The sequence below is a fragment of the Periplaneta americana genome, chromosome 13 (genome assembly GCF_040183065.1).
Source record: "Periplaneta americana isolate PAMFEO1 chromosome 13, P.americana_PAMFEO1_priV1, whole genome shotgun sequence".
NCBI lineage: Eukaryota > Metazoa > Arthropoda > Insecta > Blattodea > Blattidae > Periplaneta > Periplaneta americana.
This window is the reverse complement of record NC_091129.1, coordinates 100,363,490-100,435,578: the sequence shown is the minus strand read 5'-3', so window position 1 is coordinate 100,435,578 and position 72,089 is coordinate 100,363,490. Positions and strand designations below refer to the sequence as shown.

General features: G+C 36.2%; 2 protein-coding genes and 1 long non-coding RNA gene across 4 annotated transcripts; 1 reads left to right on the top strand and 2 right to left on the bottom strand.

Moving 5' to 3' along the window:
- Nucleotides 1-550: 550 nt before the first annotated feature.
- Nucleotides 551-15,721, bottom strand: LOC138712161 (UPAR/Ly6 domain-containing protein CG9338-like). Its single transcript, XM_069843643.1, has 3 exons — nucleotides 15,382-15,721; nucleotides 9,398-9,604; nucleotides 551-3,837 (listed from the first exon to the last, which is right to left on the bottom strand). The coding sequence occupies exons 1-3, from the start codon at nucleotides 15,428-15,430 to the stop codon at nucleotides 3,614-3,616; spliced, it is 480 nt and encodes a 159-aa protein (XP_069699744.1). The 5' UTR covers nucleotides 15,431-15,721; the 3' UTR covers nucleotides 551-3,613.
- Nucleotides 15,722-22,245: 6,524 nt separating this feature from the next.
- On the top strand, nucleotides 22,246-54,739 carry LOC138712159 (uncharacterized). 2 transcript variants are annotated; one of them, XM_069843641.1, is made up of 5 exons: nucleotides 22,259-22,323; nucleotides 40,566-40,892; nucleotides 43,729-43,831; nucleotides 46,010-46,231; nucleotides 53,229-54,739. In XM_069843641.1, the coding sequence occupies exons 3-5, from the start codon at nucleotides 43,780-43,782 to the stop codon at nucleotides 53,435-53,437; spliced, it is 483 nt and encodes a 160-aa protein (XP_069699742.1). In that variant the 5' UTR covers nucleotides 22,259-22,323; nucleotides 40,566-40,892; nucleotides 43,729-43,779; the 3' UTR covers nucleotides 53,438-54,739. The 2 variants fall into 2 exon arrangements, with proteins under 2 accessions (XP_069699743.1, XP_069699742.1); XM_069843642.1 differs by lacking the exon at nucleotides 40,566-40,892 and having other exon boundaries at nucleotides 22,246-22,323.
- Nucleotides 54,740-59,322: 4,583 nt separating this feature from the next.
- LOC138712160 (uncharacterized) lies at nucleotides 59,323-63,017 on the bottom strand. Its single transcript, XR_011335646.1, has 3 exons — nucleotides 62,922-63,017; nucleotides 62,397-62,475; nucleotides 59,323-59,413 (listed from the first exon to the last, which is right to left on the bottom strand). It is a non-coding gene; the product is annotated as an uncharacterized lncRNA (long non-coding RNA).
- Nucleotides 63,018-72,089: the final 9,072 nt, after the last annotated feature.

Sequence of the window (72,089 nt, the reverse complement as noted above, 5' to 3'; positions counted from 1 at the left end):
GATGAGGAAATAAACTGCTTTAGACTTAATCCTTAGGTGTAGTAATCTTTCTCGTATAACAAAGTGACTTAGATATAAAAATACTAAAGGTAAAAGTAAAATCAACCCCATGACAGGCCAAATCGGCCCAAATGGTGGGAAGTGGTTAAGGCTCCCATCTTTACAGACAACTGGCATTTAATGGCAGTATGGATGTCAGTTCTATATGCCTGCTGCCTTTACCCCCAAGGAAATGAGTGATACTCATTTCTGTTAGAAGCTGAGTACACCCAGGGCATAGTGCATTTGGAAGGAGTAGATCAATGGAAAAATACATGATCCCATCAGGAATCGAACCTTCAACCTCCCGGCTTGCAGCATTACACCTTAACTGCAATGCTACCACGCATTCTCAGATATAAAAGTACTTCAATCCTAAATTGTAAGGCAAAGATGTCCACACCTAAACTATAATGATAATTAAAGAAATTGCAACAACTGTCGTATATTATGAGGACACTGTTTAAAGGTTGGAAGGCAAATGTAAGGAAGACTATAATTTATATAAAAATTTAGGAACAAATTAAGGTTTTATTTTTTTAATTTATAGAAACCACTATTATTACCTGGCTCAAAAACTTGACTGCAGGCAATTAATCAAAGATTTTCTTTCATAAGGCACTTATAATCATGTACTCAATTTAAGAAACCGAAGTACAAAAAAACCACAGCCGACAATACTGACACTGTAATAGCAGCACTCCTTTTTGTCAGATTTGTCGGATTCAGAATTGAACTCAACATTTTTTTCTTTTTCATTTGCCTGGTCTTTATTACAGTCAGCAAGAATTGTGTCAGATTCCAAAACCATATTGATCATTCCTGCTCTTATCACCTGATTTGTAAGTAATTGTAGAAAAATTTGGCACCCAGCAATTACTTGCATTACACAGTGTTAACAAAAAGTCCATTATTTTTTTAACGTTAATGGAGTTTTTTCATAATAATGTACAGTACACTCTACATTCATTTCAGAGAGTTCTGACAGCATTCTTCACAAATTTAATTTCACCTCCACTGGTTTGCAAACAAAATTGGTACATCCATTTTCAAAACTTAAATAACATTTTTAATCCTTCTACCTCTTATAAAGTAGGTTGGTAAGTAAAAGATCGTTATATGGAGATCTCATTAGGATTCGTACACAGAAATATCAATAAAACCTGCATCACTGAACATAAAATTTTAGTCATTCTATACAGTGCGTTCACAAAGAAAAAAATAAAGAATTATTAAGTATATTCAAAATCATCATAATCGACACTTCTACATCTCTTCTTTCCTTCACTCTCTGACCGCACATACATAAACACACTAAATCACTCTAAAAATAATAAAAAAATGTTAACACATACAGTACTTACACTAAAATCAGAAAATCTGTTTCTATATTGTTTTATCATAATATTTCCTCCAACAGAAGTTTCTGAATAAAGTAGAGAAAGTGTACCTTCCACAAGTGGCCTCATTACAGAATGAAGAAAACTGGATAACCTTTGCTAATGTCCTTTGATTTTTTTATTTACAATCATAAAATAATATCTCCAATACTTCATTAAATTCCTCCAATATTTGAACCATTTCTAGTTCTTTGTCATTTGAAACAATATTATGCTTTCAACAAAAATTATATACTAATCTTTGGTACTGAAGCAAATGTCCAAGATAAATCATGTCCTGCTGTTGTAACAATTCAAAGACATTAGTGTTTGGAGACTGAATCTGTGCTCACAGAGGGCTGGCATCCTTTCTAATTAATTTTCTCTTTGTTTCTCTCCCGAGTTCTATTCTCAACTAATTCATATACAGTTCTCTGAACTCTTTCAAAGCACTTGTCTAACTACAGTGCGATCGAGAAGTCTCTCCACAGTGCTTGTGTAGCCACGGTGTAGCCGATAATCCACTAGGCAGAGAATTCAAGTGGCAGTGCTGGCCACAAAGCATATGATGGACTGAGGATATGAGGCTGTCAAACCGGAAGGAAAGTGCCAACTTTCTACAGGATTACTAGAACTAATGGAGCAGCAGAGAGACTTTTCGATCGCACTGTACTAGCACGTCATAATTGCATTCACCATGAGGTAGATACAGGCGTATTGGTCTGTCTTTGGAGGTAGTAAAAACAACACATGAATGCAAATTAATTTCATGGGAGAGAACACGTTTTTAGATAGTTTACAAAATAGAACCAAAGTCTCGTTTACGGTAAAGAAATATGATTAATAATCTTACAATTGGCACAGATTTAGAACATACATGGAAAAATGTATCATTATTTAAAAAATGATTTTTGAAGTACCACTTTTGAAAGGAGGAAAAGAAACTAAAAAAAATTAATTCCTGTTAAAATTACTAAAAATGTACAAAATTCGCTACTTTTACTTGAATATTTCACAAAGTTTTAGGTTATCCTCTCAGTCTTATTACAACATTCAGTTCCAACTTTAAAACTTTCATATCATTTTGTAATGAGGTACGGCAAACAGAAGCAATGGCAATAACATAAATACAGAGCGTCTCAGCAAGGATTGTACCAGCTGTGAACTGTTGGGAGCTCCCCCACCAAGTGAATGAATCCCACTCAAGGCCAAGGCCAGTGTTTGGTGCCAGCTCAGTATGTGATGGAATTACAGCAACTTATATTAAATACTCTTAATGTGCAAGTGTTTTTACATTATTATATGTGAATTATAATTGATTTATTGAATTGTCACCCAAACAGTTAACACTACAACAGAAAATTTTTGCATATTCCGAGATTTAGGAAAATAGGATCAATCAACGATAGAATTCCTAACCGAAAGAAACATGTTTTCCAAAGAAATCTCTTTACCATGTCTCACAGGAAATAAACGTTTAAAAAAGTTCAGCCCATGGAGCTACTAAATTGTTACATTTGAAACCATACAGAGTGGTTGTAGTCCAAGAATTAAAAACGCAAGATGACATAAGTAAAATTATATACTTTCTTTTATTAATAAATATCAAGTTGTATGAGCACTTAATATGTGGGGACATAACGTATCGACAAAGCCTGGTTTCGTATAGACGGCCAGGGATGTGTCTGTCTGCACACATTTGGCACAAAGCTCACTGGGACGAGGCACTTTTGAAGACTGGGGGGTAAGACTACCCGATGTTAAAAGTACAAACTCTGATGTTACACTCTTTATCCATCATTAAGAAGTTTAATAGACTGTTAGAAAAAAAGGAGTATTATTTGCAATCTAGGCACAAGAGTATTTTACTTATACATAAGAGAATACTATCATATCACAAACATCTCCTGGAAGTCGTATGGTACAGATATAAACATCAAAGAAACGTTTCTGAAGCAAGTTGAAATTTGTTCTTTTTAAAATATTTCGAGATATACAAATACATCCAATAAATGCAGAAATCACACACAATGAGGATAAGCAGTTGCTTCGTCTTCAAATAAACTGGAGATATTTCCAAAGTTCTCAAAATTTAAAATAAAATACTGACAATAATATGAGATGCAAAACGAGGAGTTAAGACATGCCTGAAATAAGCAAGCGGTATCAAAATATTTCGGTTTTGTTTCCAAAGTTCACTGCAAGAAAATTAAAAGACAAGGCACTAAAAGAGTAAGCATTGCAGTTAAAGACAGATGGCTTGAACCATTACACCCATCATCTTCACAGGTGCCACAGAATTTTACTTCTCCATCTCCATTTGTCAATTTCTTAAAAAGATCTGTGTTAGCACATGGATCCAGAGAGTCAGTCTTTGCAAGTGTACAACTTCGCATGATTAATGTATCGTCACTGGAACCTAAAAATAAAAATATGCAAATATTAATATCACCTACAAAATTCACAAGATTAGACACAGAAAGCAACAACTAGTAAAGTTAAACTGAACAAACATAGATTTTTACAGGAAACGTCTATACTGTATTCAACCTACAAGAAGAGAAAAATTGTAATATTGTGACAAGAAAAGTTTAGATAAAAGTCTAACATCACTTGTGGTGCCATGGAAAATAGATGTTTAACATGAACTCGTGCTCTTCCTCGCAGATTACCTTGCTCCACACTCTATTTAATTTGTCCTGAGCTTTTCCGCACAGTCCAGCTCGCTCCATTATCTAATTATCTACTCATCCTACCTGTGGTAGTATTTATTCAATCTTCAAATCCATCCTTACCTAACCTAAAAATGACATACCAAGAATTAAGCTGTGAAATCTTGATGTATTTTCTAGTGTCTTATTTTATCACGAAGTGAAGTCATATTAATTTACAATATGTCTGACAGACATCTTGCACCTTTGGCAGTTTTGCTAGTTCATTTTTATTTATATCTTGATGTGATGGAATTTAAATGATTTTGATACTGTCTTTCTTAAACTCTTAGTAAGAGAGTGTTTAGGAAATGTGATGAATTTTGGTTATTGTATGAGAGGAAAAGAGATCTTTGATTATAAATTGCACTTTTGAATCTGCAAAAATAATTTAAGGATTTCTTGAATATAAAGACTAAATAGCTACAGTGAGTACCAGCAAATATTCCAGGTGTTTCTGTTGGTCAATCAGCGGCAGGTCCCCTGCATTACTGCCACGTTGATAGCTGCACTTTGGTGGATTAAAACTCAAGTCCTATGTTAAATTAATAAGTAATAACACTCGGTAGTCGTACTCATCCTTCTCACAGAAGCTGGAAATGTTGCCCACCTTATGTGATATATAATTCACATCGTCCATCATTCTAACTACATCCCAAATCTGTTCCTACTTTTTGGTAAGTGCAAGAGGCTGTCTTTGGCTTTTCTGATCATTCACAGAACCTGTTCCATTAGCCTATTCACTAAATTTAGTATTGTTTTTCTTCACTGGCCAGGAAATTTACGTTTGAAGTTTTCCCTTGTTCTACCACACAATTTCTTTTTCCATATGTTCATTTTCAAAATGTGTAGGCCTACATCAGTAGTCGGAATTTCATACAGCAAGCGGCATCTTACGTCACAGTTATGCAGGGCCAATTCACTAATGCATCTCTCCACACAGGACAGGAAGAGTACATACGTAACTGGCGATCAGCATGTCTGTTTCCAAACCATTAAACGTAAAGAGTGCAACAAAACGAATATTTGTAGAAGAATGGGAAGAGAAATTCTTTTGTAGTGCACAGGAAGAAAATGTAATATGTTTAATGTTCTAAACTCCTTAAAGGGTTTCATATTACCACCATAAGAGACATTATACAAAACTCCATTGTCACGCATGTACCTTGGCATAATATTAATACTGATTAAGGGAAAGGTGTTGCCAAATATCAGTTTTTGATATTATAAAATTTTGAAACTTTGCAAAGAAGTCTAAATAAGGAAAAATTTCTCAGATTTAAAAATTTCCCGAAAATTCACTACAATTAAAAATATCCACTCCTTAGGTCATTTGGTGCTTGTTTCAATATTCGGCTCGACATATAATGTGAGCAATTTCTTTAAAAAAATGAAACACGTTAAATGTAAAGCATGCAGACCAATATTCATTCGAGCAATTACAAATTGCAATTTATGATGGAAAACCAGATTTCACTTCACTAATTAAAACATCGGGACAGACTGATTAGTAATTTCAAATCCATCAGAAGGATGCTAAGACATCATATAGTTTGATTACTTATTTCCAGACTCTACGGGCGACATTCAGTCCTCTCCTCCCTCCAGCCTACTGCTTTCTACCACCCCTCGTCTTGCGTTTTGTATGTCGTCACCTACGTTGATGTTCTGCCAACCCCTGGCCTACATGTTCACGCATTAAATATGTAACCATTGCAAAAAACAACACAATATAGGAGAATGAACTGAACTTATTCATAGCTGAACTCACTGCTCAGCTAATACATGGAGCGATAAGTCAGCCAATCTACAGCAAGCCCCTGCGGTAGCAGGGGAGATCCACTGCTGATTGGTCAATAGGAATACCAAGAACATTTACTGGGACTCGATGTATATGTATAGCAATGCTTCTTCGAATGCAAGAAGTTCGCAGGTGAATTCTGAGTATAAATCAAGTTTATGGAGGATTTTATAATTAGTTTTTATTACTACTTCGCATCCAACAACATTTCCTATTACTGACACATCAATATCGATATATTGCTATAGCTCTTCTTACATCTTTAATGTTGTTGTTTTCTAATGCCAGGCGTTTGACAATAAAGTCATTTGACCTCTTGCATTCCAATATTTTTCAAAGATATTATCATGACCAGCCACTGAAGCACAGATTTTGAGGTGTTCCGAATCCATTTCTTGGTTTGAGTTGCACAATGGACAGTTAGGGGACTGATATATTCCAATTCTATGCAGGTGTTTGGCCAAACAATCATGGCCTGTTGCTAATCTAAATGCAGCTACAGACGATTTTCGTGGTAAATCGGGAATTAACTGTGGATCTTGATGCAGAGAGTTCCATTTTTTCCCTTGGGATTGTGTTATCAAATGTTGTTTGTTGAAGTCTAACTATGTAGATTTAATAAATCTTTTCACAGAGTAATATGTAGATTTAGTAACAGGTCTGTAAGTAGCAGTGCTGCCCTTCTTTGCTAAAGCATCCGCATTCTCGTTTCCCAGGATTCCACAATGGGATGGTATCCATTGGAATACAATTCTTTTATTGAGTGATATTAATTGAGAGAGCATTTTAGTTATTTCTGCTGTTTGAGATGAAGGTGTGTGTTTAGAGACTATTGATAGAATAGCTGCTTTGGAGTCTGACAATATAACTGCATTCCTAAATTTACTGATGTGGCATAGAAGATTCCTGAGACTTTCACTTATTGCAATGATTTCTCCATCAAAACTTGTTGTTCCATACCCAAGAGATCTATAAAGTGAGAAGAGACAGCACGTAACACCTGCACCGGCACCTTGTTCTCTGGATATCAAGGATCTGTCGGTGTATAAATGAAGCCAGTTTTGTGGAGGGTATCTAATATTAATTGTCTCTAAAGACAATTGTTTTAGTATTTCAGTGTTTACTTCTGATTTCAGTATTTCTTCTGTTAAATTTAGATTATATTCCATATTTAATAGAGTTAAAGGGTTTGGTTTAATTTGTAGATTTTCTTTTAAATTCGGGATATTGATTTTCTGTTTTAATTCTTGAACAATGGATATGAAACTTTTTTGAGTTTTCAATCTACAGAGAGGACTGTATGAATGCCAATTGTTTCCTGGTAATCTAATAAGTTTTTCATATTGAATCAGTGCTTTTTCTTCTATTGTCATTTTGATGCTGTTAATATTAGTGAGGAATCTCATAGAATCTATTGGAGTTGTTTTGATTCCACCAGTAATGAGTCTGAGAGCTTGGTAATACACATCTTTAATACACTCACTCATGTTCTGTTACTCCACATGGGCGCATAAGGCTGTTGTGAATGTTTGCCATCAGACACATTTTGTTACCATCACCTTCACAACTTTAAACAAGATACACTGAAATGCTTTGCTAACTTATTGATTGGATGTTTGCTTCTCCGTTCTTGGTATAATTCTTCTATTCTTCTTCTTCCTATCATGTATCAGGCTGCTGCTGGCCTATTTACAGTCTCAAATCATCTTTTGTTAGGTCTTCCTATTGATCTCTTTCCTTTGGGTAAATAATAAAGAATTTGGCATAGAATTCGACTAGTGTCCATCTGAAATATATGGTTTTTCCATTTATTCCTATAACAATCCAAATGGTCCAGGAGTGGTAATATATTTTTTTTTTATTTTTTAGCAGGTTATTTTATGACGCTTTATCAACATCTTAGGTTATTTAGCGTCTGAATGAGATGAAGGTGACAATGCCGGTGAAATGAGTCCGGGGTCCAGCACCAATAGTTATCCATCATTTGCTCATAAGGGAAAACCCCAGAAAAAACCTCAACCAGGTAACTTGCCCCAACCGGGAATCGAACCCAAGCCACCTGGTTTCGCGACCAGACACGCTAACCGTTACTCCACAGGTGTGGATGGAGTGGTAATATTTTTAGTTCTTCACATATCAGAGTTTCTTTTCTTATCTAATTGGGTATAACCTGCCATATAATTTACAATCTAAAATCCAGCGAAGTAATGTTTGGAAGCAATGTACAAGATTTTTAAGATGTTTATTTGAATTCACATGACTGAATTTCGAAAAATAATGATCATCTATACATATCGTTTTAACTAATATGTGGGAAATCTTTCAGGAATGAATGGAGGACCTAAAAAGTAAAAAAGTTCATGTAAATATAGTCAATATTTTTTTTTAATAACAGGTAGTTTTTATTTCATGTAGTTTTTAGTTTTTACATTAGTGTATCATGTTTAATAAATCAGCGGGCTAATATTTGGCAAGATAAGAGGTTACATACAGAGATAAGCACATTTTGTTCTGTTTTAACCAGTATGCTATTTACTACATGAGCAAGAATATTGTCATATCTTCACTCCAATTGCAACTCTGTCACTAAATCTGCGCATAAAAATCCATTCTGTGGAGAAAAAAAAACAATCTGTCGACTAGCACCAAAGATTTCCCCTGGCTGTAAATATCAGGGTTGCCAGTATTCCGATTCAGGCGGGATTTACCCCTATATACTTCGTGAAATCTCAAATATTAATTAAAGTCAGTTAGAAATAGTAAAAAAAAAAAAAGATTTTACAGATATTAGAGTATATTTAAACAAATCCTATATTCCCAATTCTCCAATAGCTTATTTTGATGTATACGCTAATTCAAATGGCAAAATTGTAAAAGAGACAACTCAGCTGACGGTGATAAAGAATGATAAGCTTACTCACAAGACTGTATTTCCCCAAGTTTTATCGCATTCATTAATCTGTTTCCGTACTTAGTTGTACTCTTACAGTTAGTAAACAGTGTAGATTTTATGTGCGTTTAGTGGCAAAAAAATAATGATTTTGATTTCGTATTTTACAATAATGACAATTTAATATAATAACGTATATTACTTTCTTATATAGTCTAATGAACTATTTTAGAACATGGATTCAGTAATGGTCTCGAAAAAGAAACAAACGTTGCAAAGTAAATTTAATGGTGAATGGTTAAAACATACTCGTGGTTAATAAAAAAAAAAAACTTATATCATTGTAGTGTGTGCCTTTCGTATTTTAATGCTTCTCAGGGAGGCAAAAATGACTAAAGCACGTGAACATCTCTTTGTAGAAACAGATTAGAAATCGTACATAAAATCTTAATAATTTCTCCAATTAACTTCTGATATCCCGATTTCACTCGGGAAAAATCTAGCAACCCTGGTAAATGTCATCTCATGAAGTGTACACCAATATCTATTTCACAGTCGTTAGAATTAATGTTCCTACCTTGTATTTTCAATTTCGAACATGCGAATTTCATATCGACCTTAGGAACACCAAATCCCAATTGATTTGCTAAATTCTGGATACCAGTTTTAGCTTCTTCCAGAAGATTCGGTGTACATTCTTCCTTTTTCAGTTTATCTTTTTCAATAGGATCTCCACAATTCTGATTGCTCATGGAGTTACATATGTAACATTTTAAACTGATGCCTGAAACATTAAAGAACATATTAGAGCCAAAAACGTAACATATGAGTTTATTTTAAAGTATTACAAATTATATATCCAATTTAAACATGTTGAACCGGCACATATTTTCATATAGCTATATGGGTAAACATAGGATGATAACGGAGTATTTAATAAAATAAAAAGGTGAAGAAAGTAAGTAATTATGTTATTAATATAATATTGTGTATGTATATATATATATATATATATATATATATATATATTAATTTCCTTACAAGAGCTTAGAGCTCTTTATTTATTTTTTTTTTATTTATTTATTTTTTTTCAGTAAGCCTACGGGAGATATTGTAATCATCTTTTACACAAGAATACTTGCTGTCTTGAAAATTAAATCTACTTTTGCTACCGGTACAAAATAAACCTCATAACCTACTAAAATAAAAAAAATAAATCTATCAATTGTTTCCAATTTTTAGCTATTTTCTTTAGTGTTTTTAAGTCGACTGACGTTCTATATGAATTCTTCACATTCAAAACTACCTTTCCTCTGAAAATTAGACCATTAAAATTGAGATTCAACTTCAAGGGGAGTTTGTTCTTGAGCCATGCATAGATGTGAAAACATAATATTACATTTTATATCGTCTCAGCTTAGGTTCATACCAGTACCTATATGTTTCTTATTTTTTTTATTAGGGCTTATATACTTTTCTACTTTTTAAATATGTACGAGAAGTTCTAATACATTACTTTACTTCTTGAAAAGGAAATATAAGTTTTCATTAATTATATTATTACAACAGCTACATGCACATACATTGTTACAATTTTCTCTTTTCCCACATTTCAAATTTCAAAGAAACTTCAATCCCATTGACTCAGAAGTAGTAGAAGGCATTCTTTGCAGAAAGACCAGTCCTTTAAATATTATGGTCCTGAGGCACATTTGAATTTGTTAATAATAAAAAAATTCTTTTTTCTCTCATATAAACAAATGTAGTAGGTCAGAATGATTTTAACGTACTTCAATAAATCTGATAGGACAACATTGTCATACATACGGTAAGATAGTCTGAAAATTTCATAAATCTAGCTCAAATAGTTCTTCTACAAAGTGTTCTAATAACTTGGAAAATATTGGTTTCGAAAAACAGTGTTTTGGAGTAAAATGTATGTTATTGGTCATTATGGCACCATAATTTCAATAAGCACATCTACTTAGAGTTACCATTCGTCTGACAAAAAGAGGACATGTCCTCTTTTTTAATCATTTTATCCTGTCCGGCAGGCATTTAAAAAAAAAATTGAAATGTCCCGCATTTCACATTTCAACTAGAATTAATATGAATATTGAACACTATGCATAGAATATCTAAACAAATGGTGAAAAACCTATGAAAGAATTTAACTGCTTTCAATGGTTGAAGCTGGAGCACATAAAAAAACATAAAATATGATGACCTATTGACATGCATTGAATTCTTACACTCTAAAAATGTCACTATTCATGATTCTAAGCTGTTTTATTAATTTTATTCTGCAATGTACAAAGATATGCCAATCAAATTAATTTTAACAAAGATTTAACTTTAGATAAACAATAGTGCAAATTCTTCAATTACAATAGTTCTGCGAGCACTGAAACTTTCTCAGAACTTTTAAAAATATGTCAATTCTAGTTATTTATCCCAAGTCACAATGGAAGTGCTGAGAGAGTATTTTCCATAATATCTGCTCAATGGACAAAAGAACGAAATCGTATACGGTCAGAGGTATCATCATAGTGAAATATAATTTCAAGGACAAAGTGGGCTCCACCGATAAGTAGGGTACAGATGTAATACTGATCCAGCAACTAGTGAGAAAACTAAGGTGAGCCATTATTTTTATCTTTAATTTTGTTCATACCAATTTTTAAAAAGTCCTGCTTTTTTCAACAATGTCCTCCTATAGAATTTCTTCCCATGGTAACCCTACATCTCCTCAACACAAATAATATTCTCGGCATATATAGATCTATAAAGTACCGTATAGAAGATTATTCAGAAAAGAACGCTCTTTAATATAAGCAAATAAAATATTTGCAGTTTTGACCCTATTAATGACAAAACCCCTTAAAGAATAGTCTACTAATTGGAAAGTACTTTGAGCACTAGAAAATATTTAGGTTTGGTAGCCTGCAGAAATCCCTTGGTTACTGCAGATGAGATCAGTTCTATAAACTTAATGTGTTAACTAAAAGTATTTTGTTTTATCGTTATGACTAATTACTATCTTTATTTTCCTTAATTGGGCGCTATCTTTTGCTAGGAATGTGACCTTAAGTTTAAAGAAAACTTTAGAAGAACTGGAATGTGGTTTTACGGAGGGGAGGGGTTGTTCTATTCTTATCTTTCTTGGTACACATCTTCTGAAGCTAGCACACAGCACATCCCGCATAATAAAACAATGAATACACAGCCGATCGACCACATATACGAAGAGATCATTCGTCTACTTTCTTGCATAATTTTATTATGATTTCATACTACGGTATGTGAAACTAAGAATTAATCTGTTGAATCGTTATGTATCAATTAACATTGTGGAATTACTTTCATTATTCAACAATGTTTCGAGTACTCAGAATATTGGAACAAGAATGCATAATGAAGATTATCGTTTAAACTGTCCGTAATAAATATTTTAAATTACTCCACTTTTTAATAGTTGGCTACACGAATTCAGTAGGGCTATGACAAAATTATATTAAAACAGTTTGCTTTCTGATCCAAACTATGTAGTTTTTCTTGTTATTCATGGGATACAAAAACACACCACATAAAAATTTAAGCAGAAAAGCTACTTGGCACTTCAGTAGGAATTCAATACACCCGAAATGTATTGTTACATCCTGCATACATAAGCTCAGGTAATTTTATGAAAATTATATTATTATTATTATTATTATTATTATTATTATTATTATTAATGATCTGTACATTTGTTAAAAAGTTGTTTATTACTTAACAAATATAGCAGATCATTAACGATAAAGGCCATAGTTGCGCCCCACGGTCAGATAAGATGCAGCAGATAAAAAAGGGTCCCTGTTTTGTGGGCATAGTTGCGCCCCGTTCCCATCAAGTAGAGAAAGGGGCATGGCATAGTTGCGCCCCGATGAAATAGGTAGAGAAAAAGACACTACGGAAACTCGAATCTCATAATCAACCAACCTTATTGATTTCTTATTCGATTTAATATTTATTAAAATTAACACAATGAAGTTGGCAGTACTTTATTAACTGTTTTTCTACTGTTTATGCAGTGATTATCAATAGCCTACTGTTAAAATGAATACCATGAAGTCGGCAGTACCGGTACTTTATTAACTGACATATTATTCAAATAAGTGAGCCGTTGGAATATGGGGCCTTAGCAGTCTTGACATTTTATTAGTGATTTTCACACCGTCTGTGGCGTATAGTGAGGTTAATCTAAAATGAATGTTAAGTTTAGTGAAAAGGGTAAAGAGTTAATAGCCTAATTCACAATGGTTCTAAGTTTCAATTTTCGGAACCCTGTACCGTAGGGTTAAGATATCGATGTAGAAACAAAAAATGCAGTTCATTTATTGTGTGTGATCAATAAAAAAGTGTTATTTTAAATAGCAAAATTGATCATATGGTAGGCCTACCTGATTTCAAAGCAGCTATCACTGTAATATTTTTAAGTAATTTATTTATTTTATGACAATCACTTTCGTGTGTACTATGCCCATCGGGGCGCAACTATGCCATGTCCATTCTGCTACCTGATTTCTTCGGGGCGCAACTATGTCATGTCCCTTCTGCTACCTGATTTCTTCGGGGCGCAATTATGCCATGCCTAGGTCTGCCAATTGACCGCGGGGCGCAACTATGCCATATCGGTCGGAGATTCGTATATATATATAAAAGGCACAGCACGAATGTACACTAGCGTGAAACTTTCGTAATGTCACCAAAGTTACGTTGGTGTGATTAAGGAAAGAGCTTTAAACATTTGAAGGCGTATAAGCGGAGTACGAAGGAAATTATCTGCACTAGTTTAACCAATTTTTTTTTATAGAGGAGGGGCCCGAATGTTTCCACTGCAGCCTGAGGCTTATTGTGCTTACCACTCGTGTTTTGTGAATTATTTTTGTCGCCGAATAATATACATAATTCTTCTCAAATTTTACGAAAATCCATCAAACGATTTTCACCGAGGTAGGATAATGATTTTTTATTTTACAAACTTATAATTTACAGAAGCTATTCAAAATCAACGGATTGCAATGGAAAAAAAGAAGTTAAATTCGTGAAACGATCATCTACTCCACAACTGCTTTAACTGTCAATCTAACAGCATCTTGCGAGATTGAACCTCGGCCTTAAACTGTCACGTAGGCTGGGATCTATTAAGATATTTTGGTAATCTTACGTTCTAGGGGTGTAAATTCTGGGAAACATTTTAACACATACAGAGTCACCTTAATACAAGGGGATCACTCAGACAAATTCACTTAGTACAGATTTTGCATTTTATCTCTGTGCCTCTGCAACATCACGTTTGCAATACGGGAGAGAGAGAGAGAAAAGTTCGCAGTGAGCTTTAATGCTCTGACGTCCATGACGAAGATGGGCCATTTAAAATTTACCGGTCACTCACTGGCAGTGATATAATAAAAGAACTGTAGTATTAATAAACACTTCATTTGGAAACGGTAAATAATTCAATTTACATAATGTACATAAAGCCCTAATTCAATAAATTACTAAATAGTTTTAAAACGTTTTCCTTGTCCCTCTCCCCCCACAAACCAAAATCCTATATAGGCTCCTGGTGAATTTGTTAGACTATATTTAAACAAAACCAAGCATTTTACAAAATACAGATAGGCCTATACAATACACCCGCACCTGGAACCCGCGTCTTTGAATTCTATTATTATTTCTTTAGTCATTCTGAGTGATTTCCCCATGTATTAAGGTACCTAATTTTATATGTATCAAAACTAGAGTGATATAATTGCAAATTGCATCAGCCAAAAGGAGTGGAACACCTGTTATTATTGGTTCTCAGTTTAAATTTTATTTTATAGAAATGGCTGGAAATGATCGAACCCGGGCCAGATTACCATTTTGGTAACGAAGTCAAGCAAATTGGGATATTTGGATCAAAATCCCTGCGTTGTTGTTATCGAATTCCAGACATCTGAACTGAATTAGCTATGTATTAAATGCAGATACTCTGTTACATGCTGAGATAATGTGCATAATTATATCGTTTTTCTAACGTGTATTTTATCAGTTCATGCTCAGTTTAACTTACTGCACTTATAGTACCGGAACTTCAATCACTGGCATGTTCGGTGACCTGTAATACATTTATTATAACCTTAAAGTTACTGAATTGCAAGAAGTCAAAGATAGCCAAGGATTCATGACATTTCTGAAAATAGGCCTATCTTAAAAGTGTACTAACATCTTAACACATAAGTCTATAATATGAAGAAAAGGTTCAACTCAGAAGAATATAATGCACTGTAATATGACATTATATTGGGTAAATGCTGTTCACATGTACACTTCATTTTCGCAACGAGGGCCGTAATCAAGACCATACTTGCATAACAAAATCATGAATGATACAATACAAGGCATGCCCAATACAGACAGTATTTGTGTGCTTTGAAAGCTGCTTGGCGAGTTTTCAAATGACTAGACGTAATGAACCTAACCTATTTCCTACATATTTTTCTTACACTTCATTATTAATAAGCTTAATTTTACCTGTCTGAATAAGAACAGCGATGGTGATATAAAACAATGCACTTTTCATTTTGATCTCACTTGACACACCAACACACTACCAATACACTCCACGGAATGAGGTTTGTCAGGCTTGATGCTAAGCTTATAACTGCGTACGATTACGTCATCGTTCACGCAGGGTCTCTCGCTAGCCAGTCTTTCTTTCTTCCGTAATTTCGTATACCGGTACAGAGAAAATGTAACTGAAAGAAAGTGTATATTAGTGATAGAAGGTAGAAAAATTACAGTGTTTTTAAAATCCAGACTGTGAAACTTTTGTATAGGCATTAAATGGATTATTTGCCAGTTGCCAGGGCTGTTAGACTAACTAATACAAGCTGACTCAACGAGGAAAATAGAGACTTGACCGCAATCTTCCACTACCGGTAACGCATTTTTTATATTTTTTCCTATACCTCGCTGTGCTTTATAAAGTGTTTGGTTTGTAGCTATAAATTCGACGGATATGAACTCATTTCCTCTCAGGAAAATACACCGTGTCCCGCTTAGAGGGATTGAGTAATAAATGCTCACCATTTAAAATCAGATTAAGATATCGTTGTGATTTACATCTGACAAGATAGAGAAACTGTCCAAGTTTATGCAACAAAGTATGAAAAGAGCTGCATGCGTAACTTTCGTTTGTTTATGCGTAATTTCATTTGTTTGTTGCTAGGGCACTAAAACAAATCTAGCGCCATTTTGTAGGAAACACGCTATGGTAAACACCATGTGGATACCACAACAGAAAGTTCAGTGTGTGCTATGACTTGCAGAAGAAAAATCTGTTACGCGAGTCATTGGACCATTCTTCTTCGTAGAGGCTACAATCACAGGAAATGTGTATCTGGATATGTTGCGGAACTTTGTTTTTGACGAACTTCCCCCAGGATCGGTTTTTCAGCAGAATGGGGCCCCATCCAATTATCATCAACGGGTGCGTGAGTTTTTGGATGAAAAATTCACCGATAGATGGATCGGAAGACGAGGATCTCTTGCCTGACCACCCAGGTCACTGGATCTGACTCCTTGGACTTTTTTTGTGGGGCTTTGTGAAGGATGCTGTGTACCAAAGCGGCAGAGCTAACACTTTGAAGGAACTGAGGCAACGCATCACAAATGCAGCTGCGCTACTGACTCCACAAATGCTACAGAACACTTGGCGGGAGGTTGAATACCGTTTAGATGTCTGCAGAGCAACTCGGCGCACACATCGAGTTACATTGAGCATTCTCTGAAACTCGGAGAATTTATTTCTCGATCCCTCTAAGCGGGACACGATGTGTTAAAAATACTGTACTGTATATGCAAATTAATAATTGTATACATACCAGTAGGACCTACCTCACTTTTATACATATCTTTGTCTACGCGCACTGCCAACGCTTCAACTATATAAGTAGAATTTATTACATCAGATAGAAATCGTGAATATAAAGAACAAGCCTCGAAATGGACCGGAGCCCTCCGATTCATGAATTTCAGGAACATTTCCTTTCCGTCTCGTAAAGAAGTGGCTATGGTCCACTCCGATTCAATATTTAGTCTATCTTCCCCACATCTCGATCACATCTTGCAGTCGAATGGGCATGAAATCGACTAGTCTTTTCAAATAGCAACTGTTCTCAGCCACGACATTCCAGGGAACCTGGACATACATATATACATACATACATAAGTGATCTGCCCATTGGCAGGTCTTTCACTGTAAACCCAGCATTCTCCAATCTTTCCTATTTTCTCCCTTCCTCTTAGTCTCCGCATATGATCCACATATCTTAATGTCGTCTATTATTTGATACGGTATTTTTTCTGCCCGAACTCTTCTCCCGTTCATCATTCCTTCCAGTGCATCCTTCAGTAGGCAGTTTCTTCTCAACCAGTGACTCAACCAATTCCTTTTTCTCTTTCTAATCAGTTTCAGCATCATTCTTTCTTCACCCACTTTTTCCAACACACCTTCATTTCTTATTCTGTCTGTCCACTTCACACGCTCCATTCTTCTTCACATCCACATTTCAAATGCTTCTATTCGTTTCTCTTCATTTCGTCGTAATGTCCATGTTTCTTCCCCATACAATGTCACACAAAGACTTCACTAGTCTCTTCCTTAGTTCTTTTTTCAGAGGTCCGCAGAAGATGCTCCTTTTTCTATTAAACGCTTCCTTTGGAAAGGATAAATGCGATAACTTCCCGTTGCTTTCCGCACACCACTGTCTCTTTCGCATCTTAATAGATCCCAGGGGGCCCAAGCGTGGAGGTGAGAGAGTGAATTTGACTAATTGGACCCTCCGGACTTCACCGAAATTCACCGCAAGCATTAAATATTAGTTCTATCAGGATTTTTGACCCGATCAGAGACCGGAAAATCCCAATTACCCTTTGCCCCCCGCATCGTGGACGAGCTTCTACAAATCAGAAATTCTTGAAACGGGATTGGGCCAATTTTTCCGCAAATGTGTCTATATTTGTGCCCTCGTAGCTCAGTCACAAGAACGTCGGAATTTAGATGTCAAGTCTCAGGTTCAATTCCTCGTCACTCCTTTTCATTTTATTGTGTTTCAAGATAGTATAATGTAATAATATAAAAAGAAAAACTAACACCAGTATTATACAACTGCATTGTTCCAAATGTAATATTAAATTTATATCGCTAAAGAACGATACCAGAATATAAATGATAACTTGAATATTATTTATATTGCTAAAGAACGATAACTGAATACAAATGATAACTTGAATATTATTTATATCGCTAAAGAACGATAAAAAATATAAATGATAACTTGAATATTATTTAGCCTGTATCGCTAAACAACGATTAAAAAAATAAAATGAAAACTTGAACAAGGCCTGAACCATTAAGGGGTTAGCTTACAGCAGTAAAATTTTGGAAATATTCAACATTTTTTTTCCTCCATTACTGTATCTTGTACACTAATGAAAATTGGTATGTGTAAAACGCTGTCCTTCTGCTGTATGAAAAAAATATTTTTACGATTTCAAAAATTATTTACATTTTTTTTTTCAAAATTCCTTTCACTGTGCAGTGATGAAGCATTTCCCAAAAACTATCCAAAATTCTGTGATGAAATGTTTTGTGTGTATTTATGCATGTTACTGTATATCTACAATATGATGCAAGATCACTTCTCTACCTTTGATAGATTGTCTGATAAAAAATAAATTCACTTAAAAATGGTCAAGTATCAGTACTTTCTTCTAACACAAAAAAAATATTGTTTATTAATTAATGTAGTTGAAAGAGCATGATATTGTAAACATGAGTTTCAGTAACAAAATAAAAAAGAGAGAACATGAAAAAGTTAACAAGTTTATGAATTATGAGGGAAACGCTTTATCACTGCACAGTGAACTGCCACCATTTTGAATTTGTAAAAAAAAATATATATATAAATAATTTTTTTAACTGTAAAAATAATGTTTTCATATAGCAGGACAGTGTTTCACACACACCAATTTTCATTATTGTACAAGATACAGTAATGGAGGAAAAAATTGTTGAATATTTCTTAACCCCTTAAGCGAGCACTCTACTGCTGGTCTACGAGACGCAGATACAGAATAATTCCATAGTTCCGGAACTGTTTCTACAAGCACATGCATCGTGTAGCATAGCCGTGACCCGAAGTGAACTTAGAAAATATTCGCTGTTCACGAGAGCGGCCACTTTTTTTTTTTGACAGCTGTACAACGACTTATGAAATTGTCTCGACATACTCCATTATTTTTTTATTTTGTTTTTTATTTAATTCTAGTGCAAGTTATACAATGTTCGGTTGAAATTTATAACAACCTATTACATATATTTATTTTTCATCTTTTTTTTTTGTAAGATTCAATTAGGTGTAGTTATTACTTGTATTTCATCACGGAGAAAGCAATTGATAAAGCTTCAGAAATGAATTAATTTCAAAAAACTGTATCTTATGATGAAACTTCTCCTTCATACTTCAAATGTAGGGCTGTAGTCTAATTAGGCCTATTTTAAACTCCGTCCCCTTACGTAGGCTCCTAACACAAGAATAGGCCTACGTTTTTGGCTATTATTTGGTATGAAACCAATCAAAATAGTATTCTCTACAGTCTACAGAAATTGAACTCTCAAACATCGACTTTCAACACAGAAGATCAAAGGTTAAAAATATTGGCCGTAGGAAGATGTTTGAACAAGGTCGGATGAATTGTCTGGACGTTGAAGATAGTCGTAATATACTGAACTGCTCCCCACGTTGCATTTCTCGTAGTATGTATTTAAGAACGTAAAATCTGGGTCACTGTGTTGCAAATCTCGGTCCAAGGATTACAACCATTTCGCCTAAGTTTCATGAAATTCAGCTAAAGCATATTCACAAATAGCGTATTCATAATTCTGCCGTGCCTGGGAAAAGTGACATAAGTCAGTTTCCACAAATCTTTTTTTGATAATTTATTGACAACTTACACTGGTTTATGTCGATTTGATTTTCTTCTGTATGAATTATTGTAATGGGAGAAATACTTATGTCTCTTTTTCCAAGCGAGCAGATGTTCCGTAAGTTGTCAATAAATTATCAAAAAAGGTTTGTGGAAATTGACTTATGTCACTTTTTCCAGGCACTGCAGAATTATAATTTTTAATTTGTGCACCACCAACTCCATCATGATTAGGCGGTGATCGAATTCACGCCTCCTGGATGGAAGGCTAGCGCTGAGCCACAGATTCTGCTAGTCATTTTTTCAGCTTATTATTTTACCAATACAGAGAGGATCCGTCGCTGTGGAGTAACGGGTAGCATGTCTTACCGTGAAACAAGTGGGTCCAGGTTCAAATCGTGGTTAGGAGTAGGACAGGTTACCTGGTTACGAGGTTTTCTCTCAAAATTCGGCGTCGTATCTCGGATTCATTTCGTCATCATAATTAGGGCCTACACTTCCCCTCTTCCATCATCATCTCCGTTTCTTTCTCATGTTTTGGAGTTGCTCCGATGTAGAGTCGGTTGCGGGCCGCCACCGAACTTGGACTCCGTAGTGAGTGGTCATTAGTTGGTGGTGGTAGTGTTACAACCGTGGGCTCTCCCCTATGGTCCATGGTAGCTCGTGGGACTTGGGGCTGAAGGATCGCGGTGATGCCTACTCTGAAAGGTAAAGAGATTCTGTAGGCTGCAGGGGATTTCGGGGACGGCCCACAGGGGTAGTACAATGAGCCCACCCAAGTGACCTATGTGCGAGGGCAGTCCTCAGCCCGTGCCTCCTTCTCTCAAGGGGGGCTAATAAAATGTAGAGAGGAATATGGGGTTCGCGGTAGTGTTGCGTTTAAGGAATTATGTAGCATGCCTGGAGGTCTCGCGTTCAATTCCTGATGGGGTCATACATTTTTTCTATTAATCTAATGCTTACGGCCAAGGTATGGCCTTGGAGTTCCGGTTTATTATTTGTAACGCTGCTGTTGGGTATATACCCGGTGTCAGTGATGTATTATACAGGGTGTTTCCGAGCTAGTGTTACAAACTTTCAGGAATGTTGGGGAAGAGCACATGTATCAATTTGAGATAAGGAACCCTGGTCCGGAAATGACTGAGTCGAAAGTTACAAGCAAAAATAGTTGTGTGGAAATGAAATAATTTTATTCCTCTGTACACCTTATTTATATGTATTTATCTGTACATCTTACACATACTGTATTCATCTGACGTTGTTTATGTTGTCTATTTACAGTATTCCATTCAGTTCGCTGTCTGAGGGGTGGGGACAGGAAACTACACTAAAGCAATACAGATAATGTAATGTGTAACGGTCATGGTCGGTCCTAATATGCACGTCTGTAGACAGCAGTGTATGTGTACAAGTTGCAGTGTCCAGTCGATCAGTCCTAGTGAAATGGAGGAGTACACGAGAGCGGAATATGCAGACATGATTTTCGAATACGGATGAGCCAATGGGAACAGTAGACAAGCTCACAGATTGTATTGGGACAAGTATCCACGTAGGAGACATTGGGCCCATACCATCTTTCCACGACTGTTCCAAAGGTTAAGGAAAGGAGGGCACGTGGTGCAAAATTACAATTCCATTTCCACACAACTATTTTTGCTTATAACTTTCGACTCATTCATTTCCGGACCAGGGTTCCTTATCTCAAATTGATACATGTGGCCTTCCCCATCATCCCTGAAAGTTTGTAACACCAGCCCGGAAACACCCTGTGTACAATAACATTACAATAATTAATTACAGAAACAAAATAACATATATAAAATAAACATAAAATTAATTCTAACTATAAAGACTAAAAGAGTTCACTCAGAAATGAGTACTACGACGTTTTGTTGGGGTCAAAGGTTGCCAGCACCTGGACTGACAACCCAACTGTTACTAATGTCGATTGTCTGCAACTGTGGCCCTGGAGTTCATTCAACTTCTAAAATAAATCGAGTACCATGGCGTTTTCTTGGAATCGGAGGCGACAAGCACTTGAACTTACAACCTTACTGCTACTAACGCCGCACCGACTGTCTGCAAAAGATGGGAACTTTAACATCCCACCACTGTAAGGGCCTTTTGGGACACCTAATGGGATAGTTTTGCTTTGTATTTAGCAAAGAATATCGCTTTGCAGTTGTTCCTCATCACAAACAGACTTCTTTATAATGTCAAACTAGCACAGTCCAGAAAGATCTTAGTCAGTCCTATCTGAAAGTATTAGCGAAGAACCATTTATCAGTTTATTAATTTCAATTTTAGCCACCATAAGTTCACTGGCGAATTTTATTTTCGTTGTTGGTAACTCTGATTCGTGGGAGGACGTGGTTGTTTCATCGGGATTCATTGCTTATTGTACGGATTTATGAAGCTGTGACGACACTATGAACAGTTTTATTTTATTGTGCGTAGTTTTCATCAGTGTCACCTTTCAAACAGGTAAGAAAGATATCAGCCGAATATCATGTAGGCCTAAGGCTTCAAATTCGAAACTTAATAATCTTATTTTTATGATATATAAATTTATATTTGAAACAATAGAAAACACAAACTGTAAGTAATTGTTTCTTTCTAACAACAGATAAATACATAAAGTATGTTATAGAAAAGGTAAAGTAGCTCCATTACATGCCAAATTGGCATAGGTGACGAGAGTTAGAGCTCTCAGTTTTACAGACAATCGACATTAATGGCAGTAGGGATGTCGGTCCCACCGCTATTATCCCCGAGGAAATGTCTCTGGTATTCATTTCTGTTTTCTTTAATTGGTTTATTTTACTTCGTTTTTTCAACTGCGATGATTATCTAGCATCTAAATGAAATTAAGGTAATAATGCCAGCAAAATGAGTCCAGAATTCAGCGCCGAAATTTACCCAACCTTTGCTCTTAATGGGTTGAGGGAAAACCCCGGAAAATACCTCAACCAAATAACTTGTCCCACCAAGATTTGAACCCGGGCCTGCCCGTTTCACGATCAGACATGCTTACCGTTACTCCCCAGCGGTGGACCCCATTTTCCAATACGTGTTGAATAAGCCCCAGGGCCATGGTGCGGTCTTGGAGATTAGATCAATGGGGAGAATCCATGACCCATCGAGAATCGAAACCGCGACCTTCCGGCTTTGCAGCGTTACGTCTTAACCGCGACACTGCCGCGCTCCCTAAAGTATGTTTTAATACTAATAATAACTAAGGAAACCATAAAACATGAATTCATTAAAAATCAACGTGGATCATCTTGGCACTTTAGCCTATGATCGTGACGGTTTTATGATTTGAAATATAGTATACGAATATTATAGTTAAAGTAATTTACATCCCTTGATTTTATATTAGGTGCTATCAGGTAATTAAAAGTTTTCTACAAAAAAAAATCTTCCTACAAAACATTATTGCTTTTCAGAATTCGAAGGCCGATCGTACCCCGATGAAACATTCATTTTAAAATAAAATTATTAATAGTGGGAAGGAGAGAATACCTAACCTAGAAACATGTCATTTAGATTTCGAAAAAGCCTTCGATAGTCTACACAGGCAAATGCTGTCTGAAATCCTATGATCAAGAAACATTCATGATAAATTAATTACAAGCAATAGACTTATTTATTTATAGTCGCTTTAACTCCTAGGTCATACCTGCACAAACAGCGCTCAACGAGCGCGCGCGCTCCTTCGGAGCGGGAGAGCTATGTTTACCGCTCGCCGAATCGGAGATGGAGATACGTCAGAATGACATAGACTTGCTATAGGTAGAGGAGAGGGAAACGACCACTCACCTATCTAGTGGAGTGCAGTGCGTATTCTCAGTAACTGTTTCACGTTGCTTACCTACTGCTACAGTACAGTAGACCCTATGGAGGAATCTAAAAGACGGAAAAGTGGTGATCAGGCAAATTCTTTCAATGTTGCATGGGAAAATGCTTATTTTTTCATAGCTGCTGGAGTAAATACTTGGTGCTTTATCTGCCTCAACATTTTGAAAGGTAGAAAGAAACGTAACATAATGCGTCATTACGAGTCCAGACATAAAGATACTAAAGATATTAATCTTCAACAATTTAAATATCTCTCTTCAGGGAAAAGCGCTCAGTGTTGATATGTTGAGTAAATTACGGGATTTCAGTAGTAAACTTACACTTTTCGTAAGTCATTTTCGGGAAGGTAATATGGCTTACTTTCGAACGATGAAGTCATGCTCGTGATGAAGTCATGTTAAACGATTATGTGCAAATATTAATTGAAATTCAAAATGAATTTAATTGTAGGTTCCACATCTGTAGAGTAACGGTTAGCGCGTCTAGCCGCGAAACCAGGTGACCAGGGTTCGATTCCCGGTCGGGACAAGTTACCTGGTTGAGGTTTTTCCGGGGTTTTCCCTCAATCCAGTATGAGCAAATGCTGAGTAACTTTCGGTGTTGGACCCCGGACTCATTTCACCGGCATTATCACCTTCTTCTCATTCAGACGCTAAATAACATAAGCTGTTGATAAAGCGTCGTAAAATAACCTACTAAAAGTCTTGTCTTAGTTGGAAATAAGTTTAAATTTATCATAATAAATTCCTCCAACACCAGTTGAAAAATGTCATATAAGTTACAGGTGGGTCTGGTTGGCGCAGTTGGTATAGAGCTGGCCTTCTATGTCCGAGGTTGCGGGTTCGATTCCGGGCCAGGTCGATTGCAATTAAGTGTGCTCATATAACCTCGGCAGTTGCGAGCGTCGTTAAATAAAACATTACATTTAACGATTTACAGCTCGGACTTATTGATCTTCAATGTGGCCTAAGGGCTAAAAATCGTTTGAATAATACTACTAGCCTGGTTGAATTTTACAAGACTAAACATTAGCAATAATATCCACGACTACACAGGCTGGCTGTGAAAATGATTGCTATGTTTGGCTCAACATATATATTTGTGAGCAACTGTTTTCTATAATCAACATTAATAAAGGCAGGCATCGAACATTCTGTAACTGATGTTTCATTACGATCAGTAGGCTACTGTTCCTTTCAGCTGCCAACAGCATAAAACCTCGTTTTCATGTACTGATAAATAAAAATATAAGAAAATGATGTTGTACATTTAAGTAGGTATAAAATTTCTATTATTTCTGTAAAATAAATATTTCTGTATTAATTAATAAGTCCAAGATAGTTTTGCAAACACTGAACGGGAATTCATTTCATGAACCTCGTAATAGTACTTCCTTTTGTGTATATTTTGTACGAGATTACCACTTCTTCCAGTCCACCCTATACAGAGCGCAGCTAATACCTGCATTCCGTGCCGTGCCGTGGGACTGAAGCCGGATGGTCTATGGCGAGTCCTTGGCATCAACACCTTTGATTGATTACCCCCTTTGATTTGATTACCTGGTTGGGTTTTTCCGAGGTTTCCCCCACCGAAAAGGCAAATGCCGGGTAATATTTTGGCGAATCCTCGGACCTCATTTCATCTCACTACATCTCGCAAAAAAAAAAAAAAAAAAAAAAAAAAAAAAAAAAAAAAATGTACAACATTGTAAAAATTTTAGAAAATTACTAAATTGTAAAACTATAAAACTTTGTAAAAATTGTAATTGTAATATTGTAAAATGTTGACATGTTCCACATCTTAAAGCTTCATTGCTCATGTAAGATCTATGGAATAAAATAAATGAATGAATGAAATGAATTCCGCTCATGAGCTGTGAGCCGGCTCGGAGAGCGCAAACCTTGTGCAGCCTGTCCTAGGTCATATCGTGACTGTCTATAATTTACTGTTTGGAATGCTTATTGTTGTTGTACTGTCTATTATACCGTGATAATTGGGGTTCAATCGCAATTTGCCTTCAATTGACTGAAAATTAGTCATATTTAGTTGAGGAAAGCCATAGAAAAAACCTCGACCAGATTGGTCGGCATAAGGGAGCGAATCCTGGACCTCCCGAATGTGAGTTCGGTGCTTTGCCACTAGGCCATCTTGCTCGGTAAAGTGTATATTTGCCCAGAAAATAAAATAAAAAATTGATACTAAACTCTTACAAAAAAAAAAAAAACATAGCATTTTGATAAGAGAGTACGGTAGGGTTGTCAGGGTCTTGTCAGGATCAGTGGACACTAAATGAAGTTCACCTACCTCACGCAGGAGCCCCTTGCCCCAATGGAATGGTAAGGCTTATTTATTTATTTATTTATTTATTTATTTATTTATTTATTTATTTTAGTGATTGGTATTACGGTAGTACTTACTTGCAAATGGCTTTTAAGGAACCCGGAGGTTCATTGCCGCCCTCACATAAGCCCGCCATCGGTCTCTATCCTATGCAAGATTAATCCAGTCTCTATAATCATATCCCACCTCCCTCAAATCCATTTTAATATTATCCTCCCATCTATGTCTCGGCCTCCCCAAAGGTCTTTTTTCCTCCGGTCTCACAACTAACACTCTATATGCATTTCTGGATTCGCCCATAATGCCCTGCCCATCTCAAACGTCTGGATTTAATGTTCCTAATTATGTCAGGTGAAGAAAACAATGCGTGCAGTTCTGCGTTGTGTGACTTTCTCCATTCTCCTGTAACTTCATCCCTCTTAGCTCCAAATATTTTCATAAAAACCTTATTCTCAAACACCCTTAACCTCTGATCCTCTCTCAAAGTGAGAGTCCAAGTTTCACAACCATACAGAACAACCAGTAATATAACTGTTTTATAAATTTTAACTTTCAGATTTTTTGACAGCAGACTAGATGACAAAAGCTTCTCAGCCGTATAATAACAGATATTTCCTATATTTATTCCGCGTTTTATTTCCTCCCGAATGTCATTTATATTTGTTACTATTGCTCCAAGATATTTGAATTTTTCTACCTTTTCGAAGGATAAATCTCCAATTTCTATTTTTCCATTTCGTACAATATTCTGGTCACGAGACATAATCATATACTTTGTCTTATCGGAATTTACTTCCTAACCTATCGCTTTACTTGCTTCAAGTAAAATTTCCGTATTTTCCCTAATCGTTTGTGGAGTTTCTGCTAACATATTCACGTCATCCGCATAGACAAATCCTGTCTGTTATCCTGAACTTTCCTAATGGCATATTCTAGAGCGAAATTAAAAAGTAAAGGTGATAGTGCATCTCCTTGCTTTAGCCCGCAGTGAATTGGAAAAGCATCAGATAGAAACTGGCCTATACGTATGCTGTGTACACCGCAAATCCATCACTGTACGTCGGTTCCCGTAACTCATTCACTGGCTATGAAACGAACTTCCGATGGCATGACATTGCTTTTGTTCATGGATAGCCTTGAACAGAAAAAAAATTACTGGAAAATCTACTTTTCCTTGTTACTTGGAACTGATATGAAAGAGACGCAATAGCAATCTACTCCAAATACAGTCAGTTTATTTCCTTCGTGTTATTTTTGGTCGGTTACTTAACAATGCTTTATCAACTACTAGATTACTTGCAGTCGACGGATTGAGGATAGCGAGAAGGAATTTGGCGATATGAGGCCGACAATTCACCATGTAATTAGGCCTACCTGATATTAATCTTACAGCATTTCATGACATTCTGTGTGGTTGAAAAGAGCAAACGATATTTTGCACTTTTAGTTCGGATAATAGATAAAGAACTCAGATAATGTCTTGTGATTTAAGCGCAGATTATAAATGCTCACTCACTTAAGGTTTTTAAATTTCAAGAGAGGAACACTACAACCTAGAAGATCTAGGCGCATTCCCAACTCATCCCGACTGTCTGCTCTAAGGTTCGCTGCATATCCACGTTTCGAGCAGGCAACCTCATTCACTCCTAGACCAGTTCCCTCAGTGTGTCTCCAGCCGGCGCCCGGGAATGCCATGGAATGGAAATCAGACGAAATGATGTAGATGCCTAATATGGGGAAACGGGAGAACCCCAAGAAAAACTCCACCTGCTACCTCGTCCGCAACAAGTGTCACTATAAGTTTTCAAAATGAAAAATCCCAGGCCATATGTACCACAAATGAAGATCCGCTGTTGTAATGTGAACAGTATTACCACGAATTAAAATTAATTGCACCGAATGGAAGTCAGCTGTATACTAATACTACAACCGTGACGTCCCTTCAGCCATATGTCCATACTACGTAACATAAAATCTTCCTACTCTCGATGCAGAGAAAATGTACGTACTATTGCTTCGGCAATAGCGTTCGATTTACAACAGTGAAACACTACGGCATTTACCTGATGAACGCTCTTTATTATTTGCATATTCTGCCGAAAATTTAAGTTACGGAAGATACATTATGAAGGTAAAAGGCAGGAAAGCCAGTTCATAATGGCAACAGCACATTTCAACACGCGTTTGTCAGCTATCATCTGTTATCATAAATATACGGGCATTTGTAATTTACAGTGTGTAATAATCTATGTAATCATACTTTTATTTTCAACGGCCATTTATATTATGGTAACGTTTCAGTTACATGCAATGGTCGTAGGTTACAACAACACCAAACGCATGAATGTTGTCTCATGTAGCTCTGTGTTTGTGTTTATGAACATTCGTAGTCCACTTCACATGATTTGAGTCATGGTGCATTCGTTTAATGTTATGTTGTAACAATTAAAAAAGTGATAGGAGTTTCATCGAATCTCTATAAATACGTAAACGTTTATGCTGTTCGTGTTTGTTATTGTGAGCATGCTTGCGATTGTAAGAGTGGTTGGAATTTGAAATAAAGTTTTATATTTATTTTCATTTCTGGCTTCATATTCCAATCCGTTCATTTAAGTTTAGCCAAAACATGACTTTACAGGTTATGGATGATTCATATATACTTACAGGTTCCTACAAAAAGCCTTTCCGGTTTCGAACACATGTAATTTACGTTCTATGAATCTGAGGTGCATGAAAATAATACCAATAGAAAGAGAAACTCAAAAAAGTTTAGTTCCTTACCTTAAAGATTTTCAATGTGTCCCCCCTTGGTAACACGGCACACATGAAGCTTATAGTCAAGTTCCACGTAGGTACGCGGATTTTCCGACCCCCAGATTCTGAGGTTATGTATGTTCACCTTACCAGAAAGTAAAAAGTGGCTTCGTCAGAAAACACCACGGAACGAAAAAATTCATCATCGTTTTCAATTAAAGTCTGCATACTTATGCAGAAATTTCTTCGTAGCATTTTTCCTCTGGTTTTAGGGCTTGCAACAACTGTAGGCCTAGTCGGTACGGATGAAATCGCAACCGCTTGCGAAGAATTTTGCCTTAAACTCAGTGTACCATTTATGGATTGAAGACCCACTGGGTGGATCTGCACCAAACATTGTTCGGTAATGCCGTTGCATTATTAATAACCGACTGGTTCACGTCACGAAAATCAAGCTTTTCTGTCCTCTATAGCAGCCATTTCGCCTCAACAATGAACAAATTTGTTTATATGCGCTATTATGAGACAGTTTTACCAACTAGGAAAACAATGTTACCACAACTAAACTTTTTGAGTTTCTCTTTCCATTGGTGCTATTTTCATGCACCTCAGATTCATAGAACGTAAATTACATGTGTTTGAAACCGGAAAGGTCTTTTGTAGGAGCTCTGTATACAGTTATCTAGTATTTTATGCTTGTTTTTATGTTGGTAATCTCGAATTGTAGGGATGGATAGTTGTGTAGCCTACCTTATAGGCCTATAGTTCGATATTCAAAGGAATGAAGTCGTAAAGCTGTAGCCTATGCAAAGTGGAACATTAATCTCACTATATCTAAAAATGGAGATTTTGTACACTTGCTTCTGGTTTCTGAGGTAAGTCTTCTCGTTAAATACTTCATTCCTGGTTGGGTTTTTTTACCGGGGTTTTCCCTCAACCAATTGAAGCAGAATTTCTGGGTAACTTTCGGCGTTTGACCTCGGACTCATTTCGCCATCATTAATTCACATATCATCATCATCATCATCATCATCATCATCATCATCCATACCATAGCCCGGGTTAAGTTCACGGTGCGGCGTGCTGTATTTGTACAAGAGCGTGGCCGTTCGGCTACATAATCATTCACAGAATAGGAGTGGTAACCACAATAAACCTCAGGCTGCAGTGTAAGCCTTCGAGACCGTTCTCCACACAAGAGAAAAAACTACTTCATAATCGCTTCCTCATTTCATGAAGTCTTAGTTCCGAAATGAATGAAATTGATAGTCGAATCACACATTAGCATGACACCAATGAGTTGTTTGAAATTGTCAATTTATAGAAATGGATTCATTTTTAAAGTGAGGTAATCTGCATGATATGTATTCTCTATTTCAGTGGTCCCAAAGTGGAGAGTCTTGAAGAGCTGAGGGGAGGTCGCGAGATGATTTACAAAATAAAACAAAGACGCCTTATTTTATTTTATTACCAATGCCACCAGGTTGTCATTTGACATTTCTGGTCTCTTCTGGCAATGGCTTACTTGTAACTCACTTCTGAGGTTGGGGCGCCTAGAAAACGGAGTTACGCTGCCCCGATGATATAATGATTGGATGATTATGAAGTACCAGGAGAGGTCTTAAACCTAAACCTAACCTAATTTCCAGACCATGGTCGGATACAAGAACATTTCCCTTTAGGGAAAAAATTCCTATGTAGTAACCGAGAATCGAACCTGGGACCTCATGAACTGTAGTTAGAAGCTTTTTTTTTTTTTAATTTTAGCAGGTTATTTTACAACGATTTATCAACATCTTAGATTATTTAGCGTCTGAATGAGATGAAGGCGATAATGTCGGTGAAATGAGTCCGGAGTCCAGCACCGAAAGTTACTTAGTTTGGCAACTGCTGATCTGATTGAATTGTTTACGCTTTTAAATTGATTTAATATACTTCCTATGTATTTTTATAGGCTAGCTCAAATGATGAATAATTGTTTAGGTTTGGAATTTGAATTATCTGCTTATTATGTACTATACAGGGTGGAAGGGAAATAACCCTTCAGCTTCGCAGAGCGAATTGTTCATATTGAGTATAACAAAAAAGTCCAATACCATATCGGTGGGAAGTTTATAGTTTTCGAAATAAAACATGTTTTTTTCCTAAAACCTTAACGGCGTCGTTGTGGATAATTACTATGCATAGGATCTTGATTTCTCTCAATACCAATAGAGAATGTAATAAAGTATACTTTTTTCCTTTGTCGTATTTCGATAGAATGGAGGATTTTGGTGTAAATTAAATAAAATGTATTGCAAATTTGTTTCCTGATTAACAAAACTAGACGCTGCAACCCTGATCAGCTGTTCTCGCTCCGTATGAGTTGGTAGTCAAGGTCGTCTTGTTCTAGTGCCGTTCTACGCTTGGTTTCCAGCAGGATATTAAATATTGTAAATAGTAAATTCAGTGGTTTTGAAAGTGTTAGTTGAAAATACCTGTCAAAATATTGTAAATAGTAAAGTAATTTTTTGTGAAAATGCCAATTAAGATATTCTAAATAGTAAAGTCAGTGTTTGTGAAAGTGCTAGTTAAAATTACTACGTTTTCATGGAGTATTCAGATCGATTCGAATAGAGTTTCCGCATTGAATACGATGTCCCCGATCCCTGTTTTCATGCAATTTTCAAAACGTGTTGAAAACGATCTGAATACGGAGGTTAACGAATACGGAAGATGAAGTTTCGAAAGTAGTTATGTTGTCATCGACATGTTAGCATGTTGGTCACTCTGTAGGCCTTAGTTATAAACATTAATGAGTTTTCTTAATGAGGCACATGAAAACTTAATATTCTGGCCGTTAATGAAGAATGGTAATAATGGCTTTCAGGAAAATACAAAATATTATGTGTTAAAACACGCCTTTTCAACATACGCAATTGAGCGATTGTAAAACAGCTGACGCATCAAACAAATGACGATCGATCATGCGCTTAGCGTATTGAGATCGTTCAAATTTGAATACGATTCAGTCGATAAGATCTCACTTTTTAGGTGTATCGACCTTGAGACTCAAATCGTTCTGAATCCCCGTTTTCATGGAAATTTCAATACGGTAATCAAAGTTGCCTGCCAGCTGATCCGTGACACGGGCAGCGTAATTCCAACATTTCGCAAAGGGAGTCGATAACGACTGACGAAATTGTTGACAGGGAAGAGGAGATTTTAAATTTGGCCGAGAAAAACCCGGGCTGAAGCAGTCGCATGATTTTGTTTACATCTCACGTTGGATGAGTTCAATCCCTCCGTGCGGAATCGGGCATTGCGATGTTGCCAGCGTGCTTAAACTTTCGATGCAATTATTTAACTAACCGCACACTTAATCTCTGAAGGTATAATAGATTTTTTATTTTCATGTAATCTATCTCTCCTTTCAATGTGAAGGATTATATCGCTTTCATCCTGTATATTTTATGCAGTGCCACCAGCATAGCTCATTCGGTAGATTCGCTTTACTGCTGATATGGACTTGGGTTAGATTCCTACTTGGGCTGATTACCTAGTTCTGGTTTTCCGAGGTTTTCTTCAACGTAAGGCAAATGTCAGGTAATCTATGGCGAATCCTCGGCCTCACCTTATCTCGCCAGAAAATTGTGTAACTCTTGACTTACATTTTGAAGTTTCAGTGTTAATGCAAGACTAAATTAAAAAAAAAAAAATTCAGTTGTGCAGAGTTTCATGATTATATTTTTAAGAAGTCTAATGTTTTGCGTAATTTTAGTTTTTCATAGTTTTTGACGAGGTTTATTGATAGTTATTCTTTGTGGGTTTGAATATTTTAAGAAAATGTAAAAATAAACGCATATACAGCAACTTTTAGTGTATTTTAGGTTCCGATGTTCAATTTTCTTACATTATCTTACAATGTTCTACATTTTGGTATAATATCCTATATTTTGAACCATTGTGTCCTACATTTCATTAAAATAATCTGGCAACTCTCTTTACTGCATCTCAAATATACATTACACCAACATTCATTGTCCTTGCCACCTACGTAGGCCTTATACAGTATAATGACAGTAAGTACAGTAGCGAGGGGGGAAATGATAGCGTAGAACATGATGTAGACAGACAGCTGCAAGGGACAAGTGAAAAGGGCAGTACTTTATCAAGCAGTATGTGATTGCTTAAGTGGACGTTACTTACAACAGAGTTTGTGATATAACATAATAGTAGTATGATATATGTATGTCCTTTCGTTCCGTCACACTGAACGTTCGTGAAGCGCATCCATCTAACTCTATTTCCTTATATTGAATATTTAACTGGAGTGTGACAGCGGAATGATTGAGGAAAGCGGAAGAATCCCGAGAAAACCTTTAGCATTATATCACCAGAGCTCGAAACAAGGTCCGCAGTCATCGTAAAGCAGTCAAGTTACCAAGGCGGCTTAGCAATTACGTTACGCAAGTGTTACAAGGTCAATGCTGACATTCTCTGACAACGGTTCAGTGATTCCCATTGTTTCTGTGTTGGCTTCCCTTACATTCGTTTCAACTAGTCATACATTCCGATACTTAGATTTTTATTTAACAACTTATGTTAACTTAGGCCTACTAAAGATATCTGCCATGACTGGGTGGTGGGTTTTCGTTGAAAAATCCACAGTGACACTTGTGGTGGCAAGATTGCAGTTGGAATTTCGCTCGCATCAGCATTTACTTTCTGATCTCCATCCTGTCATCGTTCCATAGGATTCTCCTGATCGCCGGCTTACGACACACGGAGGGTGGCCTAGGGACGAGTGGGTTGCTTGCTCGAAATATGGATACTCAGTGAATCTTAAGGCTGGTCCACAATAAACCGGGAACGGAAACGACGACGAGAATGAGAACGGAAAAATTGTTAAAGTAAATTTATTTAAATGTGAGCATTCACAATTAACGAGAAGCTTGCCGAAGCCCGGGAACGGGAACGTGAAAGTTAATTGTGAATGCTCACATTTAAATACATTTATTTTAACAAAATTTTCGTTCTCGTTCTCGTTGTTTCCGTTCCCGGTTTATTGTGCGTCTAATCAAGCGGCGTGGGTTGAGAATGCTGCTACCTGGGGATCACATCTGGTAAAAGCTCTCTCAGATAGATGTGGTGTTAGGTTCGCCTCTTGTTTCAGGATATCAGGTTGTAAGGTACTGAAGATGACCATGTTTGGTGATAAATGATGATTAGGAACCGTATTTTTTGGTAATAGCAATACGCGCGAAATTTTCCACAATTACAATCTTTGTTACATCTACTCGTACCTTCTAGATATCTAAATTATCATATTTAAGCAAAACTAACTCGCAAAATATGTATTTATCCTGGTAATAATGAACAGTTTGACTTGTAGACATTTTGTTTTTGCAGCATTAACTTCCCATGATTGTACGAGAAGATTCGAAGAGAATGGCACTTACGTAGACTTTCGGCTCCCCCCTACTACCATTAATGCACAACACAATGTCAATACGGCGGTTGCTGTAGTCTGCGATACAACGAACTTTTCTGTTGATTTTCGAGTTGTCATTTTTTTCCGGTTATTATATGCTTATTTAAGTTGTGTTAACTCTCGCTAGTGGTTTTATTTTATTTTATCCGTCTTAGTATTTATTTTATTATTGTAAATATTTTTGTTTTATCACTATTATTATTATTATTATCATTATCATTATTATTATTATTTATTATTATTAATTAATTATTTTGTATTACAATCTTTGTATCATTTCTGTCACGATTATTTTATTTTTATTATTATTATTATTATTATTATTATTATTATTATTATTTCTATCTTCAGCATTATTATTTGATCCCTGTAAAATTTATGTAGACTACTGGACTGTACCCGAGCACGAGCATATACTCATTTCGGGTATCTATTCACATGTATTCATTTCATATGTAAATTGTAAATAAATTTGAATATTTGGAAAATATCGCGAAATTTGTATCACTGTGCGAAATATGTCAATAACCACGAAATATACCCCCTCTGATGCAAACAGTCTACTATGAAACATGGATCTAAATGTTGTAAAGCACATTTTTGTGACTTTCGTTTCAGTTAATTTGTTAATTGTTTGGTAAAGTTAATATTTATATATTTTCTCAGTGGATATTGTGTACACTCACTTTTATGACTATCGAAAAGAGATCCATTTCTGTAGACGACTGCAACAAAGATTGAAGAATGTTGTAAGTAGATATGTATATGTGTGTTACATACAAAATTCTTCAATCTTTGTTGCAGTATGTCATGCACCGAAATTACCCATGTTATTTCACCAAAATATACGGTCCCTAATGATAGTATATCGAACTTGATAAAATAGGAATATGACATTGGCAGTAAACCTAAACATAATCAGTTCTCTCAGGTGATATTATCTATCTATCTATCTATCTATCTATCTATCTATCTATCTATCTATCTATCTATCTATCTATCTATCTATCTATCTATCTATCTATCTATCTATGAGTGGTCAAACCTCTGACTTGTCACGCAGACGGCCCGGGTTCGAGTCTCGGTCAGGTCTGGAATTTTTCAACTGAGAAATCCATAGTGACGCTTATGGCGGACAAGGTTGCATTTGTGGTTTTTCTCGGAGTTCTCCCGTTTTTCTCCCTATTAGTCATTTACATCATTCCGTCACCATTTCTCCAATTCGTCATCATTCCATAACATTCCCCGATCGCCGGCTGGCAACGCACGGAGGGGGTTGCCTGCACGACACCTGGGTGCGCAGCGAACCTTAGTGTAGCCAGCCGGTGTGGGTTTGGAATGCGCCTGGCTTGAGGGTTAGCGCAATAGACCGTAACAGGTCACAGTGCTGGGCCATAGTGCCCCTCTCCCGTAAATTCAATTCAAATTCGGTTTATGTGGATCGGGGCCCATTCGGCTATTTGACCAACAGCTGTTCTGTGGACACGTTTTTCATTCAATGATGGCATAATAAATACTCGTTCGTTGCTTGAAATGGGACCATGCCGAATCCGTTGTGAACATGTCGGTTCCCAAGGTCTCCAAAATGCCATCACTCCAATAGTGCTTTTAGTTCTAAAGCTCGCAATTAACACTCCAATATACCTACACAGACTAGAACAGCAGTATGACGAGTTGCTGCCCGAGATTTAACGTCAACTGCAATGTCGCTTACGATACTGAATGAACTATACTCATCTGAGGACGGGATCTGGCTCTGTCAGGGCTGATATGATATTCCAGATGTCAGCATCGGATTCACGAATGCCACCTGGGCCAACTGTCGAACTTGGACAGTCACTTACTGGGTTTATGTTGCTACAGAATTTTAAATGAAATCATTCTATTTTATTTAAATACCAATAATTGTTTGCAGGTGAGAGTACAAAATGCTACATGTGCAATTCTATGCTAAATGAGCACTGTCAAACCCTTGACAACAAAGATGCAGTGGAGACAATTGACTGTCATGCAGCTTTGCTACTAGAAGCGAAGACTCAGACTACAGCACGTCTCGAAAAAACTCGAAACTTGGAAGATTACCAATCTCTCCACCAGACACAAGACTTGAAATTTTCGTGTTTGGAAATAGCTCTTTCAGGTAAGATAATATATGATATACTGTACTTATCGATGGCCTTTAGACAATTGGAGAATTGCCAGAGTTCACCGTCGGACCACCTTTTTAATTTTTGCTCAAGTAGACTTTTTGTCCGGACATAGACGAGCACCTGCTGACAGGACTTCTATAGGCTCTTCCTGAATTATTCATCTTGGTTACGATTTGATATGAAGTTAATTTAAGTATTTATTTCACTCTAATGATAAATAGTGTAGACAGAGAAAATAGTGAGAAATATTTCAGTGATCTACCTATAGAACAGATGTGCTCACGGCGGGGATATTGCCCTTTGGGCGCCCGTGCACTTGGTGGGCGGGCTCTGGAAACCTGTTGTAAATGTAAACAGACAGTGTCGCGCATTGAAGCGTAGCGTAACCAAGAAGTAACATCGCTGGCGGTTTGTAAAATGGATAGATCTACTGATACCGTATTCATTTATGTGTTTATTTATCCATTCATTCATTTACTTACTTATTACTCAGTTACTTATTTTATTATTTATTTATTGTTTCTTTTATTTTTTTGTTTCTTTGTTTGTTTCTTTCTTTCTTTCTTTCTTTCTTTCTTTCTTTCTTTCTTTCTTATTTACTCTGGTAGAGATAAGATCATCAGGCCTTCTCTTCCCCTCTATCAGAGGATTACAATTACAGTATCAAGAATATAGTTGAAATTAAAATTGCAATTAATATTAAATTTACAGTTACAATAAAATCTAATGTCCCGCGCCGTGGTGTCGTGGTCTAAGGCATCCTGCCTAGGACCCGCGTTACGGAATGCGCGCTGGTTCGAGTCCTCATGGGGGAAGAAATTTTCTCATGAAATTTCGGCCAGTGTATGGGACCGGTGCCCACCCGCATCGTGATGCACTTAGGGAGCTACGATAGGTAGCGAAATCCGGTTGCGAATGCCAGCTATAACGGCTGGGGGGATCATCGTGCTAACCACACGATACCTCCATTCTGGTTGGATGATCGTCCACCTCTGCTTCGGCACGTGGGCGTGAAGCCAGCAGCCGGTTGGTCGGTCTAGGCCCTTCACGGGCTATAGCGCCACGGATTATTATAATAAAATCTAAGTACTAAAACATTACCTAATTAATAAAGACTGCACAATTTATTGTATAATTTAAGAACAAAGTATTAGTTGCCGAAGTTCAAATTAAACGTAGAATAATTGAGGGGCTCAGTGGAAAAGAGGTCCATGCCACAAAAAATAATTTTGTAAGAGACGCATTTTTAAGTCAGTCTTCTATTAAAGTATGTATATATGTGCAAAGAAGTCAATGATTATTAAAATATAATACTTATCCAAATCGTGGCTGGTATCGAGTCATTTACACAGTGACAAAACAACAATCGAAATGATTACTTAAGGAATGCTATCATGGTTTCCTACTTGGTTGTTTTTAAGATAACACAAGTGGGTTGAATACCGATATGTCCGGATTCATCTTTTATTGTTGTAGCAAGCGGTTGAAAGTCTGTAAAATTAGGAAAAGTATTACATGCTTTTAGATTATTGTTTAAACAATTTCATGCTTTTGGGTTATAGTTTAAGCAGTGTACAGTTTACATCAATTTTCGATAGATTAGTCTTCATTCTTTCATTTACATATAACGTGTTGCTATAAATAAGCCATTGATATTATTAACATCCAAAGACGAAAGTCGTGTCAGAGTTACTCCAACATCTGTCCTTTTCTTCCCAGTGATCCTCGAGTAGTGTTATTCAACGTTTAAAAAAATAATTTATTAGATTATGATCATGGATAATTTGACAAACTTTACTTGCTTATTTTATTTACTGCATCGTACAATGAAGAATTATGTATAACTTAACGAATTAACTTTGTTTCAGATGGAAACTACACTATGGTAACACTGAGGGGTTGCGTATCAGCGGGTAATAAATGTGATTCAGCCAGTATTTTAAAATTCACAGATGGAAAGGGGAAAGTTGAGTTTTGTAGGGTGTGTGCAGCAGACCTGTGTAATGAATCAAGTCACGAACACATTACCAGTACACGCAACATAAGCAACCGAAACTGCGTCGCCACTTTTATCCTTTGTCTTATTTTACCATTTCTTTTTGTTAAATTACTATGCGTATAGATATCAGCAATATAATTTATGGTCAAGCAATGATTATTTGCAGTGTCTGTGTACATAAACAATAAAGATTTTATTTTGTAAGGTGTGATTAAGTGGAACGCGATCATTTGACCTTGCTTTTGAATCAGTATTAGCTAGTTTTTAAATTAGATTCCCCTTTTTCTATTTATTTTAAAATATAGAGCAGCCGACGTTCGGGGAATTCTCTTTTTTTACCTGGTTATTTAACGCCGCTGTACATCTACTAGGTTATTTAGCGAAATGATATTTGGCGAGATGAGGCCGAGGATTCGCCATAGATTACCTGACATTCTCCTTACGGTTGGGGAAAACCTCGGAAAAAACTCAAGCGAGAACGAACCCGCGCCCGAGCGCAACTCCCACCTTAGCCGACTGAGATACGCCGGTGGCTTCGGAGAATGCTATGGAATGTTGACGGAATGGAGAAAATTTGAAGGTATAATGTACTGTAGATCCATAATATGGGAAAACTGGAGAACTCCGAGAGAAACTTGAACGGCGACCTTATGCGCTACAAGTGCCACTATGGACCAACCTTAAAAATATCGTACTTTACCTGTTTTTTTTTAAACCCCCCCTCTAGTTAGGAACCACTGTTTTAAATTATATTAATGTGCCGCGAGATTTTAAATTACAACTTTAGTATGCCACAATATGTTGAAAATGTTGAAAAACAATGCTCTATATTTGCAATTATCATTCTAAAATGTAGCAAAAACAGGTTTCATTTTATCACGCCTCTTTTTCTTAAATAGCTTATGTTTTAATATCAACACGTGCGATTTCTGATTTTTTTTTTGCTTTGTTCACACTTTCTGTAAGATATGTACAATGTCTTTGTAATGTTTAATAAACATGACTGTATTGCATTTTAATCGATTATTTAATGCCTCTGTGTCGACGGAATTTGTGATTGCAAGACGAGTTCAAGAAGTCGCCCTGGAATTGCGTTATATTTTTGTATACATTAATTTTTTTACTTGGTTATTTAACGATGCTGTATCATCTGTTGGGTTATTTAGCGTCGGTGGAATTGGTGATAGTGAGATGGATTCGCCATAGATTACCTGACATTCGCCTTAAGGTTGGAAAAAAACCTCAGAAAAAACTCAACTAGGTAATCAGCCCAAGCGGAATTCGAACCCACACTCGATCGCAACTCCGGATGAGCAGGCAAACGCGCTACCGTCTGTACTACGCCGGTGGCTTTGTAGATGTTGTTTTACAGACAGTAATTTTATACTTTACGTAAAGACGTAAAGATTAATTTTTGGTCCTACACAATTTATCTGTTATGGTAACAATTGTTATTAAAGGAGAAAAATTCGTTCCGACACTGGGTATCGAACCCGAGTCCTTGGTTCTACATACCAAGCTCTATAGCCACTGAGCTACGTCGAAGTTTAATCCACAGCACCGGATCAAATCCCTCTCCTCAGATAAATTCTGTAGGGTCAAAAATTAATCTTTACGTAGATTCTTTGCCTAACAGTGCATATACTGTGAAATCTCGGCCACCAAGTCACTCAATTGAGTGCGCTCCTTGTGTAATGGCAGTTGATTTAATATAATATGTCAACATATATGTCGAACATGGAGTAAGGCCACAAATGAAAAACACTAGAGGAGAGGGATTCGATCCTGTGTCGTAGATTGAACTTCGGCGTAGCTTTTTTAAATAAATTTGTCACCTACGTTGCAGTTTTAATATATCTTTGCAAGAGATTACATTCGTTTCAAGAAAACATTTCAACCTTCCGGGAACACAAAACTGAAAACTGCAATCAGTTTGTTTTTATTTTGTGAATATTATAAAAATACTATGCATATTTCAAGGTAAGATTATTATTATTATTATTATTATTATTATTATTATTATTATTGTTGTAGTTGTTATTGTTATTACTACTACTACCATCATTAACGTTAGATTCTGAGTTTCTTCAACAGAAATATAGGATTTAGAAGTCATCTGGCATTCTTCGTACTCTCACTAATTCCACAGATTTCAATAACCACTGAAAAGCGAGAATGGCCGGGTAGATCAGTTAGTAGAGCAACTGGCTATAAACTGGAAGGTCCTGTGTTCATCCCAGTTGGTGGCGGGATTTTTCTCGTTGCCAGAACTTCCAGAACGGTCCGAGGTTCACTCAGCCTCCTACCAAATTGAGTTCCTGGTTCTTCCCGGGGTAAAAGACCGTTGGAGCGTGCTGCCAACCACACTACCTCATTCTAGTGCCGATGTCAAGAAAGCAAGACCTTCATGTCCACCAAGCGGCTTCATGGCGTGTACAGGGCGGAAGTGAAATAATCCTGCACATTGAAAGGGGAGGTAGGTTACACTTCATTGAATGGAAAACCTAGCTTTATTACGTTTTGTGATTAAGTGCGCAGTTAATTAGGAAATTAAGCTGGAAGTTTCAGCAGTCTGACAACATCGCCGCTAATATATTGCTTTCTCTTCTCGTAATACAGGTGTAAGAGGTCTGTCTCTGTACGTGAACTATCTCGCACTTCTGTCTCTGGCTACAACGTTGCAATCTAGTTACATCGTTCAGTGGCTTGAAATTAGTGGTTTTTAAATTAAATTTACACGAAAATCGTCAACGCTATTGAAATACGTCAGAGGAATAAATGATTCCTTATTAGATTTTCTATCGATATGGACAAAAATCACGATCCTACTCGCAGTAGTTACGGAATAAGAGGGTGTTAAACATTTGGGGGAAAAAACTTCTTTTTTCTGATAAAATTATGAACTTTCCGCCGTAATGGTATTACACCTTTTTGTTACATTCAACATGAGATATTCACTCTGAAAATCTGCAAGGTTATTTTTCTTCGACCTTGTATAGGGATTCCTTAACCTTTTTCCTTTTCACATTACTAATAAGTGAAACGAAAAAAAACTGTATACTGATTTCTGTGCTTTGAGAATAATTTGGTTAGTTTGAAGATACAGTCTATTTATTTAAGATTATTTCAATAGCTGCAACTTTCAATTTCTGCTTTCTTAATATTCTGAAAGTTACGATCTGATAAAGGCAGTTCTTTAGAAGGAAAATTCTGCCCTGTATCAGGGACACAACAGCACGTAGAATACGTCACCCAGTTTCGGGAATGAAACTACTGTTATGTCGATTTCAATGTTTTATTTATGTTTCGGTTTACAAATGGAGAGTATGGGTTTATCATAAGAGAAGTAATTAATGAATGGCATGTGGTATATTTTTTTCTTCATATAAAGCGACATTCCGAAATTAGTCCTAACTCACAACAAAATATGTTTCACTATGGTTCACTCAAAGTGTATCGTACCTATTTGTTGGCACTTTAATATTGCACAACTCGCGATTACAAATCAAACGAGTGGTTGCACACACAAGTCTGTACTGCTCCCAATGCCGAGATATGACTGAGAGAAACCGCGCGGGACGTTTAATTTTATACGTAAATTCGGAGTCCGCTCATGCCCGTAGCGAGGGGAGGTGGCGTCATTGGACGTGGCACACAAGTTACATTGGTACATGGTCTAACTACTGATAACATTAGCATTCGGCTGTTGCTCATTGTGTTGTTACAGTAAACATTTGAAATTTTGCCACTTAATGTTTCATGACGGATGCCCATACTCAGTGCGAGGAAAGACGTATTCCATGTCAAAATTTAATTTACTTGCTAGAACAATTTTATGTTTTTACAACCAAATCTAAAGCGCGTGAAATAGTTCAGATCTGTTTCATTTGGCACTATTTATTGTGATGTTTAAAATCAATAATAAAAGTGCTAAACAATTTTATTCATGCTTGATTTATTATTATTATTATTATTATTATTATTATTATATTTTACAAACTTCTCTTAAAATAGGGGTTGCCCTGAGACAAAGTATAGTATTAATAAATACGTACAATTTTATGAAAATGTTTTCGTGAGAAATATAATTATTACTATTGTGTTATTAATTTACGTTATATGTGTGATTTCTCAGGAGATAGGTTGAATATTTTAAAGCTGTCAAAGAAACAGACTTGGCCAAAGAGGATTCAAGATTGAACTCTTTGCAGAAATTAATAAATTTTCTTTTAATAGTGCCTCTAGCACCCAGTAATAACCCAATAATTACAATGGTTTGTAACTGTCCGTTTTGAGAAGGGTGGTCAACAAGCCAATAACGTTAACGATGAAAAGAAGTCTATTTACAACCCATATATTCCTCACTTCAGTGAGAGATACAAAATGAATATTAATACATGGGAAGTGAAAGGACTTCTTTTTGGCGCTAGGGGAACTTCATTTAAATTAACCAAAATCATTCTCTTTTCTCTTAAATTTTCTAATGAGGACATTAACAAAATTTCTCTAATGGTATTGAGAGATTCATTATCCATTTTACACAATCACTTGTATAATACTATGTAATTTTTTTTTCACTTTATTTCATTACTCTTCAATGTATTTTCATGTCATGTTTCTCCGAAATCAATTTTGTACTTTATTTTGAAATTTATCATTGTTCCGTATTCTCTCCGCAATCATATTGTATTTTTCATTTAACCTGTACTTTGTATTCTGGATCCTAGTGATCAGCCGTAGATTTCGGCCAGATGTCCCAAATTGTGGAATTTGTTTTATTATGTAAATAATAAGGAACAGTTGGACCATAAATTTGATTCTTCTCATTGTTGACAGCTTCCAGTTGAGTTGTATTCAATTCGAAGCGGATAGTGGGATCTATTATATAGCTTTTGTGTTGTTAAAGGCTAATATATCAACCCGCCGACAGCTTCGTGTTCAGATACTGAATAAGAATCATCCAATAACTTCGAAGAAATGTTATATGCAGACGGACTCTAAGCATACTGAAAACATGCATTGTCCATAAAAGTCTTGAATTTTGTTTCTTTTCTTATCCCAATACTTCATCCACACTTCATAGGATAACAAAATAGCAATTAACTGAATTTATAAACCTCAATGAATATGATACTCAGAATATATTATTGTTGTTCCACAACCCTCTCATTTAGTAAAGAGTTTCATGCAGTTGGCACTACTGTTTCCGCTGTGAAGATGATGGAAGTGAGAATTTAATCATGTTGTTTGTGGTTATTATTTTAAATTGTTGTAATGAGCTCGGAGGCTAAATTTTAACGACGGAGTTCCAGGTTGCACATTTCCATCCATATGTGTGGAGGTAGCGGCGCACTTTGGTAGCAATGGCTGGGACGTTCCTGCAAGCTCTGGTTCTTGTGCTTGCCGTCAATACAGGTAAATTGTTGCCCAACTATTTCCGCCTTTATGAATATCAGGCCTTGGTGCATGGCATACTAACTTTTAACAGAGTAATCTGTGATTTTTGTAAACTTCCCCATCGTGCGAAATATGAAAAGGAGGTATTGTAATATTATATCTGTGTACTGTATGTATCCTGGTTAACATTGTTGACGCTTTCCGTTATATTACTGTCCAAAAATCTTAACATTTTGTACATTTTTATTTCGAATTTGCCAACAATGCTGCCGAGATCATTCTATTGACGTACTGTACGTACAATACATGAGCAGGAAGAGGTCGAGATATTCAACTTAACCTTCAGGATAAGTCATGGGGGTGGAAATTATAATTTTTTTAAACCTAGTAGCAAATTAACATCATATATCGCCGCTTATGTAGCTCAGACCACTATACTGTGGTCAGACATGATTCAAGGCTACGCTCGGAAGTGAGTTAGACTCCAACTTGGCCCGACTCCCTGATTGTTTTCTTTTCCACCGGTTTTCCCTAATTGTAAGGTAAATGTCATATAATACCATGACCTAATCTCTGCAAATACCATCTCGCTATGTTTATTTCCATCAGTGTTAGATAATCTCGCAATTGCTACAGCGTTATTAAATAATTTGATTTAAAATCATGACGTGTGTATGTTAAAATTCAAATAAAAAGTAGGCCTAATTGAAAATAATCCAAACTGTCTATTCTCACTAACATGAGTCGCGCCAGTATTTTTCCCACCATTATGGATTCCTAAATTATTCTTACAATTAGACTATGTTTAGTATACAATATTATTCTCATTTAAGAAATCAAAGATGGATAATTATCTTGGAGAACATTAAAATATCCTTACAAATAAATATTTATATATTTGTTAAAGATATTTACAGAAATCTTTGTCCATAAGAAGCCTAAAGAAACATTTAAGGATTTCAGAAAATTTTGTTTGACAACACTGCACTCCACCTTCCTGCCAGGAATTGAAGTCGAGTCGGTAAATTTATAACAGATGATAAATCTGCAACCAAAATTGTTCTGGTAATTTTCGATTTTTCAAGAATAATTAGCATTAACATGTATAATTAGCTATCCTGAGACCAAAAATGGAGTTTTTGAAATGTTTGTTTGTATGTCTGTCTGTCTGGATGTTTGTTACCTTTTCACGCGATAATGGCTGAACCGATTTCTATGAAAATTGGAATATACATTAAGTTTGTTCTAACTTAGATTTTAGGCTATATTGCATTCAAAATACTTTATTTGAAAGGGGGGTTATATGGGGACCTGAATTAAATAAATCTAAATACCTCACTTTTTATTGATTTCTATGAAAAATATTACATAACAAGAGTTTCTTTAAAACGATTTCCGATCGTTTTTATTCTACGAAAAAGTTTGATAGGATTGATATTTAACGAGATACACCAGTTTTGAAATGACAATGTAAACACTTCAGCACCAAATGTATTTAGATTTCAATCAATATTATTTTATTTCTAACAAGTGCAGTGAAGCGCACGGGTATGGCTGGTTACAAATAAAACGTATTAACACAAAAGAATAGTTGCAATCACTCAAGTCCTTTGGGAATAATATAATTTTGACTTTCTCCTTCTAAAAAACGGTGTGGTACATGCAAGGTTTTTTTTCTGTTTTCTTACCTACTTACTTTCTTGCTATCCTTTTCACAATCTTTCCTGTTTCTTCTATTTCCTATTTTCATTTCTCCCTCACTTTTCTTTATTTTCTCTCTGATCTGACTTGTCTGCAGCATTTTGCCTATCTGCCATAGTAGGGTATCTCTGGTACCGTACCTCTGATTGAGGTTCTGGTTTATGCATCTATTATCAGGCTGTACATCTCACTTAACTATATGTGTCAGATGAAGAACAATAAATTGTTTGTATACATATGAAGTCTTCTTAGTGTAATATGTTACTAGTCAGCGATTTATGTAATGGAGGGGGAAAGGAACTGGCCACGTAACCCATTATTTCCTGGTTTAGTTGCCTCATGAGTGATGCCTTATTGGTGTCACTTATGAGGTTAGAACCTGTCTTCGGACAGTTGGCTAAACAACAACAGTATATCTGGTATTTATAGCCAAACGCAAGAGTAAAATTCTGAGGATCAGATATTCTCTTCAATACATGTTGTCTCTTAATACAGCTTTAGGTCTATCCTGTTTCAACTGCAACAGCAGGACGGAGTCAAAATGTGACGACCCATTTGTGGAAGCTGCGATGGTGTACAAGGAGTGCAACACACGTACCTTCAGCTCCTTGGTCAGCGAGACTTTGAAGGGCATCCCTGAAGTGCAACAGGCTTTCAATTTATATCCTTCAGAACCGCCTGGAGAAGATATCACTTGTCAAAAATTTATCTTCGACGGTGAGTTCTGCACATGATAAAATTCTTCCAAACATTACAATGCATCGTGTATAAGTACACTCATATAATACATAATGTATTATAGGCAACACCCTCCTGATTGGTTGACTGCAGTAGCGTAGAATTTAATTTATTATTATTATTATTATTATTATTATTATTATTATTATTATTATTATTATTATTATTATTATTTTCATCATTCTGAAAGTAGAAAGTAAATTCCTATCTCTGAGTTCATAGTAGTAAACTATTTACGTTGACCCATGGATCAACCACATCAATTTACTTTGCTGACGTTTTGAGGTTCGCTGCGTATGCATGTTTCAAGCAGGTATGCCCGCACGTTCCGAAGTCCTCTCCTCACTAATGAATGTAGTAATGGAATGGACAACGGTCAGAATATCGTCGTTGTTCCTGCAATAACTCCTATGTGACATATTTATCGATTTTCAAATTTTTGCTCTATTAAATAATTTAAATAATGATACAGAAAATAATAAAATCTCCTATATGCAATTATATTTCTTTGTTTCGAAAATGTAAGAATTCAGTCTCCTATGTACAGCTGGCATAGTATGAATAAATGTGTTTTTTCTTCCTACTAGAAAATTTTATATTTTGCACATAGGAGTTATTGCAGGAACAATGACTATTGTTGTGTCGTGTGCCTGAGGACAACCCAGGAAGGAAAATGGATCGTAGCGTTCACAAATAAAAAAACACAGTTTAGCCACCAACATAGAATAAAAATCCCTGCAGCATGAACTACACCACACTATATGTTAACTCATTAGTGCTCAGTGGAACTTTAGTTGCCGTTTGTATTAAAAAATTTTAATAAACATGATATTAGGTTGGCACTTTTTTTGTGACAAAAGCTGTTCTAGAGATAAGTTCCCGTCATCTCAGGAACAATCCTTCATTTCAAAATCAATTGTTTTGGAGTGCAGTCGCGAAATTTGGAGTGTTTCTACATACATGAAACTAAAAATGTGATTACTGTTGTTAAATCTTACTTCATTATTTCAAATGTCACTAAAATACATTTCAGAATGCTTACTCAATATTTTAAAACTAATTTATGACAATGGTTTTATTGTGGGTATATCCTACAGTGTTGTGAAACCATATGGCAATTTTAGTTGCCAGTGAGCACTACAGTATGCAAAAGTGTGCGCATTTCGTATCATATGTTATTTATTCACTGTAGCCAGATTTTAAACGCTATAAAATGATCTCTTTACTGTTCAATAGCAACTAAAGTTGCGATGAAATTTTAGATCTTCTGATCCTATAGAATTTTTTAGTACTTTTCCCATTGCATGAGCGATGAATATATGTGAAAAAGTGTAGAAAATTGAAACGAAAATAGTTCTGAGCACTAATGGGTTAATGTCCACTACTGTGAACACTGAGAAAATCCCAACTGAGACTTTGCCACAAGTGTCATTATGGATTTTTGGACGAAAAATTCCAGGCTTGGACAGGAATCAAACCCAGACCGTCTGCGTGACAGGCGGATGAACTAGACCACGCAATCACTCAAAAAGAAGACGTAGTGTACATGTGTATGAATGCTTATGTTGTTGTTGTTTTCTAATGTCAGGCATTTGATAATAAAGTCATTTGACCTCTTGCAATCCAATATTTTTTAAAGATATTGTCATGGTCAACCACTGAAGCACAGATTTTGAGATGTTCCGAATCCATTTCTTGGTCTGAGTTGCACAATAGGCAGTTAGGGGACTGATATATTCCAATTCTATGCAGGTGTTTGCCCAAACAGTCATGGCCTGTTGCCAATCTAAATGCAGCTACAGGCGATTTGCGTGGTAAATCGGGAATTAACTGTAGATTATGATGCAGAGAGTTCCATTTTTTGCCTTGAGATTGTGTTATCAGATTTTGTTTGTTGAAGTCTAAGTATGTAGATTTAATATATCTTTTCACAGAGTAATACGTAGATTTAGTAACAGGCCTGTAAGTAGCAGTGTTGCTCTTCTTTGCTAAAGCATCCGCATTCTCGTTTCCCAGGATACCACCACAGTCTAGTATATACAGTCGCGAAGCTCAATACGTAGTAAATATGCAAACATTAGATAGTTTCTCACCACTAGGATCGCTAATATCGCCTCATTACAGGCAATGCAAAATAGTACCGACACAGTCTATTGTTTCTAGCACCCTCAAAACTCAAGTTTCGTGACTGTATATAGTAGACTGTGATACCACAATGGGATGGTATCCATTGGAATACAGTTCTTTTATTGAGTGTTATTATATATTGACAGAGCATTTTAGTTATTTCTGCTGTTTGAGATGAAGGTGTGTGTCTAGAGACCATTGATAGAATAGCTGTTTTGGAGTCTGACAATATAACTGCATTCTTAAATTTATTGATGTGGCATAGAAGATTCCTGAGACTTTCACTTCTTGCAATGATTTCTCCATCAAAACTTGTTGTTCGATATCCAAGAGATCTATAAAGTGAGAAGAGACAGCACGTAACACCTGCACGGGCACCTTGTTTCCTGGAAATCAAGGATCCGTCGGTGTATAAATGAAGCCAGTTTTGTGGAGGGTACCTAATATTAATTGTCTCTATATACAATTGTTTCATTATTTCAGTGTTCACTTCTGATTTCTGTATTTCTTCTGTTAAATTTAGATTATACTACACTCAGGGACAAAAAAAACCGGACACTTCTATATTTGCTTGTATTTTGTTGCCAATTATTTCAAAATGAAACAAAACCCATTTAAACAAAATAATGTTCCATTTAGCACCTTATACGACAACATTTGAAAGAAAAAAAGTCTCTGATGAGAAAATTTACAAAAAATTACAAAGGGCGTATAACTATGGCATCGTTTGGTCCAACTGTTTTTTTCATTTAATGGAGCCTTAAACATTAAAAACTCTTTTTAGTAACGGGTATTACCCCCTCTGGCTTGAATAACTGCATCCATACGTCTTGGCATGCTCTCAATTTGGTTAGCAATGTCTTCTTGAGGAATAAGTTCCCATTCTTCGCCAAGTGCTCGCCTCAACTCTTGTAACGATTCTGGCCTCGGTCGTCTATTCTTAACACGCCGTCCCAACATGTCCCACATGTGTTCAATTGGGTTCATGTCTGGACTCCTTCTCTGGCCATGGAAGAACATGGATTCCCACTTCTTGGAGATAATCTCCGACCGCATGGGCAATATGCGGCCGTGCATTATCATGCATTAAAACAAAATTATCGCCTACAAATTGGCCAAATGGCACAACATGATCAGCCAAACATTCATTTATATACCTATCAGCTGTTAGTCTTCCATTTTCAACAAAAACCAACTCTGTACGAGCATCCGTACACACCCCTGCCCAAACCATCACTCCACCACCTCCATACGGCACATTTTCGGAAACGCAACACTGTGAAAATCGTTCTCCCCTCCTTCTCCAAACTCTTTCACGTCTATCAGGTGAGCACAGATTGAAACGGGACTCATCGGTGAACATAACACAGCTCCACTGTCCATTTCTCCAATCCCTGTGATCATTTGCAAAACGCAGTCGTTCAACTCGATGCATCCTGAGAAGTCTGGGACCAGTTGCAGGTCTACTTGATATCAGTCCACTTGCTTTCAACCTCCTTCTAACTGTTTTGGCCGAAATTGGGCGTCCATGCATGTTAACAAATTGCTGGGCTACACTAGTAGCTGGCAGGTTGCGCTCCCTAAGAACTCTCAACACCATATACCTGTCTTCATTTGGATTTGTAGCTCTTGGACGACCCGAACCTGGTCTTCTGGTATATTCTAGGGTCTCTCTATACCGTTTTATGGCATCATGGGTTGTGCTTCTAGCCATATTCATAACATTTGCAATGTAACGTACACTGCGTCCATCATCGTAAAGGGCTACAGCTCGAGCCACATCTTCAGGTCGCATCTTGTTTTAAGACAAATGTTACAACCCCACTTAAACTCAGAAAATGTAAAAAATAAAGAAATAACGAATGATAACGATAATGAAGCACAAAATGGTTGAGACAAAATTGTTATAGCTGAGACTCCGAAAGCAAAATTGGAATATTTGGTTGTAATGGCTTGTTTATAAAACAAAAAACAATCAACAATGTATACACGTCTCCATAACAACATATGGCTACCATAATTTTGTATGAGAAGATAATGTTTTGCAAAATACCAGCAAATATTAAAGTGTCCGGTTTTTTTTGTCCCTGAGTGTATATATTTAATAGAGTTAAAAGGTTTGGTTTAATTTGTAAGTTTTCTCTTAAATTCGGGATGTTGATATTCTGTTTTAATTCTTGAACCATGGATATGAAACTTTTTGAGTTTTTAATCAGAGGACTGTATGAATTCCAATTGTTTCCTGGTAAATGAATGCTTATGTTTAGGAACATAAACAAACCAATTTACTATAATTCATATGGGATCTATCGTTGTCCGAATAACACAGAGTATATAGAATAAATTATTATAAAGGAAAATCGTTTTGCATCTGTAGAATAATCTCTGTGGAATACTGTACATGGCGCCAGTGATCCCTTCGTCGCTCATAACGATTGTGGAAGCGAGACCGCTGAGAGCTGCTGTAATGTCTTTATTGATTTGCGTGATGTCCTTTACAGGCAGGTTTAATTTTATTTAGGGGAAAATCCCAGAGATGTCTGTTGTCTGAAACTATGGATGTGGAGGCTGTAAGAACGCTAGGGATGCATTTAGGAATCAAAAGCTCTCACAAGCAGTGCAGCACTATTCGTCTCTACCGTGTCACATAAACATTAGAGTTGGGGTGTGACAGGGTTTTTACCGTGATAGCTCCGAAAAAGTCGATGTGACAGATAATATCGATTTTGTCACAGTATGATTTTTTGTGTTCGAATGATTCTTGGCGATTGTGAATGTTTCTCATCACGAGCCGACAGATGATTATGTTTATCGCTCTTCTGCGAGTTGACATACAAATTCTATTTTTTTCTCGTGTACGGAGGAGGGACCCGAAGGCTTACACTGCAGCCTGAAGCTTATTGTGCGTACTACTCCTATTCTATGAATGATTGGGTAGCCGAACGGCCGCGCTCTTGTAGAAGTACAGCACGCTGCACCGTGAACTGAACCCGGGCTATGGTATGGATGATGATGATGGCGAAATGAGTCCGAGGTCCAACGCCGAAAGTTACCCAGTAATTCTGCTTCAATTGATTGAGGTAGAACCCCGGAAATAACTCCAACCAGGTAACTTGTCACAACCAGGATTCGAACCCGGGCCCGTTCGTTTCACGGCCAGACGCACTGATCGTTACTCCACAGCGGTGGACTAGTGATGCCTTAGTAATATTTACAATTTAGCAGACTTTGAGTATTGGCAGCCCTATAAACATTCAGACTGAAAACCTTTGCAACGCTCTTATAGGTAAGTTAATCATTTGTCGCCAATATCACAGGCTACTTTTTGTAATACATGATAAACAGAGTGAATCGTAACTAGTGTCATTATTTTCAGGGGGTTACTCTTTGAGATAATTATTCCAAACAAGAAAGTTTAATATAATTGAGGACCTAACATTCTAAATCTGCTAAGTACCAAAAACAACTTTCTGAGATATTGTTGAAAAACACACCGCGAAATGCATGTTGAGATACCCACAACACTGTCTTTTGGCACACGAATGAGTCACTTACAGTACAGTTGAGCTACGACAAAATTCTGTATCACTTACAATTGAGCTACGACAAAGACAATTTAGTATGATATTCTCATATGGATGTTCCTCTCTTAGATTGAATCAAATGAAATTTGAAAAATTGGCACTTAGCACATTCAGAATGTTGGGTCTTCAGTTTTGCTCGTTTTTGCTTCCTTTTCGAGATAGAAATTGTTTTATACAAAACATTTCATAGCGTGTTTTGAGAAAGCCATTGATTGAATTCTCAGTATGCTCAGTCAATTTAAGATAGCAACAGTAATGTATTATGATAATAAATGATTGAAAGAATTTTAGCTTTGTCCTTTAAATGAGTCGGAATTTGATCCGAACAAATGTAACTTTGAAAAGTTCCTTTTCAGAACGAAAAGTTACGTTTGTTCGGATCAAATTTCTGCTCATTTAAAATACAGAACTAAAATTATTTCAATAGTTTATTATTATAATATACTTTTTCTTAAATTGGCTGAGCATATTGGGAATTTAATCAATGGCTTTTCCGAAACACGCTATGAAATGTTTCATATAAAACAATTTTTATCTCGAAAAGGAAGCAAAAACGACGTCTCTGCGCACTGAAAACTTGGAATAGTGAAGGTGTTACCCGACTTCTCCTCTTATAATTCCCCCTCTTCTACCTTCGCCATTGCTGTGTTTTGCGTGCTGTATTTCATATAACGTCATCTTTGCTAACCACTGCAGTGTAATGCCTGAGGCCTTGTGCTTGGACATTTTTACGTGAACAGCTGCATACAACATCATGTGATCTAAGTAACTACTGTACTCCAACCACGAGAAAGTCTTTGGGGACTGAGACGAAGCGGGGTAATGCTGTGAATGAATGCTGATGTCATAAGGTGTCATAAGGTCACACACGTGGGTACTCGTATCTGTATTGGCTAGCTCTCACAGCACAAACAATAACATTGATACACACATATTGATACTATCCTAGTTACAAAAATAGATTACTGTTAATCTCCTGGTCTTTTAATCTCTCCATACAGGAAATAACATATGTAGGAGAGCGCATGGTTTTTTAACTGACGTTATAACGGTAATATTATCTATGTACTTCGCTCCAATAGATGACGCAATAGTAAGCACATTCCTTTCACGGTTGATCTCCTGGTTGGAGAGCAGTAACAGATTTTTCTTCTTTGTACGACGGTGGATGCTGATTTGAAACGTTTTAGATGGTCTCTCTATTGAAACCGTGTTATACTACATAATGGGAAGTAACCAATGTTTATCATATTATTTTATTTCAGACGGAACTCAGAACATAACGATCCGCACATGCTCTGTCAGGGAAATAAGAGGACTGAAAACATGCAACCTGATGGAGAACAAATTGAGGACGGAAATGGTCTTCTGCGAGCAGTGTGAATCCAGTCTCTGCAACACTTCCAGCGTCATGTTCAGCAGCGCCCTGCTCTGCGTCATCTTCTCACTGACTGCAATTGGAGCCACGTTTTGAAACACAAAACATTTGCAAGAGGGAAAGAAAACTCTTACCTTTCGTAAACCTGACTTTGAGCTGAAGTAAGCGCATATGCATAATATAAAATATAGGCAAGAGTAACGCAGGTGGCATCGACTTGTTATATAACAGTCTAACACAGCGGTTCCCATGAGTCCGCGGAACCAGGAACCAGGATGTGTTTTCAAACGCAATTTTAATTATGCTTAACTTTGGCTTGTTCTCTGATTTTCTCAGACTGTTGGAATATGTCTTGCTTACCTAAGACTTTTTCAGACACAGATTTTAACAGGAATGATATCGCCTGAAGGACTTCTCTTGGCTCGCAAGTTTTGCCTATCTATCTGATATTTTAGTTTTTAAAATTCTCTAATTTCCAGTCCTCGGGATCCAACTTAAGTGTTCACCATTCAGGATAAGATTGAAACAACGATAAAGAAATTAAAATTGTGGTCTTGGTGAATCATAAATGGAGTATTCGATTCACTTCTGATTTTCATTGACTTTCTAGCGACAAATGATGATAATCTATCGTCGGCTATCGTTGGAAATATAAAAAAATCTTTATCCATTAACATTAAAATTAAGGGAATATCTTCCTTCCTGCAATGGAATAAATAATTGAACGATAAACCCTTTCTTGGTCACAAAAATAGTTTGCCACTCAAAGAAGAAGAGGAACTATTGACTTTATCCTCTGATTATATCTTAAAAATCATGTTTCCTACGACCTTGTTGCAATCTTGGTTGCATGCACGACCCACGAATACCGATGCTTCCCGAATTGCAACACAACATTTAATACCACTTTTTGAATCATCATACTTGTATGAGTGTACTTTTCCTGTTTAATTTTCTTGAAGAACAAATATAGAAGTAAACTTAATATGCAGTAAGACTTGCTACTATTAGAGAATTTACAGTTGATCCAGACATTGCAAAACTGACCACAGTTTCCTTATACTGTAAACCTGATAGTTACTAACCATTCCGTCTTTGCGTATATAACCATGATTTCGACATGTCTACCTTGCTAAACTGTGAAACAGGAATAAATGCTAATTTCCAGATTGCAGATAGTTGATAATGCCTACCCGTACACATTCCGGCAGTTTGTTATAAATGTTATGTATACAAGTAACCATTTCCTTCTGATATTTGTTAACTAACAATAGTACATCCTTGTATAGATTTATAAATAGGTAGTAATTTCTTATTTGACTGTACTTTGAGCTAAGCTAACATATAAATGTCATAATAATTCGTATTTTGTTAGTAATAAATAAAATATATATTGAAGCTACCGTATTTGTTATTTGCATTTCTAAAGTCGTTTGTGTAACAACGCATATTTCGCTTGTCATTTCATAAGCAATTTTATTGCCGAAATCCGCCCGATGCTAATTGAAACAATTGGTAAGCAGTTCACAGTAGAGTTATTTTTATTATTCTGTAAGTTACAGGTTATCAGTCTGCATCTGTGTACTGTAAGGTGAGACGTATCTCGCTTGTTTCCATTAACGATTTTCGCAAATTATTTTTTTACGAATTTCTGCTAATTTAGTCAGAGAGTTAAAACTGAACAAGACTCGTTCTGTAGAAACATTTTGCGATCGCGATTTGTCGCGAATTTTGGTCTTTTTGCGAATTTGGCAATTTTTTTTGCGTTAAACGCGTTTTTTTACGAATATCGTTGAATGTTACAATCATTTGTCACTAAATTCCATTATTATATTATCAACTATGAAACCTTAAAAATGAGTACGAAAATGGGTTTGCCTTTCATGTTTTATCATGTGGAAAGCATTACTGCTCAGCTGTTGAAAATGAAAGTCTGCGAGTTGCGCAAGAATAATAAGAAGAAATGTGTAAAAGTTATTTATCATATTTTCAGCAAGAGTACACAACGAAGACTAAGAAATAATGTATTTTGATTACTCGGCAGCCGAGCGGCCTATAACAGTGTGCAAAGAAGCATAGGCTTAATGTTTTGATATTCACGTGACCTTTTCTCCATCTAGAGTGAATCGGCTTTTTTAAATCCGGCAAGCCTGTGAGGAATGAGTGTTTTATTACTAGGGTGCGGATGTTGACCTAAAAATCTACTTAAAAAGATCATTAAAATGCCCTTAAACTAATAAAAAAAATGGCATACAATTAAAAGAAAATGACATTTAAATATTATTCGGCATACTCGCACCACATCTTCTTAAAAATTAGTCACCTTGTTTCAATGACTGCTCTGCAAATCTCGGAGAGAGGAGGCAACTTAATGGAATTGGGCTAAGATAAAGGAAAAGAACATGCAACAAAAGAAAGGTTTTAAGGGAAAATTATAGATTTTAATGAGGGTTTACAATGTGTTTCAATCAGGGGTAGTCCATATCAGTGCCTTCATTCTCCGTCTTCTCTTCCTTTCGCACTTCACTTTTGTTACCACATCTTCCAGATGAGGGAGTGTGAGTGACGAAACAAATTGTGAGCCCAGCGTGCATTCTTTCAATCTTTGTGTTAAAAATACTGTCTACCACAGTAGACATCCCTTCTGAACCATGTTGGAGACACAACGTCCTGTCCAGGACATGGTGAAAGTTTCCCCTCTTCCAAACATAAATTCTAAAGACACCCTCGTACCGACAAAAAAACAATAGCGGTAAAAATTCTCACTTAAACTAAGCTGCTGTCAAGCATTTTATATTACTTCCGTTGTGTAAAGTTAAGCCTTCAGTGGAATAAGGGATGGACTTTAGAGTCTGTTTCAAACTATAAAACTCAAACTTCACTGTTATTCACTTATTCAGTAAGTAATTACTACTGACCTATTTGGTTGGAAAATTATTTAACAGTCTTATCGGTAAAGGAGAAAGTAAAATGCATTCCAAGTGATCTAAAAGTTCTTCAAAGTATTAAAAATGACCAAAAAAGCCGAAAAAAAATATAAAAATGACCTGTTAGTTCAAAAACGTAAAAAATACAATATAAGAAATTACTTTTTTACGTTGATATTAACATAGAAAGGATTTCTATATTAATAGACATCGTCCTAATGTGAACAATAAGATGACTTTTCATCAACATCCGCCCCCTATTTATTACCAACTTTTTTAGAGTGATTTTCATATTTAAATTCAAACGTTTTCTTCACAATTTACATGTTCAAATACAAAATTTTTTTGTGATTTACATAAATAACGACTTTTTCACGATTTATATATTTTAAAATAACAACTTTTTTCACGAATTACAGTAGTTTTACTTATTGACGTTGATGTATTTTATTCACCATTTTACGATGTTCTTAGTGATAAGTAGAACACTTGTTTAAATAGCAGTACTACTAAATCATAGGCTATAGTTTTATATTACAATTCTAAATATTAGGCTATATTACCGTTCAGATTGACTGCTGTGTTTTAGTTGCCCTTATTAAACACAATTGTGTGCACTAATTAACCATTCTAGCTGTTTTTAATTATCCTGAAGACCTGACCCAGAACTGATAAGAAAAAGCAGAACAATCCTAAGAAAAACACCTCAGTACCCGCTTGTCAACTATAAATTCCACCCTGGCCAAATGGGGATCGAGCTCGGGTCGCCACTGTTGTAAATTCGTTTTCATTTACAGGAGATTATTTACTTTCCCGAAACTTTTAAAGGAGGTTTCGACCTGATTTTGGGGAGTGTTGCGTCAATCTTTAAAGGGAGGAGAAGAAGAGAAACTAATGAAAAGTGATACAAGGAAGGAAACGTGTATTTAAAAGATATATTTTCGTATAACTTGTCACAATATTGCAACTAACCTTCTGCTAACATTTTAGTGCTACTAGTGAGTATAGAAATAAAGCGGAAATTAAGAGAACCTTCCACAGGGAGACCTCGGAAGCATTGATGCCGTTACACAGAGTGGTATTACAGTTTCTGCAGAACACTGGTTTCACCCCGTCAATGACTTTAAACCCTTCGCAGGTATCTGGGGCGTCGAAAGCTTCATAGGAACAACTTCGTATGGTCACTTTAGCCCCGCGCTTATCTGTAAACAAGATAAAAAATCAACTTTACTTCTAATGTTGTGTTTGATCGTGGAGACTGTATGGTGGAATGACATATTCTATCTTCAGTCTTTTTTAATTGCATCATTTCTTTTGTGGTTCCTTTTCGTACGAGCTGCAGTACGCCTCATATATCTAATTTCCGCTGTTGGTAGGCGTTTTCATCCTTTTTACTAATTGTGAAGTTTCGACATGAGCTCCTTAACATTCTCCTTGTTAGTCATATTTAGGGGCCACACATAAGGTTGGGAATTACCACTAAGTTATTCTTTGCAAATAATTGTTTAAAATGTTTCCCTTCTTGTTTTCCTCTTTGGAGATTTTATGCCTTAGGTTTGTAGAAAATTGTACACTTCTTTTTCAATGTCGATGCTGAATATTGTAATTAAAAACATTCCGTTCTATTGTATGCCGTGCATACCGTATAAATTATTGGACGATCGCATTTTCACCCAATACTGAACAGAAATGCATGGTATTACCACCATTTGAAAGACGAATACTTGCTGTTTCATACTGACCTCACAACCTCACAGAAAGAAATCGCACACTGTAATGGCCGGTGGCCGAGGTGGCCATGTTCAGAAGATTTCTGCGGTCACTGCACGACCATTTTTAGTTATGAAGGAACTTTTAGTTTATCCGGAAAGGTCAATAGGGCACCATGTCCGGAAATGGGGTTCCCAGAATCCCGACGCTCTCATCTAGATGGAATGTGACAGCCTAAAGTGAATTTACTTTAGTGCTGTTTCCTGAACACGCGTCGTCGGCCCATTCCTCTTCACGAACAAGTGCCACGCGGGAGATGTACCTGAACATGCTGGAAAACTAGTTTAAGTCACAACTTGCAGATGAGGAGGGACAGAAGTTCATCTACCGAGAAGATGTTCCAGATATTGTACCTACTGACTTTCCAGATAAAATAAATGTCGTTTCATTTCTAGAAACCGATTGTTGTACGACCTGAGACATCTTCTGCATATAGCCACCCCGGTCACCGGACCTCACAGTGTGCGAATTTTTCCTGTCCGCTTTCGTAATTACCAACGACACTACTGGAATTGGAAAAGCACATCAACACCGTCATCGGGAACGTCACACAAGCTGTATTTGACAAGGTCTGGCGAGAGTGGGAGTACCGATTGAACATCTGCCATGCCACTTTGGGAGTGTACATCGAATGCATTTAAGATCAGTATGAAACTGCAAATATTCCTCTTTCAAATTGTGCTAATATGTATTTTCTGTTCAGTATTGGTAAAAATATGGTCTTACAAATTCTTCCAATAAATAATTTATGTTCACCTGGTGTTTTAATCTTGACAGTTATTTTTACGTGAATTCTATGTCCTTGCTTTTTATTGGAATGTAACTCAATAAATTGTATGTAGCAATCCCAAATTAATGGAATTCAGACAAACTGAATACGAACAATATCCCTATACTCAATGACTTAGAAAAAAATAGATCTTCATATATAAACAGTAGGCCTATACGGTAAAATACAGAAAAATGAAAACAAAATTTATAGTAAATAGGCCTACCAACAGATAGAGTGAACTGAAATTGTGTTACTGGAATTTTTATTAATGCAGATATGTGACTGATATTCTCAATCGGCAAGATGTTCCATCAACAATAGGCTTACACAAAATTTGTCTTCATATTATTCGAAGTGCATATTCTATCCAACTCATGTAATGAGACTTACTTTTAACAACGATTGTGATACAAGCTGGTGTGAGTATGCGAGGGTTGATTTTTCCGTGTTCAAACTCTGACGAGAAGACTTGGAAGCCTTCTGTAGCTCTTTTAAACTGTGTCTTGTAGTTCGTCAAATTGCAGTTGACAGTCATGTTGATCAGAGGTTTGGCACAACGTATATCGTTGAATGTGTTGCAGCTGTAGCATGCGATAGGTAGTGCTAGAGACAGAAAAATATTGTTTGAGACACAAGAGCATTTCGAACTAACATAGATATTCCGTAACTGATATATACGAATATGCAGAATAAAATCAGGAAATTAATATAACCTTTTCAATATTACTGTGACATATTACATCAAGTTTTTACTTTACCAAAAGTGCTGCAAAAGAATCGATTTAGGAAATTTCACACTACTGCACGATTCTAACATCCCTAATATCGAAGAAGTAGTTTTGAACATGCCGTATAATATGTATATATTTTTCTTCTAGACAGCTAGGTGGATTTTGTTTATATTCAATAACTACTAGTGATTTTATCAGGAAATACTTAATTCATATGAAATGTTACAAAAGTAATGTACACTTTCAATGTTGTATAAAACAAAAACTATTTGTTATATCGACATGCATTTTGTGCTGTTAGGTTGAGGCACTATTGACGGGAGAACTTCATCTTCCAACAGGATGGAGAACCGCCCCACTAACACGGGAATGTTAGAAAGTATCTGGAGGAAACATTTTCAGCGCCTGGATTGGCCGTCCAACAAACGACAACGCTCTCGCACGATGGCCACCAAGGAGCCCCGATCTCACATCGTGCGATTCTTTTCTTTGGAGATTTGTGAAAGACAAGCTTTACGTCCTCTCACTTCCTAATGATTTAGATGAGTTGAAAGATATCATCTCATGCTGATGCAGATAGAACCTCATTGTTAAGAGAAGTTTCCGCTCGTTGTAAATGCATTTGTGACGCGTGGATGCGCTATTGAAATAATATCTGAAATGTTTAGAATGAAAATGGAGGTATATGTTGGGATCTCATAATAAATCCGTAATATGCGTTAAAATAGTATATTATGCAACGAGCCTATAATGGTAGCAATTAAGACTCGAGTATATTTATGAAACGAACGTAAGCGAGTTTCATAATTTTGATATGAACGTCTTAATTACCATTATAGCTAGATGCATACGACTGTTTTTGTTTGACGACAGTTAAATGTCTAAGTTTTGAGTTTTTACAAATATCTTACTTTGTTACTTTATTGATTATGAAACAGTGATCATGAGTGTATTTTCAGCGTGTTCTCGACTATTGCAACAGATAACAGGCAGGAACCATGAGTGTCTTTTCAGCGTGTTCCGGACTACTGCAACAGATGGCAGGCACGGAGCACTTTTCGTCTACGCAGTATTTATTGATTTTTGCAGGGCTTTGCTTTGAAGATTTTTAACCTCAAAGTAACACATTAAAACACAGGAAATGAACTCAATTTATTAGAATATTAAAATTAACATGAATAGAATTAATTTTATTTTAAATACATATCGTTGATTGTACAGTTTGTGAAATTTATCTGGGGGATGGCTTCCAGTGGAATGTTTAAAGTTGAGTTAATGTTTATTTCGAAATCAATGTCACTTTCATAACTCGCTCCTGCCAATTTAGATTGCTGCTTTCAAGACTTGCGGGTTTTTGCGAGTACGATATTAATCAATATCGCATATTCTGAGTTGGAAATCGTTAGTTGGATTGAGGGAAAACCCCGGAAAAAAACTCAACCAGGTAACTTGACCCAACCGGGAATCGAACCCAGGCCACCTGGTTTCGCGGCCAAAGGCACTTACCGTTACTCCACAGATGCGGACAAGAAGAATAGCTATTAAGCTAAAATTTTTGAGTAAAAATAATTCGATGTGTATTTTTTTTAACTTATACTGCATTGTAGGTGTCATTCCAACGTGTAAATTGAAGCATTCCTTAAGAGCTAAGAAATTATTAAATATACCTCAAGAGGTAATAAATTACTTTATGTTAGAAAATTAATCAACTTGATAATTTCTTTCATTGTAAACATAATATCATAATAGCTCTAAAATGTGTATTATAATAATCCTCCGTATTAACACCAATTACTGCTAGATTCCTCAACATTCATAGCTTTTCTTTAGAGAAAAATGAAACTGACACTATTCTGAGTAAAAAGGAAAATTAAAAAAAAATATTGTATCTTTATTCATTCGAGAGCAGTAACGAAAGTAACTGAGTATCACATCAAATTTTTTTCAAGAAATAAAACTGCCTCTTCACTCATTTATCACTCATTTATGAGACTGAACATGATTTTTCTAAACTTCGTTCAATGTTGCTCCTTAATGAACATAAAACGTACTTACATAATCGCAGTTTTAAAAATTTTCAAACTGAGACTTTGGTACATTTTAAAGTCTGTACCAAATTAGCCCGACTTTTTTTTACTGTATCATATTAGCCCTACTTGATCCTACGCCTTTGCTTCCGACCCCCGCAATTGAAAATGTAATTTCGTGAAACAATCCGAAAATAAAATGCATCAAGAATATTTACGCGACATTATTATAATACATAGTCTGCCAGGTGCTATTCATAGACATTTCACTAGCCCGCGCTACGAGCGTGCTAAACTAGCCCCGGCTATCGACTGGTTACTTGTACCGCATTCATTTCATATCATATCGCTAACACTGGTTTATGAATATGAAAAACGTTAGTTCGCTGATCATCCACCGGAAGCCCGCGCTAAGAATGTCTATAAATACGAGTTTTAGAATGTGTTTTTAGCACTGCCTGCTGGATCGCATTCTATAGGTGCGTAAACTGCCTGCTCAATCAAAGTTATTTTGCCGCTAGGTGGTAGGCAGTGCCCACCGCTATTAACATTATCAGTATATGCAATGTCATTACCTGCCACCTAGTGACTGTTCGCGCATAACCATTGATTGGGCAGGCAGTATAAGCAGCCATAGGATGTGATCCAGCAGGCAGTGGTTTTTAGTGTTATTGGCTTATATATGAACGCGATCATCCTTCTGATTTCTTCAGAATTTATTATTAGATCTAGGGATGTTTTCAATATTTCATATTCATCACTTAAGATTTGTTTTGCAGAATAAAAAGAGTTCGAGTAGATTTTTTCATAAACATATATTGTACGTACGACTCATCGCAAGGCCTAAATTAGATAGTGAGATTAGGCAGAAACACAAGCCACAGACTGGATTAGTCATCATCTTCTCCTGAAAACCAAGAAGTCAGAAGTGATTATTGCAGTAGAAAGGAATAGGTGTATTATATGTATCTCCAGTTATATATGTCCTAAAAAACTGGTCAACGAAAGTAGCAGTACTCTATTTGTATTTTATTTCTGGTCCAGAGGAAATACTTGTTTTTACGACATTAGTACTAATAAGATTATGTTTCATGAACAAAAAAAAAATAAAACATAGTATTTCCAGATAAGAATATGAATCGATATTATCAAATAGGCTGGCGGTACCTGTAATGCATCTAATCTGACTAAACTTTTATTGAGCTCTGAATGTTATATATATATACAGTAACCTTGTGGAAATATTACCTTCTTGTAAGCAGCATTGCATTATTGGTAAGCATGAACAATAAACTGAGTTATCGTAAATTCTGTTTCTTTTAATGTGGCCTTATTTCGAATTTTCTATCTTACCTTATTACAGAATTGAAGTAGAGCCTATTACTAAGAATAAACAGATATCGTAATTTTTGCTTGTTTTAAATTGATTTCGCCTTTCTGTCTTTCATTAAACTGTATTATTACTGTCGAAGATTTTTTTTAGTAAGTTAACCACTGCCTGCTGTGAAGTTAATAAACCTCCAGGCCTTGCCAAATAAATAAAAATAATTTGTTCTTTAGTTATTATCGTAGCCTTCGTAATTATCCAACATCTATAAACACATTATTTACGCTACACAACCTATAAGAATACTTCGATGTACGTAATATCGTGTACTTCGAACTCTGATGACAAAATGAATAATGTATTTACAGTATATTATAATGGCAATAATAATGCAGACGCAAATTTTATTCGAGTATTTTATGTGGTCATTATAAAAATTTTTAGGCTACATCACGTTTATTACGTTTGAGATTTTAAATTCAATATTACCACCGCCTTAAGATGGCGGTGATATTACATAATAAATTCCAACAATTAAGGTAAGATACCAATATTTTAGTCATTCTGATAAAAAAAAGAAACCAGTGGCATTTCATAAAGGCACGACTATTGTTCGTGAAATTTAATACCGTATACCCACTTAAAGTTTCCGTGTTCATATATTTATTCTGTGTTTAAGAATTTTGCTTAGTGTCGGAATATAAATATGAATGACAAGTGGGTACGAGAAAATTTAATTTTTATGTAGGTTATTATTTTATGTGACCCAACACCGGTAGTAGATAACGAGTCAAGTTTCGATGAAATTCAGTGACAACTTTTCTTCATAAGATTAGAATAGTTCTACTAATTATTGATGAAATTATTTGTATTTATTTGTATTTTTCAAGGTAATATCGTTTACTACTTTTTTCAGCATAATTAATTGTTCTGCAATGTTGAGATTCTTCATTTTACCATGCTCTCTCCTGTTTTCTGTCTCTCTTTTATACACGTACAGGTATATATATATATGTATGTATATATATATATATATATATATATATATATATTCTTTAATAATAATTCATAAACATGGAGAAGGATGGAGCATGTGAAATGGACAGAAAGAATAAGAAACAAAGCTGTGTTGGAAAGAGGGTGAAGCAAGAATGATGCTGAAACTGATCAGATAGAGGAAAATGAATTGTCTGGGTCACTGGTTGGGAAGAAACTGCCTTCTGAAGGATGCACTGGAAGGAATGGTGAACGGGAGAAAAGTTCGGGGAAGAAGTAGATATGAGATGACATTAAGGTGTATGGATCATATGAGGAAACTAAGAGGAAGACAGAAAATTAGAAAGACTGGAGAATGCTGGGTTTGCAATGAAAGATCTGCCCTTGGGCAGAGCACTATGAATGAATGAATTCATAAACTTATGTATATCAAACAAACGATTTTACTTAGATACAGTCATTAATGTTTAGAATTATGACAGATGGCATATTTAAAATAATTACTTCCAAATGGTAATTAGTGAGATGCAAGTTTTTGGATATTGTGAGTTATGATTCAAGAGGACTCATATAGGCCTACAGTCGCGCTAAATTGTTAAAATTTACCGACTTTACTTGAAATTATTAAGGATCGACAACTGAAATTTAGAATTAGCGTGATGATCATGCCATAGACGTGTGTGTATGTATGTATATATGAATATAATATGCAACTCTAATTTTCAGTTGCACATTGTATCTACCGTAGGAAATTGATGGTATTTACAATATACATACATAGATTCATATATAAGCCTACATATGTACGTATAGGGGAGCCCAAAATATGTATACATACTTCAACGTGCAAAATATCTGCGTAAAAACTTTATTACTGAATTGATACACACATCAAAGGATGGCTGTGAGATATGTTTAGGTTGGCTGGCTTTACATGGGCGGGGCCCATCACGAGTCTGTACTCTTAAGCACTCTTTGGCCCATTGTGCGCCCTATGTATACGATGATTGTCCACGCCCGACAGGAGGCCTCGGTGGCATTCGTGAATCCGACGCTGACAGGTGGGCCTTTCTGCCTCAGCTCCTGATCAGCCAGGTCCCGTTTCGCGGACGAGTAGCCTGATAAGTTCCGGAACTCCAAGCTCTTCCTAATCAGCCGACGCCGCTGACAGGTGGGCCATCCTGCCTCAGCCCCTGATAAAGCCAGGTCCCATCCGCATACGACTAGTCTGATGAGCCCCACGTGCCTGGAGCTCCAAGCTCATTCTGTATCAGCATCGGAAACCCGTATTGACCCCAGACTTCACTCCTGTCTATTTTTACTATTGTAGAAGATAGATGAAATGAGAGGGAGGTGGGGAATGTTAGTGGAATAATAGAGGAAAAAGGTAGTACGTGCTCAAGAAAACTGTTCTGTGCAATGTCTACTTTGTCCATCACAAATTCTATCACAACCTGACCAGGGACCAAACCTGGGCTTCTGGATAAAGACCAGCGCCCTAACACTTGAGCTACAGACGTGGCGAAACATGCTTTACATCTACTATTATCACAAGTGGCCGAAGTGCTCTCCGTTGGCTTCCATTCCACGAGCAACGTTGACCAGTGTACGAGTAAATCCCTTATATCGCAATATCACTGTGAATTTATTAATGTTATATATTTATATTGCAGGTTGTATATCATATTGACGTAGAGAAATCCTGAAGTATTGAATCAGATTATTAAAGTATTTATCATAATGAGCTTCTCTTCTCAGGCACTTCTGTTTCTAATATTGTGCAACGTCTTACTTCAGAAAGGTAAATTATTTACTACTACCGATACAGATCACCACTTGATTCCACCACAGTCTAGTATATACAGTCACGAAGCTTGAGTTGTGAGGGTGCTAGGAACAATAGACTGTGCCGGTACTATTTCGCATTGTCTGTAATGAGGCGATATCAGCGATCCTAGTGGTTAGCAACTATCTATGGATGCATATTTACTACGTATTGAGCTTCGTGACTGTATATACTAGACTGTGATTCCACGTTATTGGATGTAGTATTGAATGAAGTATGATTAATACTTTATCAAAACCGCTAAACAGTACTATATTTAAAAGACTTTGATTATATTTGAGCATTAATATTAACACATAATTTATTGATTTTGACATAAGAAATACAATATATCAAAAGGATTATTTTGTGTACTTCCATACTCCCCTTGCTTTTATACATAGTTTGACATAACTCGCTGTTGCTAAGCAAGTGACGTCACAATAGTGCGACTTACTCATTGCCGTTTCTAAACAATAGTGTGACATAACTCGTTGGCTTTGTTAAGCAAATGATGTCAGATGTTGAAACTTCCGTAGAGTTTTAACCATTTGACCCTCGCGCATAAATATTTCTCGTTAAAACTGAGCAGTCTTCGTACTTGACTAGACAGTGATCATGGGGACCATATTCTGTCCCAGGGCGTACGGAGATAAAGTTAGCTGTTCACAGATTATATTGGCGTGACGTCATATGTGGCATATGGCACAGGTACTATCAGGGAACACTTGCATCTTGTTTGCACTGCGTTTTTTTTCAATTGAATGTCAGTCAAAGCTTTGACGTACGACAATAGCGTCAGACATCTTTCTCGAAAGAGTGCATCCTTCGCCTACTTTTGATACATCGGTGAACTTCCTAGCAAGATACCCAATCCCAGGACATTTAGTTAAAAAACGTATCACGGTATTAGGGGTATCACGGAAATAGGCAACTTTACCTTACTTCGCTTGCTAGATGCACGTGCGTCGTCTACACTTAAAAACTCCAGTAATACTTAATCTTGTAGCCTCCTGGCACACGACAAGGTAGCGAACTAGGGATACACGGAAGAAAGCAATTCAGAATTCAACTATTTTCTCCAAGTATACACTGTTCTCTCACAAAATTGTGCACCGATATGCCTGGGTTAAATCTCAAATTTCTACGCGAAGACATATGTCACTGTTGATAGTGATTCGTTCGTCGGATGGGGACGTTAAATCTGGCGGCTCCCTTGGTGCTATTCGACAGGAGTAGGCTACGTGTCGGCACTGGGTTTCCCCTTCTCCCTTCCTCCTCATCATCATCATCCTCACCATTCCGTACACTACACTTACACGAATAGGTACACATACACTCACACTAGTACAGACATAACTCTTCACAGATACACATCATGTACTGCATGGTCTACCGAAGTGGTGTACAAATTGAAAATGAGTCACAATTCTGCCATCTATCCGCAATATGCGAACCCGAATTACGCAGATGAAGTGGATAGGAATTAGACACACACACACTGTTGTCTCTTAATGCAACAGTCCAAGTACGAGTAAGCTTAGGCAACTATTTTTTTATATATATATTTGTCTGTTTGCTCTGACAATGCAGTTTGCGAGGAGGTTTCGATATACGCTCTTTAACAATTTCCTTGTGGGGTCACAAGAACAGTATTTCTTTCTCGACTCCTTTTTCCCGTTTACATTCAGTAACTTCAATTCAGGTATTTTTATCGAGCTTCGAATGTTCATTGTATTTATTTTCTAATGTTCCATATTTTTATATCTCTGTTTTGACAATAAAATATATGTTTCATTGTTAGGTTATGGTGTTAAATGCTACAAGTGTACGTCGAAAACGAACCCAGAATGTGGAGAAAGCAATAAAAATCTTCCACACGAAGAGTGTGTGAGACCTTCAATATTAGATTATTTAACGCCAGAAAGTCAGTACGCGCTGAAACTCGGCTCATTTGGATGTGCAAGAATTGCTTTTTATGGTAAACAATAAAACTCTGGTCATATCCATTATCATTACTTAGTCGTATTCCGCAAAGTTTAGACCAAAAATATATATCGTATTTACTCGAATCTAATGCGCATCTCAATTTTTAGTCTTGAAATAAAAAAAATGTTTACTATCGAATGTAATGCGCCGTTGCAAAATTTAATGTTACTTTACCTACCTACCTATCTACACTTGTCTTGATACACCATGGCTCATTAGCGTTGCTTCTAATTGTGTCACTATAAAGAGTATTCGGACCTTAAATTGCAGTACAACGCTTATGGAGTGCAGCAGAAAACTGCAGAAGAGTGCAAGCAATAGTGGCTTAAGGGGTTAGGTACAGCTTACAGCGGTAAAATTTTTGGAAATATTCAACATTTTTTTTTCCTCCTTACTGTATCTTGTACAGTAATGAAAATTGGTATGTGTAAAACACTGTCCTCCTGCTATATGAAAGAAATATTTTTACGATTAAAAAAAATATATATACTTTTTTTTTTTTTTTTTTTTTTTTTTTTTTTTTTTTTTTTTTTTTTTTCAAAATTCAAGTTCACTGTGCAGTGATGAAGCGTTTCCCAATATCTCAAAAACTAACCAAAATTATGTGATGAAATATTTTGTGTGTATTTATGCGTGCCATATCTATAATATGATGTAAGAACACTTCTCTACCTTTGATAGATTGTCTGATAAAAATAAATTCATTTTTAAAAATGGTCAAATATCAGTATTTTCTATTACACAAAATTAATATATATATGTGTATATATATATATATATATATTTGTTTATTTATTTATTTATTTATTTACATTAATGAATGTAGTTGAAAGAGCATGATATTGTAAACATGAGATTCAACAATAAAATAAAAGAGAGAACATGAAAAAGTTAACAAGTTTTTGAGTTATGAGGGAAACGCTTCATCACTGCACAGTGAACTGCCAACATTTTGAATTTTGAAAAAAATATATAAATCATTTTTTTAATCGTAAAAATATTTTTTTTTTTCATTTAGCAGAAGGAACAGTGTTTTATACATACCAATTTTCATTATTGTACAAGATATAGTAATGGAGGAAAAAAATGTTGAATATTTCCAAAAATTTTACTGCTGTAAGCTGTACCTAATCCTTCAGCGGAACGTCACAACTATAATTTCACGCAAGAGTGGCTTAATCGGAACCTTCAGGAGCGTGTGGCGACAGTTGCTCCGCAAATCACTTCTCATAAATTTCACCGTCCATTTCGTCGTGGGCATCTACCATGTTTTTGCGACACAAAAATATTAGCTCAGCATTTCGAATGAATGAATTCATGTTTATTACCCACGTGAACCAAAGCGAATAGCTTCCCTCGGCCTTTTGGTGTTTTAAGTCCTGAACTCATCCCCTCTATAGCAGCCTGCCGCGCACTTTTCACCTTCGTGTCCCTCCATTCTTTAGTTACACTGAGACCGAAATTTACCCAAGATTCATCTTGTAAATTATAGGTTTATTTTGTGCCCTCAAACTTTTATCTCCCGTAGGTATCTGTGCCTCCAAGTAATATTTTCATCGGTTTCGATGAAAGCAGCTTTATTACCTCTTCTTAGATACGGTACCGTAAACCTATGTCATACAAGAAATGACACAACGAAGTCCTGGAAAATTGTGGCAAAGAATCGTCGTCATTTAGGTCTACCATTGACAGAATTACGTTCAGTGTCGGAGGTATATTTGCAAATAAAAGAGAATGAACCACTCGACGTACCCCAGTCTGCACAATAGCATCATATTTAATTTGCCTCGCGTTTTTCTGCCGTCCTCTTTTTTTATTTTTCTTGGAGGGAGTTCGCAAAAGACCCTGTTTTCGTTCCTTTTTTATAGTGTATTCTCTCGGAACTACCTGTCGCTTTAGCAGTTTCTCTAACTGAGCTACTGACATGCATTGTTTTTAAAAAATAGTCCAGGACGTTTATAACAATGCTGCGTTCCTTCCCTCTAAGTCAGTGATGTCAAAGCAAGCGCATTTTTCTGACCTTGACGTCGTGCGCGGGCAGCAAGCGCTAAGTATGGAAAGAGGAAGGGTTGTGTATATGAATAAGCAACTTGTTGGATTAAGAAAACAGTGGTGCACAAACTTCAAACGGAACGTGAAATTTTATGTCGTTATTTTTATATGGCTTCTTTCTGTTTAATATTATCTATATTGTCTGTACAACAAAAGTACTAACACTGATTTCTTAATATTGCACTTGTGTTTTAAATCTTAATAACATAATAGAGAGTTAAGAAGGAATATTCACTTAAATTCCATAGTAGTATAATATTACATTGTATTAAGTGGATGAAACACATCATTCATAAAGAAAGTGATATTCCAAAGAAAGAGATTGAGTATGACATAAGTTGGAATTTATATTGATGGCATGTTTAGCCTTACAAAAGTAATCAATAAACTAATCAAAACAATATTACAGTACAAAGTAAAGTTACCTAGGTACTGTATCTGTTTTAAGTGTAACTAATATTACATAACAAAACCCTTATCGCATTATGCTTTTAAGGTGATATTTGTGAGCAACTTCCTATCATCAGAATATTTAATTATATTATTTTCTCGAAATCTGCTGAAGCTATAGAGCTGACATTTTTACAACACATGGGCACGTATCGTTTGCTTATGATGTAACAGTAGTTGCTTTGTTAATTCGTTTCCTTACAAACAATTTCCATGCGAATATTTTCAAAATTTTCAATACACTATCTTCAGTAATACGTATAGGCCTATACGATATATTAAATTTACGAAAACATTCTGTAAGGCTACTAAATAAATAGGCCTATACCTGAAAATTTCACTTTTCTATACGAAAAGTTGAGAAAATATTTATTTTGAATAAAAAAATCAAACTTGTGAAAAATGAGCATTAAAATTAAAACTTACATTCTTATAATGCACTTATACTTCTCAGGCAAATCTAAAAATTAACATGGATACAGTTTTAATAAGTTCTCTTCTCTTTATCTATTGAATCAGTGCTGGCCTTTCCTGAATATAGCTCGACCAAGCGGCATATACCACCTCTTTCGTCTGTCTCTTTCCTTTCCGCTGTAAAGCGCTCAGGCTCTCCTGGGCTCTAAAGGGCGCGCTTGCTCCTGTGGGCATCAATTGACATGCCTGCTCTAAGCTTACCTATGGAACATTTCTTAATTTGAGAATCCATTTTACACTTTGATATCTTATAGCCTATATCTTATTTTATCTTGCACAAGTTTTAGTTTATGAAACTCTAAGCACAAGCACTAACACACATAAAATTACTCTTCTCACTTTATGTAATTGGATATATTACATAACTTACTATAAAAATACTCATGATCTTCAATGCACGTGACCGTCTCAATATTGAAATGTACAGTAGTGGCAAAAAAAACCGGACCGACCCTTGTAGCTGATTTCAAAGCCTTGTTCACTCCAGAACACTATAGACTGGTAACTAAGACTTTCGTGGTTCGAATCCTGCCTGGGAAGGAAACTTTTTTTTGTTCCTTATTCAAATTTATTTCCAAGACTTTTCGATTGCAGCGATATTTTACTATTGAATTAACTTATTATTCCCAGAACATGAATTTTATCGGCAATCGAAAAGTATTGGGAATAAATTTGAATAAGGAACAAAAAAAAGTTTCCTTCCCAGGCAGGATTCGAACCACGAAAGTCTTAGTTACCAGTCTATCGTGCTCTGGAGTGAACAAGGCTCTGAAGTCAGCTACAAGGGTCGGTCCGGTTTTTTTGCCACTACTGTACACTGACATCAAAACCTTTTTCCTTGCATGTTTAACTCTGTCCTTATTGTAGCCTACCTATGCAGTGTCACTCCTTAGCACAGCGAATACTGTCCACCTGCATGTGCTACACACGATTCGTGAGAACTACTGTACAGACAGGGCATGCGGCCGTGCGTCTGATGAAAGTATAGGATGAGATGTCGCTGATATTGGAATAAAAATACAGTGATACAGTGAGTCATTAATAAATCAACAAAACACATTTTATTTTATGTTAGCAAAATCCACAAACACTTAAATCTGGAGAAACTGAAAAAGCTATGTGCCTCTAACCGACATGTGGTTATGAAATAAAAGTTTTACATAATTACATAAACAAAATGAATCTCTCGAGATTATAAATTTAAGAATTCCGTAAGAAATGCCCGTTTCTGCACCCAATCTCTTTAAGGACTTACGAGGACTCTTCTGCATTTTTTCTTTTACATTCGCAACTAAATCTTCTGTTAGTTTTGTAGCCTTTCCAACATACCTTATCCGTTCTGTGCATCCGGTTTCTCTAAATTTACTAATCAACTTATTCAAATTTCTGCGTAGGTTTTCAGTGATTA

Coding starts and splice junctions, on each gene's coding strand:
- LOC138712161 (XM_069843643.1), bottom strand. CDS start 15,430: ATGAAAAGTGCATTGTTTTATATCACCATCGCTGTTCTTATTCAGACA. Junction 9,605..15,381: donor CGCTGTTCTTATTCAGACAG/GTAAAATTAAGC, acceptor TTAATGTTTCAG/GCATCAGTTTAAAATGTTAC. Junction 3,838..9,397: donor TTCGAAATTGAAAATACAAG/GTAGGAACATTA, acceptor TTTTATTTTTAG/GTTCCAGTGACGATACATTA.
- LOC138712159 (XM_069843642.1), top strand. CDS start 43,780: ATGGCTGGGACGTTCCTGCAAGCTCTGGTTCTTGTGCTTGCCGTCAAT. Junction 43,832..46,009: donor TGTGCTTGCCGTCAATACAG/GTAAATTGTTGC, acceptor CTCTTAATACAG/CTTTAGGTCTATCCTGTTTC. Junction 46,232..53,228: donor TCAAAAATTTATCTTCGACG/GTGAGTTCTGCA, acceptor ATTTTATTTCAG/ACGGAACTCAGAACATAACG.